The 60,948-nt window shown below is 39.2% G+C and overlaps 1 protein-coding gene and 3 long non-coding RNA genes across 4 annotated transcripts; 1 reads left to right on the forward strand and 3 right to left on the reverse strand.

Annotated features, from left to right (window-relative positions):
• Window positions 1–16,172: 16,172 nt before the first annotated feature.
• Window positions 16,173–19,681, reverse strand: LOC124256607. Its single transcript, XR_006893005.1, has 3 exons — window positions 19,569–19,681; window positions 19,310–19,361; window positions 16,173–16,428 (listed from the first exon to the last, which is right to left on the reverse strand). It is a non-coding gene; the product is annotated as an uncharacterized LOC124256607 (long non-coding RNA).
• Window positions 19,682–21,703: 2,022 nt separating this feature from the next.
• LOC124256614 lies at window positions 21,704–24,138 on the reverse strand. Its single transcript, XR_006893008.1, has 3 exons — window positions 24,066–24,138; window positions 22,235–22,394; window positions 21,704–21,810 (listed from the first exon to the last, which is right to left on the reverse strand). It is a non-coding gene; the product is annotated as an uncharacterized LOC124256614 (long non-coding RNA).
• A 12,648-nt stretch (window positions 24,139–36,786) lies between these two features.
• LOC124256620 lies at window positions 36,787–57,530 on the forward strand. Its single transcript, XR_006893010.1, has 3 exons — window positions 36,787–36,917; window positions 51,038–51,043; window positions 57,519–57,530. It is a non-coding gene; the product is annotated as an uncharacterized LOC124256620 (long non-coding RNA).
• On the reverse strand, window positions 45,202–48,949 carry LOC124256619 (E3 ubiquitin-protein ligase Midline-1-like). The gene is made up of 3 exons (XM_046690591.1): window positions 48,924–48,949; window positions 47,252–47,546; window positions 45,202–46,580 (listed from the first exon to the last, which is right to left on the reverse strand). Exons 2-3 carry the CDS (start codon window positions 47,544–47,546, stop codon window positions 45,322–45,324), a joined length of 1,554 nt encoding a protein of 517 aa, XP_046546547.1. The 5' UTR covers window positions 48,924–48,949; the 3' UTR covers window positions 45,202–45,321.
• Window positions 57,531–60,948: the final 3,418 nt, after the last annotated feature.

Below are 60,948 nucleotides of genomic sequence, written 5' to 3' on the forward strand. Positions count from 1 at the left end.
CGAGCTGCATTCCACGCTTTCACAACATGTGGCGGCAATCAGCAGATCACATAAGCTACAACTTGTGCACATACAACAGACAATTTCTTGGTAAAAAAGATGATTCAGGGTATGAGAAACAGAAGTCAAGTACCTGACGGACGCTTACCCATTCATCAAAATGACAACGCTCAAATTTGCCCTGTTGCTGCTATTTCCTCGTACTTGGAAGTACGTCCTAACTCCCCAATATCTGATTATCTTTTCTCAACTAGGCGGTAAAGTAGTCAAGCATGATATAGTCCCTGGAGACCCCGGACTGTATTGGCAAGATAATGTGCATCTGTCGGACGTAGGAACGGCAGTGTTCCTTCATGCAATTCAGGAAACTCTATTTCATATATTTGATTAAATACAATAAGTAGCATTTTGGGCGTTATCTCGTAGGTACTCGATTTGTGGCGGCAGCCTCTCGGCAAATGCTTTTATTGCTATTGCAAATATAAGTATTATTGTATCACTGTGGTCCCCGTGTATGCAATTACTTCCAGGGAAGGGTTTCATACAACCACTTCGCTATCGATGTGGCCGCCTTCGATAGCAAATCGCTGTATACCGGGGTTTGGGCCGAGAGTATTTTGTGTCTATGTGGGCTCCCCTTGCACTCAATTACTCTCACTGTCATATTGCTAAGGATAGCTGGCGGCTTCCTTGAGGGGCTCTTTAAGGGTTAAGGGCATTGGTAGAGATAAATGCGTGTGTATGTGGGCTCCCCTTCCACTCATTTGTTCTCACTAATTTAAAGCTTTAGGGTAAGCAACATTTGCGATTGTCTTGTCGAGGGGTTGAAGCCCCTACCTGTGTTTGTAATAAACTGCGCCCTTTGTTCTCCAAATCATTGTTCGTTTCTTCTTTATGCATGCTTGCCTCTTCGGAAGATAAATTAATTTAGCAATATATCATAATGATTGATCAATCCCATTATTATCCGAGAGAACGGTCTAGGGGAGGTAACTCTCGGTGCAGCTAACCGTCGTACGTGACGTGACGTTAGCCTATAAAATCCCCTGCAAGCGGTAAACGCGCCCTTTCTGGCCGCGCTCTCATCACGGCAACAACCATTTCCCACCCATGTTCCTTGCTCTCGGTATATTAATGGGATTTATATATGTTGATTAATGAACCGAGTTCGAGTATTTCAGGAAGTGACGATCTGTGAATCAGAGTGACCGTCTCCACTGGCAAGGTGTTGTCGACCTTGCAATTCAGTCTTTCATCAGCACTGGGGCTGTCTGTCCGTTGCGGATACGGGCATTTCGTGTTAAAGTAGCTACTATACTATTCTTAATTTCATAATATGTAACTTCCCGGTTATCGCGGTCGTATTTGTACTGCTTGGTGCAGTTGTATTCTGGCGGCAGCCTCTCGGCAAATGCTTTTATTGCCATTGCAAATATAAGTATTATTGCATCACTGTGGTCCCCGTGTATACAAATATTTCCAGGGAAGGGTTTCATACAACCACTTCGCTATCGATGTGACCGCCGTATACGGGGGTTGGGGCCGAGAGTATTTTGTGTCTATGTGGGCTCCCCTTGCACTCAATTACTCTAACTGTCATATTGCTAAGGATAGCTGGCGGCTTCCTTGAGGGGCTCTTTAAGGGTTAGGAGCATTGGCAGAGATAAATGCGTGTGTATGTGGGCTCCCCTTCCACTCATTTGTTCTCACTAATTTAAAGCTTTAGGGTAAGCAACATTTGGGATTGTCTTGGCGAGGGGTTGCCGCCCCTACCTGTGTTTGTAATAAACTGCGCCCTTTGTTCTCCAAATCATTGTTCCTTTCTTCTTTATGCATGCTTGCCTCTTCGGAAGATAGTTATATTTCTGTATACGTTTTTAGTGTCCCGCTAAGAGACAGCAACTAAGTTCTCGTTTATAGGACCCTCTCACCAAGACTTAGCCCGCATATCGGTTAATTGCATGTACATGTTCCTTGAGGCGAATCCTAAAATTTACTACTAATATTTACTACAGTTACTAGGGGCCGAGTTAGTACTGTTTTAATTTGCTTTAGTAGTACTTTGGTAACTTTCGGGGTGGGGGGTGTGTTACCAAAATAGATTTCAATTATGTACACTCAAATGTTATAGTTGCATGAGTTCTGAAAAATATTCAATACAAATGAGTTAGTGCTGCCTTTACCTTGCTTTGGTAATATTCTGGATATCAGACATTTCACTCAAATGGATTAAAGGAAGGATTGGCTTCGGTGTGACGAAAGAATAATCGGATAACATTTGAAAACTGTCCAATATCTAATACCCTTCCAGTTATAATATTTACCTACCTGTACAAGAGACAAAGGAGTAGAGTAAGACGGCCTCTTGTTTGTATTTAGATTTAGACATAAACATTTAGAGTGACAAAACACTCACCACGAGGCCGTATGAGAGGGATGATTCTACTAACCAACAAACAACCTTTTCGTTATGTCCTGCAATATTTGCGCACTCTGGCATTTCGTGTTTACATTGAATACACTTTTTAAATTCAAACAGTAATGCTATTTCCACCGAGATTTTACGAAGCTTCACATGGCTCTTGCTCTGGAGATGCTTAAAAAGTGATTATACTCCAGGGCTTATTAAGCTTTGGAAACGTCTAATAACGACATGACAAGGTGGGACACATGTTTCCAAACCTGACGCATCAGTGACAAAATGATGTTCGAATCAATTCCCTGTTAACTTTTCGCATTTTTTTCAGGAGATCAACTGGCTTGCCTTTTTTAAGTGTTTATGATGGGTAGCACCGTTGAGAGTGGGACAGGCACAATTTTTCACAAACACCTTGTATCGTCACTAAACTAAATACATGTAGTTTAACAGAATAACAAGGACATGTGACTAAGATTGCTCAGTCGTTCACTTTGCTTGACTTTCAACGAGTATGCAAATTTTGGTCAGATGACCACCGACATGTAGATCAATATCTTACACATGTCATGCATCACAATGTTGCACCCTATAGCACAATCAGAAATAACCATTATACATAGAATATACACATAACGTTTCTCCACTCGTTACATATTATTTTTTTACCACTGCGTATTGTAGAAGTATTTCTGATGCGGTAATCCATTGCTCGTCCCTCGGGTTCTGCTACGTGTCTAAAGGCGTGAAAGTGTGCTTTGTTAGCTGTCTTCGTATCTGCAGGCCACAAGCGGTACATTTGTCCATGAATTAGCATTGTGCCCATCTGTTAGGTAATTGAGAAAGAAGAACTTACTTGATATAAATTTACTGGTTTTGTATTTTCGTTTCTTTCCAAAAGCTTTGTAATTAATTGGAACTCTTTGAAAAACCGTGGTGATAAATGAATTTCATTTTTGCCTACAAACTATCGACCCTGTATGACATTTACACACTTCGAGCACTGAAAACATAGTAGGTATAACTACTCTGAGTATTCTGTTCAAATAGAAACATTTAGGAAACGTTCTCGTAGTACATAAAGAAAAAGGTCAGTTCTCATTATAATAATTATGGGATCATCGATAGCTATCACATTAGACATTATTATCATTCTAGCCTGTTTGTGGATGTGTGTGAGTGTAGGACTGATATGAATACACCATGTTTGATGAAATACTTACAATGTCAAACTGACCATTTTCATCCTCTTTACACACAAAAGTTCCAGAGTATTTTTTGTTTCGGTACAATCCACAATGCTGAAAAGATGAATATGCAAGTAGGGAAAAGCATGTACGCTTTGCTGCTCAGAAACTGTAAATGTGGGGGTACGTAAGTCGCAAAACATTCAAAGTAAATTAAGCTTAACGAATATTTTAAACATTGTGATTTTAAATTATGGCTAAATTTGACTACAATTGCCAGCGGCTGAAGGGATAACGAAATATAATTTAAATATGAACATGCGCGCAGAAGGAAATGCGTCCTACATGTACATATTGATCTTCATAAACTGTTGAATGGGAAACTACTTCTCCTTTTAGCAAGTTGAACGTTACTAATGGAAACAAGGCTGACGGACAATATCGAATCAATATCGATTAATTTCCCCAACTGTCTGGTTTACCCCCTCAGTGTACAGATCGATATAGATATTAACATTGTTTTGTTTTTTGAACAAAGGAGAGTTGCATATTTGTATTGCTTTGGCTTTAACAGGGAATTATTTTAGTAATGCACACATATTAACTGAGGTAGGAAATAATAGACATGATACGCTTCGATCATCTGGTTATCATAACGATACCCTCTGCTCCAAAGCCATAACCCACTCATATACGCCATGAAAAAATAGTAATGGATAGTATATTAAAACTGATATTGACGTTATGTATTTAAATCCTATTAAAGAGCATTTAGAAGTGGAATACATAAGAAAGGCAAAATTTTATGGATGTCATGATCAACTTCTTTTTGTGAATAACACCATTTTGAATTTATTTATTTGAGTGAGTGAGTTAAAATGTAAAGTCACATCTGCAGCATTTCAGCAGTATCGTGACTATGAAAGTTGTACATGAAACTAACTTATACACTTACCTGTCTGCGAAGGACAGTAAAAAGGCTATTCTATCACAGATGTATACATAAAACTAGCATATAACCATAAAACACTATTTCTACATTTAACAGTACAATATATTATGGGGCTATAGAGTGCCAACAACTGAAGGAGTTCGCCATACTAGGGACCATGAGGACTTACAGTACATTTGCTTCCTGCATGGGCCATAGCTGGATTTTCACCATCCTTCAGCTGTCAGCAATTTAGACAAATCTAGCCATACATTAAAAGAACACACATTCTACGATTATAAAGAGGGTAAGTTTAAATGTACTTTAAATGCTTTGGGACTTCAGGAGGACAATAATTTTACAATACTTTAACCGCCTTTGAGGATACAGCTACTAACAATCTAAGCTACTAATATATACTACCAATCATTAAAATACATCTATCTACAAAACATATGAATCAACATTTATGAATTAAATCATTTTCTCTTAAAATAAGAGTAATTTAATGAACATGTACATTATTAAAAAGATCCTTCATCGTTTTCACATTGAAATAGTTATCCCTTGTGATGGAAAAAGAATTTATATATTTGTTAAAGAGAATATAGTTGTGTAAAAGTGAAAACTCATACACAGCCAGGGCACAATTTAATTGGGTTTCAGGTACAACACGTTTGTAGACGGAAAACTTGTTTTTTAACCACACCTGACTCCATGTAGAATGAAGAACATCTGATACTTGTTAGGTTTGACCAGGCAAGAGAGGGAAAGTCACTCCCTTCTGCTCTGTTAACAAAATACTGCTTGAGAAAGATTTTGCAACTTTCGACAGGACATTACTGACATTACGTTTAAATGACCTGAGCAGTAAATTGGTAAAACTAATTTTAGAGGTTAAATATTACATTTTCCACCAATCGGATGGCCTAATTCAGTTTCTGCGGATCTGCTCAGATCACTTGAATGTCGAGGCCATCTATGGCCGACAAGTGAGTATGATTGCCAATGGTTTTGGAGAAAGTGCCTGCTTACTGTCGAGGAAATGATTTGTAGATATTGCAATAAGTTTTTAGACCCGTGGAATGCCGCTGCCGATCGAATCTAGCCCTACATAGGTGCTGTCAACGTGGCTGGAATTAGCAAACGAATTTAAAAGGTGAGTTTTCGCTGTCTTGGGTGATCCATGATTTTGGCTTGGAATTGCGGAGGTGGCTGTTTTTGGCGAGTCGTGGTGTCTAACTTTTGAAATAATGATCCGATTGTGACCATTTATAGCTCATTTTGTAGGGAAACCATCTCGCTTTCGATTACAAAATAGTTGACGTGGTGAAATCAAACTTTGATTGAGGAAGGGGTGGTTCCGTCGTTACATCCCTTTCCTTTTATATAGTACTAGGGTAGGGTCTATGTACCTATATGTCTTTCTAACGCTGTTTCTACGCGTTACACGCCCCTGTGGTTAAACATACTTGTAGAAAAGCCAACCAGTATACTTTGATATAAGAAATACATGTCAATTCTCAAGTTATATATTTCATTGCTGAGTAAAAAGGAAATATAATGTTATTTAGTGTTTTGTCCTCTAAGCTTGTTGTCTGTTGCAATACCATCATTTACATTCATGGTCTCGACATGTACTTTTATTAATGTAAAGCTTTGACTTTACAAGAAGTTCTTGGAACTTAATTTACTTGTTTAGCAGTTGAAAGCAGAACAAAATAGTTATAACAATCAGGCTGAATCATTTAAAGAAATAGAAGGGTGCTGAATTATTTTTGAGCGAGTCAATTGCATGGATGGACTGAAATCCCACTGAAAATTTTGTCATCTGATGTTTTGTGTTCCGGGGAGACTGATCCAATGAGTTAGCTATGTCAACTGCAGGTGTTGGCTTTCTGTTGGATCTGTAATTGTCGTCATAGTTGGGCTGGAGTTTTGAGGAACCTTAATACTGGCAGCTCATAAGGTCCCTAATTCTTATCCTTTGCATAGGACCAGTCAAATACGAAAGCATACGTTCATGTCAAGTTAAGATCAGTCTTCCCTATCTTGGGAAGGATCTTGTCTGACCTTTGCAAAACGATGGAGTCCAGCAGCATATTTAAATTAGATAATAAAAGCGGCTGAGCAGCACGTGTTTACTATCTCTTGTTGATACATCGAATTGCAATAATCCCCCGAATCAACTAATTTGCAATAATACCCCTACTTTATTATTGATAACAGCAATATACACTCACCTCGTTTGCCGGCACATTATAAGTCGATGTATAGACGCCGTCATTATTGTGGATGGTGTACACGGGCATGTTGACTGTGTTGACAGGGCTGAGAGTCATCGTCAGTTCCATAGACTCCTGCAGTGTATGGAGCATCAGGTGGACCTCCCCTGGCATGTCTTTTGACCCATTCTTTGGCAATGTCGTGTCTGATTTAACTGGCATTGTTGTCAACCATGAGAGTTCTGGAGCGACATATTGACACATTCATATACGTATATACATCTATGGTGTTCAAAAGCAGATTGATATATTTTCAGTTACAGATATGGGAACAGTCGCAGTTATAATGATACATGCACACGAGTATGCAATAAAGATTTAATCTGAATATTTTATTGCATCTTTCCATTCATATTCATATAAATATTTTGATTTTAAGGCTGGATTCAGAATGAATACGTGCATGTCAAAGCACAGCGCACAGATGGGATGTTTGCGTCTTTGATCATACTCGTCCACGTGGACAGAACACGATAATGTTTTCGTTATCAGTGGCTGTTTAACGGACTAGACATTTTACAAAAAAATAATTTTTTGCAAACCCATTTAGCTCCACATAACAACATCACAAGTTTTAGTGCGATGTCAGTAGGGATATGATGAGATTTTGTATCCGTTTCAAATCTGCTGTTTTAATGTGTTCACATGATTGGCATTAAAGATTTCACAACCTTCATGTTTAGATATGTCCTTTCAGAAACACTGTTATTTTCGTCGACAACAGTGATGATGCGTGAATAGAATATGATGTATGCAAAAATCGTTTTAAAAAAGACTACCTTTCAGTGCTTGTATTCTGTCTCCAAAGAACGCTGCCCGTGTTTCCCCTAAACACAGGAGGATGAAGACACCACGCCACATCACTAATGTTTGAGAAAGAAGACATATTGTAGATAGACACCAGATGATCATATCCTCATGTTATATCATATAAACACAAGGAGGCAGAATTAAGACCTCGACAACGTATGACGAACATATACGCCCTCCTTGAACTCATCTCTCTAATCTGATGTTACCAAGCATGAACGCAGTCGATTCTATTCTCTGAAGCGCTCGGTTCTAAATTAAAAAGCGAAATCAATCTGCAGTTAAACTGACTCAAATTACAATACACAATAAACAACTATACACATGAAAAAGGTATCGCAACACCCCAATTCTTTCATTGTATCAATACGTGTTATTATTAACGGTATCAAAAGACCACACCCTAACCTCAATTTACTACCTGGATAGACTGGCCGTCTGGGAATAATTGAATGGCAAATTTCAATGCAATACGGTCGAAAAGCTGTGGTCAACTCACAGGAGCAAACATGACAATAAGCTTTATTCACTTTCTAATGCTAATAATTATCGTATCGTATGACGTTAACAAGTGTGGTCAGTTTCAAAATCTGCCCTATCCTCAAGAAATTACAAGAGTATCCAAAACAGACCACAATGTCATTATCGGGCCTTGCCTCCACCAACTTTAATATCAACCCTGACCCTCCTTCTCACTGATCTCTAGCAACTTTTTTTATATTGTATTGTCCAATTAGTGCTATTTGTTTTAACTATCTACGCTAGTTTTACTTCAAATTGTGATAATCTAGTTGTTTTACTGTCCTTCGTCGGCAGGTTTTTTATAATATCTATATATATTCTATTTCCATGTCAAATGTTCTCGTCACGATATGGCTGCAATATTGCCGATGTGATGTTAAATAATAACTCACTCACTCACTCACTCCTTCTCACTGACTGTATCAGAAGTTCAATTTCTTGTTGGAGTACTTTCTCCAGTACATCACGATTTTGTGCCGGGAGATGTTTCTGGCGTATTCTGTGATCAATACTGCACCAAACATGCTCGTCCCATTTGAGATCTCGAATCCTGCGGGCCAAGGTAAATTTGCTGCCACCTTTTCAAGTAAGGAATCACCAAAGGCACGTCCACGATGTGGCCTAGAATTGTCGTCCATGAATACTGGCATTCTGTCCAGAAGATTGTCATCGACATGTGGTACAGTTATGTACGAATGGCTATTTCGAGTGTCTGGTCGTCACAGGGTCAGGTTTACAGTCATGTTAGAGGCACCCCACACACCATCAATGAACCCTTGCCAAACGGTACTTGCTTCAGGATATTCCGTTGTGCATATGCAGTGTTTCTGCCCAGCCAAACATGAGCTCGGCCATTGTCCATGATAATAAACGATTAGGCAGTCAAAACATGAATTAATATATGTTTCACCCACGCAAACAGGCCTTCCTGTTCATTTCAGCGTGTTATCCCTTGATATGCCTAGAAAGACGAGGTTACAGCGAGAGAGATAACCCTGACAAGCGCAGCCAGTGTAGGGAACAATTTGTCTTCAAATATTCACATTGGTAACTTTCTCGCAGACTCTTTACATTCCCTACTGGGTACCCACTGACTGCTGGCTATGTGAGAGACATTTACAGACGTCTCATCCAGGAAACGGGCTCATATCGTTCCTTTACTTACTGCTTGATGTTTCGATGATGAGCTCGGAAACCAACGTTGACAGATGGCTCGAATATAACATATACCTGTTTTCACCACGTTTTGTGCTGTTATTCACATGTAAGGTGTTGGACAGTCTCATTAAGTACATTACACAATCGACGGCCAGGAGTGGTAAGTGAGTGACAATGGGGAGTAAACAGCAAGCCTTCTGGTTCACTTTTCAGTTCTGTTACAAAGAGCCTCCACACCAATCAAAGCACGAATTTATGAAATATTATTGTTGTCATTGTTACTTTTAAAGTGAATGACTCGAAATTAGAATATGTGTCTTCTGATGAAGTAATAGTTTCATCAGATCAAATTTCTCTTCATCGGCAGATTGGTAGACGATATTCGTGCACCTGGTTGTTATTCCCGGCTTTGTTTACAAGAGAAGCTAATACATATTTCTGTATGACATAGGGCTACTCCCCAACAGATATGTTCACATCATTTCCATGTGCCAATATGACATGGATCAGAAAAATATGTCTTGATGATTACCACTGTTTTCCTACTATTTTGCATAGTCTATAATTTTATATGTAAATATACTACTGGAATAAAGTAACTGTGCTTTATTTGATGTCATGGCATTTGTAAATGCAAAATTTGATTTTACATGATTTGCGGAGTTTTCTTAATCACTGTTTATTTATCGACAGGATAATACCGAAATCTGTATAAAGGCTTGACAATAACGGCGAATAGATGACGATGATCCATTGAAGAAAGCTTGGGGAATGTTGTTCCATGTCTGAATCAACGCTTTCAGCTGTCTCAATTCAGCTGACGTCAATCCATTTCATCCCAATCGTGCTCGATACCTGACAGATTCGGAGTAACAAGTGCCCAGGGGAGAACCCGAATGCTATGCTGTCTCAGGAAATCTGTCACAACACTAGCGACCTTCTTGTTGAAGCGCGAAGTAACGTCTCTCTCCTTGAATGAACGGCTACACATGGGGCCCATTGATCTCATCCTTGTAATGCAGACCTGTCAGATAGCCATCGACAATGACATGAAATGTGATGCCCCCATACCGCAATGCTTCCGCCACCAAACTGTCGACGTTGAACAACGCAGCATACACCCTTGCTCTGCCATCTGAGTTGTCTGAATGAAATCTCGACGCGTCAGTGAACAAAACACCATCGCAATCTTGTCTCCTGTACCGTAGATCTATGCTGTCTGCACCAGACAAGACGTCGACGTGTCTGTCGGTGACGTCGGAACATATTTGGACGTAATGCAGGCCATCGGACCTGTTGTGCTTCCTCAGTCAGTCCTAGAACTTATTGGACGTAAGCAAGGAATGGTCCGATCAGTCAAACTGGCAGTCCGGAATCTATTCCTTAGATAGGTCAGCCAAATGTGGACGGGTGGACGGCTGGTCTGAGGCAAATCTCTCGTGTTCCTATAATGTTGAAAATGTCTCCATAGAGATGATATCGTGTTTCGATGGATACCAAAATGTCTGGCCACTTCATTTTAGGGCCATTCCAGTCTCCAGCATACCCACGGAGCGCGGTTTAGGTTAAAATTAATGTGTTTTCCACAACATTCAGAGGCTGGAGAATAATCGACCCTTCTTCAATAATTTTCAATAACAGGTATGTGAACTTTAGGTGTCAAAATGCATGCAAAATGTTCATCGTGCACAGAGTTTATTTATGCAATTATATGTTGTGCACAGTTACTTTTGTCCGTTGGTATATAAAACGCCTGTAACATCACCGACAGCGTGTCAACTACCAGCCATTTGTTACTTTATCGCGACTTTACAACTATTTCTTGTGATGGGGATATCGTGCTAGCTCCAATCGGGAGACATCGCATAAATGTAACATGTATTTTCAGTTGTGTTTCTTAATAGTTTACTTTAGGTTTAGATGAAACTTAACATCAGTCCGAACTGTATTCTGCGAAAAAAGCAGTTAGATGTTTCCTCGCTGTTGCAAACGCAGAATCGCCTCATAGAAGGTAGAGTGGAATAAACATAACGACAATTTGAGAAAAGTTGCGTAAACATTTATATGCGTTTACTAAAATTGAAATGACAGCTTTACTTACGTTTAGTTGTGCCTGAAACCTTTGGAGCTGCTAAATCCGTCGTGCTATGAAACAAAGAACTCGTATGTATCATAAAAATCAATGACATACGTAATCAATGACTACACATGGTGTGCGAACAGCAGATGTGTCGATCAAAAATAACAGATGGTGGATTTGAGGTTACCATTACTGTGAGACATATTCATACGACTTACTTACATCACTCGACCTACTTAAACATATGTATATATAATATATATACATCGTTCACATCACGACATAGCAACCTGATTCTAAGCTTTGCGATATTTTATTTCTACATAGTTAGCTTTGTTTGTACTTTTCATTATTGACAAATTATATTTACTACAACATTTAAAAAAACAACTCTTAATGAATGATGGTTCGTTTGCAACATCCGAGTTAAGTCAAATCAGTGAACATAATGCGGAACGAATACGATGCAGATGGTACAGTCAGACATATCTCAATATATAAGCATAACATATCAATTGTATCCCATCTTTAACCATTTTGGACAATTTTAGCTGAGACTTGGCAGAAAGACTCATAGCCTTCATATAGAGGAGGTATGGACATCATTCACAATACACCACGTCATTTGTTTTTTGCAAAGAAATATTAGCAAGACAAGACAAGATTTAATAGGTCAAAAACCAAAATACTACATGTCATTGACAATATATTGATCTTCAGCACATGGCGGGATTATACACAGTATAAATTGTTATTAATATGCAATGATTATGACACTGTCCAAGAGCAAGGGTATATATAGTAAACGCTTATAAGTATTCATGTTTATTTCTTTCATTCATAACATAATCAATTCAATAAATGGTATTTTGGTACACTCCATCTACCTTTCTCAATCATAAACATGGGAGAACGGAGACAAAAACGTGTCGTGGCAATTCTGTACTTTTTAACGTCAATATTAGATAAATATTTCTCGAAGCAAAGAGTTTCCTTAATATAAAGATACAATCTGGTTTCACTTAGAGCTGACAACTGGTGTTTCCACATTTGGGAATACATGTATATATCGCGGTGGGCGAGCTGGCTAAGGCGCCAGCTTATTGATCCAGGCTGAGGTTGAGGTGTCGGGATCGAGCCCACCTGTGACCGGGTGTAAAAACCTTGGAGTCAGCTTTGTGTGCAGACTCTTTCAGTGTTGACACAACCCTGTGCACTAAAAGAACCCATATGACCAGATGGTGGCCACATGAATACGTGCAAACACCTAGTTGCAGGTACAGCAACGTGCAGTGAACTTGGACAAAGTACTGTGTCTATGTGTCCCAGTCCACCCAGCTGTGAATGGGTACCTCGTTAGGATGAGAAAGCCGCAATAACTCGGTGCGCCAAGTGGCTGCAAGAGTTATGTACTCCCCAGGGAGTTGAGATTGATAATACGATGTGCCGTTGAGATTTACATCCAATTATCGAGGGGAAAAAATACCAGCGCCTTGAGCATGCACTAGTTGTCTGGATATGTGCGCTATATAAATATCTAATAATAATACTAATATCTCTAACCCTCTGTGTAAATCCTTTCACAAAAGCATCGCTATTGGGAACAAACTGAGCAACCCACACATAGCCAAAACCGAACCTAAAAAGGGTATCTCTCAACAAACTTGCCCAATTTTCAGTATTGGGATTTGCATTCAAACTTTTCAATAATGAATTATATATCAAAGCAATATATCTATTTGGGTTACTTCTCAAAATCTTAATCCAATATTTGATAATACGTACAAGCCTTAAAACTTTAAGTTGACAACTGGTGTTTCCACATTTGGGAATACATGTATATGTCGCGGTGGGCGAGCTGGCTAAGGCGCCAGGCTATTGATCCAGCGATAAACCTTAAAACTTTCAGAGGATATGTACCCAGTTCTCCATATAGCAATGATGACGGAGTTGACATTTTCACATATAGAATATGTTTCATAAATTTTAAATGTATCCTTTCAATGGCATCGGCTTCCATAAAACCCCAAACCTCACAGCCATAAGAAAGAATGGGGCAAACAACTGATTGAAATAACTGATATTGTACATCAGGAGTAATATATGCATTGATATTAAATATTTTATATAAAGAACCAATTGCCTTTTGACCTTGTTGCTACAAAGTTTTCTGAGCCAGGGAAAAAATTGTACCTACTGAAAATATTAGACAAAGATATTTAAAATTACTGTCGACAAAATGTCATAAAAGCCACAGTGGTCACGATGTCAAGTACTCATATATCCCAACCATACGTCGTAGCTAAAAGATTTACTGCGCTCCTCTCTAAATGCAATATTCGTTTTGACAAAAATCACGGTTTCGTCCAGACTACATGTGTACGTTGCGTATGTATTGTAGTGTCTAGAATAACACTTTATTGGAATCGTTATTGGACACACGACATAAGCTAAATATCAGTTGCTTATGATTTTGCAATGGAAAATTTTCGTCCTTCATTTACAAAAGGTCTAATAAACCTAGTACAGATCCTTGTGGGACACCCGACTTTAGTTCATGAGGACTGCACATTGTTAGTGAGGACTTTCTGGTGCCTACTGTTCAGGTATGACCCAAGAAGGTTGAGAGCAGTGCCCTCAACTCGCATATTCAGCCTGCGTATTATGAGAAGCATGTAGTGACTTACAGTGTCAAACGCTTCTGACAAATCTAACAGCACAAAGGAGGGAATGTTTCTATTGCCTACTAAATGTCTCAGATCACTTACAGCCCGTAGCAATGCTGTCTCCGTGATGTGGTTTTCACGATATGCCGACTGATGTTTGTACAGAAGATTGTTATTTTCCAATGTTGATAGCCTTTTCAATGATCTTGGGCAAGAATGCGAGATTTGACACAGGTCTGTAATGTTTCATGTAATCCTTGTCAAGATTGTTCTTCCTCCAACAGTGGACGCCTGTTTGAGTGCATCAGGAAAGATCCCGGCAATGAGACATGAGTTCACTAAAGTACTGTCGGAAATAGACAAAAACTGTTTTTAGGCTCTTACTCTGTATCCCTAAAATTTACACAGCTGCAAATAGCATATGTCAAAATAACCCACTTCGGCCCAACTTGGCATTCAGTGGGATGCGTAATAGGATATCCAGAAAAGTATGTTTATTCGTAACATCGGGTAAAACTTAGAAAAAATACGAATAGCTGCTAAAAACAATAGATCAGACTATAGATGGCAATTAGGTCGCTCAGCCAGGTATGACGACGGACCGTCGACTCACCTGGCATGAAATGCATGTGCTGCCTACAGGCGCCCAAGGGGTCATCTCAAAGATATTTTGTGCTTTTTCATGTGTTGACTATGCCTCATCTATTGATTAACAGCTAAAGTGTCTTTCTTTCATAAAGTTTATGTTGAGATACGTAAAAGAGTTTGATACCTGATAACCATAGAAACGCATCGTATTAAATGTCTCAAAATATATAGGTGGCATGACCACCCGATCGCGAAGATCGACAGGACTGGATATTAAAGTGTTATGACATGCCGTATACTTCCCCAGTATTATTGCCCTAAAGGATTATCGTATCTTAGCTGATATCTCTATCCCCAAGCCCGACCCCAACGATCGTCTGCGACACACGTCCAGGTTTTGCTTTTGAGACGAACCCTCCTATCTGTTTCTTTTTATAGTGACAGTGAGACTCCATGGTAGGTACATCCTTAATAGTTTCAGCAAGAAAGTTATTATTTTTTACGCCAGCTATCGTTTAAAATGAAGCTGCGTCTAATTTCAAATTTGTCACTTAAAATGTGTCCTTTATAATACAATATCGTCGCACACTATTTTGCATACAGCCTTGGTCTGTTCCAAATACTTCGTTTTGGACTTAGAGAAAAATCGCATTGCTCATTTCTGCACTAATCTCTCCTCAGTAAAGTCCATTTTCTACGTTTCTTGTGTCCCTACATTTGAGACTGTAGTTAGGCCGAACTTAGTTTAAGAGATATTTCACACTTGCACATATCAACTACATAAATTGTAGAGATAAATGAGAAAATACAGTTTTTTTTCTATTGATAATAATAATAATAGGCCATTTATATAGCGCCTTTCCACGTCACAGGGATATGCTCAAAGCGCTTCTTATTTCCGACAGTACTTTAGTATGTTTGTGATCACTGGAAGAATGATGTCCAGGTGTTCCATCAGAAACTTATTCGGCACAGGATCTAAAATACACATACTTTTCTTTAATGACATGATGATCTTCGCAATGTCTGCTCTGCTGAATAGCTCTAATACACCCAATGGGCAATATTCCGGAGTTCACGTGGAACAACTTCTGGCCAGTAACTGGTGTAGAGGCAATGCTCTTCTTGATAATGTCAATCTTGTTGATGAAGAATTCACTCAAACTGTTTCCCAAACCTTTCCTTGTTGTCATGATGTGGTAATGTCGGGTCTTCCTTCTTGCCGAGTAGAGACCTCATGTAATCAGTTAGCTGTCTAGGATTGCCTGATTTTCTTCTGACAGTGTTCCTGGGTACTTTGTGTTGAGCATTTCGGGAATCCGGGTAGATTTAAATTATAGATTCAACATATATGTCTACATTCATCACTTGGTCAGTGATACCCTACACCTCACACCACTTCCTGTCTGTGTATGTTATTTTATACCGCAAATGGACCAGCTCTTCATGGAACAGAAAACATGTTTGATTTTAAATTTCTTTATTGTACAGCCACACCATTGTCAAGTCAACGTGAAAATCTATGAAACGTTTCTTTGTATAATTGGCCAATTCTACCTCAGGAATAAGCAAAGTCACTATGATCATTTACACGTAATTATCGTCCAAACTTTCGCCTACATTTGGACACACCAAACGGTGTCGGGGTGGTGGTTGTAGTTGTTGGGCAAATATATGGTTCATTACAGGTGTTGCAACACAGAATACTCTTTACGTCAGGCCTGTAGTTAGGACACTGAGCGGCGTCACAAGCAGCAGTTGGATCATCTCCTTGAGGACATCCCTCTGAAAATGTTCAGATACACATTATGTAATGCTAAAGATTACACTGGGTATCCGAATCTTATGAAATTATATCCATATTAGCTTTGTGTCTATTCTAATAACTGAGTTTCTCGTAAATCAATACGTAGCTATGAACACATTGGGGATTATTACACAATTGATTCCTGTAAAAACAATGTTATTGTTGTTTGATACATAGGTGTGTTGCAACGCGTTCCTACTGTTATCATTTTATTGACTTACAGACTTACTCAATCTAATTCTAAACTAAGTTGGCTCTGTTATCTGGTGAACCTTTCTGAAATGACGTACATATTTTAGAAATTACTTTACAAATGAATTACTTTAGTTGTGACACACATTGTTATTTAAAAATGAAAAAACCGTCAAAAGCCTATGTCAGTAGTTTTCTCATTCAAGAGAAGAAAGTACATGAACATATGAAACAAGCCACATGATGTTGGTACCTACAATAATCACATGACAACATGCCGATACTGTAACGAATAATCATACTAGGGTGATTTTCATTTGTGCGAAATAAACACTGGCCCGCTAGTAAAAATCCAGTCTAAATCTCCACAGTCAGCGGCCCGACTGGCTAGTTAATTTTCATGGGGTCATTTTGTAAATATATCACACTCTCCGTCTTGTTGATTTATAATACACTTTTAAATCATGCTGGATTATGGCCTGATGAAAATATTCATCATATTAGCAGCTTAATGATGAAACCCGTGTGTACATTCAAATTTCGGGCTAGTGAATTATTTTGTGGGCTAGTAATTTTCAGACATAGCTAGCCCGACTGGCAAGCACAATTTGGAAACTACTTCGCATAATGCTGACATAATAGGATATGAGTATAACGATGACAAGTATCGATGGAGGGTGAGGTTAAAAGGCAATATGTATTTGTACAGAATGCGATCAACTGCAGTTAAGAGGTGTCTGATATTACAGGGGCTGTGGGGTAGCCAAGTGGTTAAAGCGTTTGCTCGTCACGCCGACGACCCGGGTTCGATTCGCCACATGGGTACAATGTGTGAAGCCCATTTATGGTGTCCCCCGCCGTGATATTGCTGGAATATTTCTAAAAGCGGCGTAAATCCAAACTTACTCACTCACTCTGATATTACAGAATCATCAGTGAATATATGTCACAGACTACTGAAGCCATCAATCCTTCCACGTCAATGCCTGTTTACCTTAATGTTCAGTCAGAACGCTAAATAATCTAAACGTAGTCTTCAATTAGATCAGCAAATTCAAATAGGCCAGACCATGCATTGTACAATGTAACTCTGCATAGTTTCAGACCCGTGAAGATCCGGGTTAGAATTGATCTTCAGTTACCCATGCTTGTCGTTAGAGGCGACTAACGGGATCGGGTTATTAGGCTTGCTGACTTGGTTGACACAAGTCATCGTATCCTAATTGCGTAGATCGATGTTCATGCTGTTGATCACTGGGTTGTCTGGTCCAGACTCAATTATTCACAGACCGACGCCATATGGCTGTAATATTGCTTGGTGCGGCGTTAAACTAAATTCACTCACTTAGATAGTTTCGCTTATTCCATATTTCTTGTATCCAATGTTTTGAAATAACTGTTTACGGCCTTACATTCAAGGAGGGTCTTACTTCAGATTTTGAAAGTATCAAAACAAGTGTCTCGTGTGAAGATATGTCACTTTAAACAGGTGTCGAAGCGCGCCGGAGAAAAATCGGAAGATGTGAGTTCATAAACTGATATAAATACAAATTACCACCGACAACAATAACCTTTACTAATGTAACGACAGAACTGCAGCATATCACTTATAAGTATGGAGTATAGGGACCCGACAGCTGAGCCTAGTTAACTTGAATATCAAGATATATTACACCTTCTGAGTGTATTATATACTACAAACAAATTTCATTTCACTCAAACTCAACGAGTATTGAATCAGTTGCTTCACTGCTTGTCCATCATGTCGTTTAAAGTGCCCATTAAGCACACAAAAAGTTGCATTTACCTTAGAGTATAAATGACCTCCCCAAGTTTAAGTTGGTGTATGACTATCAAAGTTTAGGGTGTTCCCATACTTTTTGTTTGTAGTATATATTAATTTGTCATATGAGTTTAATTTTATGAGTTCAATGTGTGAGACATGAGACTTTATGTCGGTATTTTGAGGCTAGTACAATAGATAACATTTCTGTTTGATACAGTGAGAGATTAAATGATTTGATAGTCTCCGTTATTAATTTGCATAAACATGTATGACATTACCACTGTTCAATGTCTGAGTGAATATTAACATATTGACATTTTGATAACCCATTCATTATGATACTTTAATCTGAGGTCAGGATACACTCATTTTCTGCGATACAAGTTTCTCCAAATTTGGAATGAGTCGATTTGTCAGATAAAGAGACTTGATTTACAGATTAAAGAATAAAAAGACATATATCAATCTTACCTCAAGTTCAAACCCAACACTACAGCATGATGACATATTTGAACAATACGAACTGTGTCAAATGAATTGCAAGAGACCGTGCCAAAACGATCTACCTATCAGAATTGTCACTACTTTGTCAATCATATTTCTTTCTTTCTTTCTTTCCCGTAAATCACTTCTGAAAGTACCCACACACCCACGATATCAAACTATCTTACAGCACAAAATATAGATGAGAACGTTTAGAAATATCAATTGACGTCCAATACTTTTGGAAAAGCAACATACCTGATTTATGTCATCTTAATTGTTGTCCGTTTCTTAATATCCGAACTTTACTTTACAGGGTATGCGTACATAGGGGAACCTCTATCTCTGTACGTACAAAGGGGAACCTCTATCTCTGTACAAGCAATCACATGTCTTACCAACAGTAGCCGGAGCCTCAGTGTTTGCTACACAACGCCCAGCTTCACACCACTGTCAAAAAAAAGTATGAGGAAATCTTGAACAATACATTCATGATCAAATTTAAGGCATTCTTCTTTTTGCTTTAACATTTGCACGCTTCCTTTGACCGTTTAATATGAGCATAATTACACTGTACTCCAACGGTTTTACCTGTGTCCACTGTGATAACGTCAACAACAAATTCAGTTTCAGGAGATAATTCTCAACAAATGTTACCTTTCCATTGCCACAGGAGGTCCTCGGAAATGGAAAGATCTCCAAACACTGTGATGGAACTGCAGGATTAATACACCGGAGAGAGATGCAGATGCTGTCAAAACAGTTCTCGATCTGTGCTGTTTCCTCCTAAAAAGTCAATCATGATCGAGGTAGCTATGTGTAGTTATTTGCCTATCCTTAATACGATGCTAAATCAGTGTTGAAAATCGGGTAACTACAGATGGCTAAAAACCCGTTATTTATTATCACTACAGTCGTGGGAATTATTGCACACTACAGTTTTTATAATGTTTCCTTTCGTTTTAGAATAGCATATTATTTATGTTTTCAATTTCCTGTACAGGACGACAGCATTAATACATCTTGTGCCCTCATATTTGATCAGACATTGGGAAAGATTGGTGCTGTTGTTCAGTGGTATCTTATATCCACTGCACACAGAAGCCTTTTATATCTAATTGACGCGATGTGCCTGGCGAAATCGATTTGCATCTATATTTTACTTATGTTGATGAGGTTTATGTCAAAAGACAAGAAGACGAGAATTTATTCGGTATCAAATATCATTGTGAATCAATAGTTACATGATGCACAGCTTTCATTTCACGTTTGTGTTATTGCTTAAGACACCTTCAGATTGTTATGAGGCATCATAGCACAAAAATATCAAAATTCAAATCATTATGTCAACCGAAACTTTAAATCAGGTAACGGAGTACTTTGTAGCTCATCCTAACGTCTGGTATTGATTCCATGCCCTGATGATCACACCTTTGCTGATGCCTTTGCAGCCGGACGCAGTTTCAAGCATGAATCTGCCTAATACTCCGACGTCTTTGACGTGAATTTGAGGGGAAATGGGCTTTAACGTCGTACGTGAGAATATTTCGCTCATATGACGACGTACAAGCGTATGTATGTGTGGCTGCTTCTACTAGCCCAGAGATGATCACGTTGTTGATCACTGGATTGTCTGGTCCAGACTCGATTATTTACAGACCGCCGCCATATAGCTGGAATATTGCTGAGTGCAGCGTAAAACTAAACTCAATCACTCACTCTACTAGCCCAGGCTTAATCTGGTTCTATAGTGCTAGCTCACTGAGATACCATGCCGCAGTTAAGCATGAATACCTCACTCCGACACATTATACTGACTCCGAGCCGACCAGTCCTTGTTGTACCCATTAATGCCGAGCGCCCGACAGGGACCAACAAGTATGACGTGAAGGTGGCATAAAGTGTATTCAGTTGTTGCAAACCTCAGTAGTACTTGTTGTGTACACATTTTGTCACCGTGCATTACACCGTATACATGACTACATGCCTCTGTCAGCATGAGTGAGTGGGTATGGTTTTACGCCGCTTTTAGCAATTTTCCAGCAATATCACAGCGAGGGACACCAGAAATGGGCTTCACACATTGTACCCATGTGCTGTCAGCATGAAATGGAGTGAGGGGGTGAGTTATGATTTTACGTCACATCGGTATTATTCCAGCCATTTTGTGAGACAAACAGTTTTATGCTGAGAATAAATATAGTAATACTTTTTGTAAAATACTGTCAGCAAAGGACAGTATAACAACTAGATTATCACAGATTAATTAAAACTAGTATGAGATCAGTTTAAAATGCTAAGTCAGTTGTCAACAACACAACATAAAATCAGACTATAGATCGCCAGCAACTGTCGGTAAATAGCCATGCAAAGGACCATGGGACTTTCAGTGCTTTTGCTACCTGCATGGACCCTATCAGGATCATGAAATGGAGGTTCTGTGCCCAATGATAACGAATAAGGGTATTGAAAAAATCTTCATTTGTTGCTTGATTCTTGTGTTTGAACCCCAAGATCCGGTTTCTAAATAATGACGTCATGTTTGATTAAAACATATTGGTTAACAGTTTTAAGGGTGAATGTGTCACGGTATCAAGAGTATTGTGAAATGTTAAATTAACCACGGTTATGTCTAATTTAAACTTAGATAAACTTGAACTTCAAATCTCTTCCTAATCAAGATTTTATCTTAGTGTAAATGACATAAATATACCCTTTTCCGGAAGAAACAATCTATTCCATATAAAAAAAAATATCAGATAAAAATTTATTTACCCTGCAAAACCTTGAAGTTAAACCCACAATAAACCGGCATTGTGCATCGGCATCAAAGAGCTGCCCAGATGGTCCTCGGTCTATGGTGGGTAGGTTTGAATCTTGACGAGTGCACGCTGCAGTCCTAAAATCAGATGCCATACATCCGAAACCATTATAATGCCTTCTTATGCCTTTTTCTATTGCATTACAAAGTGGAAGGAACAAGCACCATTTGCAGACCTTGAAAGAACATGGAAATACTGACAACCAAACTTTTCAATAGTTGTGTGAAGGACTTTAAACATTTTGTACTCAATTTTGTTTTATAGAAAGCACTTTCTAAGGTTTGAAATGCGGTATATTCGCTTCGAAAGTATGGAGTGTTTCTAGAGAGGATATCTCGTTGAGATCAAGATTATGTGGCACAGTAGGCTATGCAGATGATGAAAATGCATTTTACTATAACGTTGCACTTCAACATGTCTCAGTATCACATGACATTGTTATCCTTATCAACAACAGTAACTCCTGAAGAAAAGAAAACAAATGGCTGAAAGGAGACATACTGTAGAGTTGTGTTGAACTTGGCAATACTGCATGGTGAAAAACGAACTAGATTGGCCAAGCAAGGAATCGGGTATGGCATCGGGCGTGACAAGAAATGCGGTCATAATAAAGAAATTCGCATCTGAACACCCCTCTTCGCTATCGTGGAGAGCTCCAATGCTGAAATGAAGATAGAGATTTCTCATTATATCAAAGACTATTCTGTTAATAGCGTATGTACTTGGAATGCCAGGTCTTTATGGATCACCAACTTCTTTATTGTACACCAGAGACGTTTCGTTATAGATACTTATACTCTTTTCAAGCATAATGCTTGAAAACGTTATAAGTATAAGTATCAATACCGAAAGGTCGCTAGTGTACAATAAAGAAGTTGATCATCCATAAAGACTTGTCATTCCTATTACTTACAACTTCTAGAATGCCTCAAATAGTGTACTTATACCGCGCAATACTCCACACCACAAATTACAAAGGGGCATGTTCAAAGCGCGCACAAGCAGCTCAAGATTATTACCACCGATAACCCAAGCTGCCTGTTAGGCGCCAGAAGGTTATTGTCAAATGACTTTCCAACCCGGTACCCATTTTCTGCTGGGTGAACAAAGGCAATTTAAAACAAATTCACTTGCCTCAGGTGAGGCACCATATATAGACCAGGTTATATCTTTTATGTCTTTTGGCAACAGATAAATACCACATTGGCTTTGATAATGTCTAAGGTATTCCTCCAGATGGTCGGCCATACTATATGGCACAAAAGCCAAACGAATGGAATGGAAATCATATAACCATTGTCATCGAATAATAGCAGTTACAAAAATGCCATATTTATAGCCAGTGTCGGTCTCTCGTTTTTAGTATCAGAACCTATCTTTGTAAACAAATGGGTTTCATCTTAAAATAATAACAGAGAATCTTCGTTAAAGGGGCTATAGTGCCTGTATGATCTCGCGAGTCGCTACTTCCGGAACTAATCTGGTTTTCGGCTCCCTTTGCGCGCCACAACCTGTAATATGCGAGACGGGGCCCAGCTTACTTCCTTTACCAGATGACAAGCGTATATTCAAGAACCAGTTCCGGTTCCAAATTGCGGGGGGGCGGTGGGGAAGCCTCGTTGTTAAAGTGCCCGCTCGTCACGCAGAAGACCCGGATTCGATTCCCAAGATGGGTACAATGTGTGAAGCCCATTTATGGTGTCCCCCGGCGTGGTATTGATGGAATACTGATACCAGCGGCGTAAAACTAAACTCAATCAATCAATCCAAATTGCGCGACCGCCTAATATGACTTTACTAGACCGGATCAAGTGTCAACAGCTGTGACAGCCGTAATAGTTTGCTACGTTGGGGATGGTTAGATCAGAAATGTGTTCTTCCTGCAAGGATTACCTGTTCCTTACTGTCAACTGACAACCATGAGACCATTCGAAAAGTTACCCTTTTAAATTTCGAAATATATTGGCAGCAACTTTGTTTCAGGTGCATAGCAGGAAATGAGCTTAATTAACAATGCTAGCAAATAAACTTGTTACTTACTCACCACCCGACATTATAAGGAAATAAGTGCACCATCAAAGGGAATGAATGGTTGTAAAACATATTTTAGTTGACAGAATGAGTTAATATGACAGTGATCTGAGACGAATGGTGTTTTATTTATACAAGCAGGAAACTATGATATTTTACCACGTATTTTACCATTCCACTTTTAAAGCCTACTTTTATTATTTTCAGTTTTGTATTGACACATGACTTTTAATACGATATACTCGTTCGTCCCGTAAAACATTTACTCCTCAAAACAAAAACGACGGAGGGTAAGTCATACCTGTGTCCGAGCTCATGACCTGCAATCTGGGACTCGAAGCCGGCCAACTGGTTCTCATTAAGGGAAACAGAATAGTCTGTACACAGAGCGTCAACGAAGGCGAGACCTTAAAGGATGAACGCATGCATATCAAAGTCGTTTCTGAAATTGTGGTCTCTAATATACGGAGAGACAAATCTAATCTGACTCATTATGCATTTATTTACTTCAATGTATGTTTGCGATTTTAAAAGAATGAACGTGTATGTATACTTTTCGTGTGTATGCGTATAAACATAAAATCTGGTGTGGATATTCACTGCATTTAAGCGAAACAGCGCACATCCTTACCAAATACTTTCGTAAACGCAAAGGAAAAACAAACAGGTCAGTTTGTTTTAACAAATATGCCGACAATAATAATGCCACAAGTAAATAATCATTAATAACAAAACTGCTGAATAGAATACGGGCTCAGTTTCATCGTACAGAGCAATACTGCGTACCTGTTATCAGCTAGTCGGGACTTAATAAAATAGACTATTAGTAGGACCCATTCACCCATTCACTCACTCACTCACTCGCTCGCTCGCTCGCTCGCTCACCCACCCAACCATTCGTTCGTCCATCCACCCTTCCATCCATTCATTCATTCATTCATTCATTTATTATAAACACAAATCAAATTATTTGGTTACCTAATTAAATGCCACGGTATCACTTGCACTATTCTTTCAGTTGTTTTTTTATATGCGTGATACAAGGTACAGCTTAACAAAACGATAGCGGATCCATCGCATGGTACAAAGAAAAGGAGGTCGATGTACATTCACATCATGGTACAGATGACAGCTCCAGCTGGCAAATGTAGAGTCATCTTATACTGACAGAGTATATTAATCGCAAGATACAGGCAATCTTGTTGTGTATGTACCGTGTGCCATTGTCCGTGAAACGAGTATTTGTACAGTAACTGTCCTTGAAGTACATCTTTTTTCGATGAAAATGCATGTACATAATAAATTTGCAATTAAATTATAAGCAGTTTTCTCAAGATACAAACCTAAGCTTAATGTTATTTCTTGTATGTATTACTTTTGCACCCTGGCTTAGCAAGAAGTGTATGCATACGCCATGTATAGTGGAGAAAACAGATCTGTGATCTTACTTACCTACGATGGACGTGCCAGCAAACCGATCCCACAGGACAAGTCTACAGAATAAACATCATACATGGTCTTGTATTACTACACCAACTTCTAAATGCCTTTGAAGAATTTCATACATGGTTACTGACCTGAAGTATCATGGTCAGAATTAATTGTGTCATTGCACGGTTTACTAATTTACACACGTTCTCAAACTTCAAATGTGTGGATGTGTGAATGGTTCTCACAGTAACACTAGCATCATAAAGTTGCATTTGTATGTTGTTGTCAGTGTTGGAAGCAATTAGTTGATCCAGAAACTTGTACGTATATGAATTTAGTTCGTTTGACTAAGGTTACCACATTCAAGGCCTCAGTAAAGCTTTCAAGAAGTTTTATGGTAGACATATGGAGGACATTTCCAAATTTAATGCATCAGTGACAAAAATGATGTCAATTCCCTATTTTGACTTATAACATACGTTCCCGAATTATTTCAAGTGAACAAATGACTAGAATTGGCATATGTTTATGACGGGTGCCACCGGTGGGGCAGGATACGCTCACCTTTTCGCGAGCACCTGGTATCATCACTATTTCATTGTGATTCATAAACACATGCTCTGTCATCGTATCGCATGGTGACAATCACTGGATTGTCTGGTTTAGACCCGATTTGTTTACAAACAGCATCATACAGCTGTAATACTGCTGAAACAATTATATGTTCATGATATAGTCACAATTGTATAATCGACTCTGCTTTGGGCAGGGATTTCTTATGAATGTGGAAAGGGTTTTGTCGCTTCTATTAGTGTGAAACCTACAAATACCAAAGATATTAACAACTGTATTATGAAATTAACTATGTTAACAAACCAATACACTTCACTGCAAAAGAATTACCATAGCTGTACGAAATTCGGAGCGGAAGTACAAATTCTTTCAATGGCAGTACACAATAAAGTAGAGGTGGTAATGGCAACAAAGTCAATGATAATTTAGTATTCACCTAGCAGAAGCTATGATCAAGCATCCAAACAATCCTGGAACGGATATCCAGGATCAGTGAGTGAGTTTAGATTTGTCGTCACATCGGCAGTATTTCAGTCATATCGTGGACAATATGCATCAATGACAAATACATTTCAACAGTATAAAATCCTGTCGTTGGAGGACAGTATAACAACCAGATTATCTCAGTGTTTTAAAATTACTTTGAGGACAAATAAAATATTATAGTAAACCATCAGTTGACAAACACAAAATAAATAGCCAAATCGTGACCACACGAACATTTTTTTTCACTGACTTCATTAATGAACCAATCTTTATACAGCTTGACATAATATCCACACGCCTATAAATGTGATAGACGAAAACTGCACAGATTATTATTTGTTACGATGTACCTTGATCAATACCTCTTAGTTAACATACTTAGGTCTTTTACCATCTGCAACGTGAATGCTACACCTATGTCTATGTACCTATAATATTAATCCTCGTATTCTGTACCTGAAATGCTATGGGGACCTTATAACACTTTGATACAGGGTTGTTATAATAAAAGCTCTAGAAAAAGTATGCAAACTTTTCCTAAATGAATCTATAACTCGTGACTTTTGAAACGTACGTGTTATGGCAAAAAACGTTATGTTATGTTTGTCTAATTTGTAAGCATCAGAATATTATACAATTACAAAACTGATTTAGGTATGAGGAGCCCTCGTAATATTTTTGTGTACTGTTGTGCTATATGGTAACTGTTGCTGCTGTAGCAGTAGCCAGCCCACGCTTCTTGTAGTCACACCAACAACCATTCTATCAACATCTAGCAGATACAGATGCAGTATTTTTCAATTTTCACATAATAAGAATGCTTCCCCCTTACTTCGGGTGGGTATTTAGGAATAGGTCTTATAAAGCATATTGTATTAAGACAGTAACTATTGAATATATATTTAAACCATTTTCTTATGTTGAACAATCAATAATTGAAGTATACTCAGCAGCAAAAAAACACGTCAGTTGGAATTCAAAATTAGATAGGCACTGTAATCAAATCATTACAGAAATGGACATAATAAGCGGATCAAAAACATTGTTTGTGTACAATATCTTGACACATCAATGAATAACTCATTCACAATTTCAAGACACTACGTTAACGTTTGCAGTCCATTCAGACTCTTGACTGCAGTACCTAGTATGATCACCACGAGCGGCAATAACTGCAGCACAGAGTCTATGCATGGGGTGCACCAATCGATTGATGAAGGTCATTGGCACCTGGAACCACACTCTGAGAAGGGCGCAATAAATCGGCAGTGTTTGGCCTTGGTATCACATCAGTCTCCTCTGAATTTCATCCCAAAGATGTTCAATTGGGTTCAGATCAGGATTAGGGGATGGCCACTGCATAATGTTGACACCGTTCTGCTGTAGGAAGTCCCGTGTAGCTCTGGCAGTATGGGCCCGGGCTGGAAAATGTTATTCCGGTGACGTGCGAAATGTGGTATGGCATGGGGTCTGAGTGCTTGGTCGATGTAGCGCACCGCTGTGATGCCGGCTCCTCTCTCTGGTTCAGGCCTATTCCACCCCATACCATGATGCTCGCACCTCCCCATGAGTCTCTTTCCATAGCACATTGATCTGAGTAACGCTGACCACGTCGTCGCCATATTCTTGTTCTGTCATCTGCAGTTGATACGCAGTACCGACTCCCATCTGTGAACAGAACAGTTCTCCATTGCCTGTATCGCCAGTTTTGGTGTTGTAGGGCAAACTGTAGACGTTCACGCCGATGACGAGGGTGAGGATAGGTCCACGGTTAGGTCTATGGCGATGGAGGTTCCCGCTGTTAAAACGTAGGCGTACTGTATCAGTACTGATCGGTCTTCCGTTTGTTCCCCACTGTCTGGCGTGCTGTTTCGGAAGCCTGCACGAAGGGATTCTGTACATGCTGTTGCACAACATGGCGGTCTTGTTCTCTTGTGGTCACCCTTGGTCTGCCAGTACGGAGGCGATCATTTGTGGTGTTGGTGGCGCGGAAAAGTCGCTGCATCCTGAAGATGGTCCGAACGTTGACCTGGAAGTGATTCTGCTGTAGGAAGTCCCGTGTAGCTCTGGCAGTATGGGCCCGGGCTTGAAAATGTTATTCCGGTGACGTGCGAAATGTGGTATGGCATGGGGTCTGAGTGCTTGGTCGATGTAGCGCACCGCTGTGATGCCGGCTTGTGCAGTGTGGCCAGCTTCAAGTCTTCCTAGCGCCTGGTTCCTCTGAGCTGTCGTGAGTCGCGGCATCCTGCTGACGTTGTAATGTGAATGTTTCAACCAGGTTTGGGGGTGCATTTTATAGGGCTGGTCCTTGTGAACAGCATGTGCAGCATGCGTTGCCTGTAAAACATGGAGTACACCGTACCATCACCGAGGTCAGGTTGCGTTTTGGGAAAGAATGTCTTCGCTCAGGTAAAGTTGGAGATGTTGTCAAAAATATACAATCAAAACATGAAATGAGTTTACAGTTACCCGTTTCTGCGAAGGAAAATTCCAAACTGACGTTTCTTTTGCTGCTTAGTATATGTGCATGTTGTTTTCGTATCGTCTCTGGTACAGCGACACCTGCGCGTTTAAGACTTTCTACCCGTTCAATGGCCAAATACCTATTCATAAATACATTCGCGATTACCTTCTACCTGTTTGTGACTTATAATTTATGTAAACTGGAAATAGGAACGACCCCAGTATAGAACCACAGTGGGTCCCTACCTTGTATTACTTGAGAAACTACCACTAAAATTATTCTACAGGAAAGGCAATAGGTGTCTGGAAAAATAGTGAAATAAGCAAGTTATGATTCGGTTCCATAAATACTTTAAGTATCATAACTTCTGCCGTTTCAACTTTTATAATGAAAAGCAAACACAACATTCTATTCTTCATCCAAAAATACTTAGTTACCTCAGAGGCAAAATCACGAAATGAAAAATAAAATTGACTCGAGAGCAGTCAAGGAAACGGGACTATTGTGCTTACCCTGAAAAGGCCATTGAGTGATCACCCGATGGAACGGAACCCTGTCTGATCAGCAATGCACTAAAGAGTACGAAGTCATCTATTGCATCACAGGTCTCAAGCGTTCCGTCAACGCGTATATTGTTGTCCGCCCACGGAGACGCATTAGGAATCTGTGAAAGTACCATGATCATAGATGTTGGTGAGGGTTGAGTTGAGTACTATTTTACGCCTCATTTAACAACAGGGACATAAACATTTTCTTCTATAACTCATGAGAAATCGAATCCGGATAACGTAACGAAGGAACGTGAAACCACTTGAATCGGAATCATTTAATAAATGTTCACACTACAATGTCCCATTAGGTGAACATATTTATGTGCTCAGAAACCTTTGGCGATTGGTTCGAAATAAAGAATCGACCTGTTTCTAGATTTGTGAACACCATGCCCGTGGTCCTCTAAAGAAAGGTGGTCCTTTAATGACCAACCTGTAATTGTCTCTGATCATTACACTTATCTTGGTATTAAGTTTACATCTGCTATGAACTGGAAAACATCTGTTACTGAATTATCATTGAAAGCTAAGAAAGCATTGATAAGTCTTTTATCTGCCTTGTGTAAAATCGTTGTGTTGACGCCCAGTATTTACTTTAAACTATTTGATTGTCAAATTCAGCTTATTATTTTGTATGGATCCGAGATTTGGGGATTCCAGAGATATGAATGCATAGAAAAAATACATATCGGATGGCCTGTAAGACATTTTTAAATGGAGGACCTTCTACACCGAATGGTATGGTGTACGGTGAATGTGGGAGGTATCCCCTGTATATAAATGCTCATATTCGATGAATAAAATTCTGGTTTAAGATATTGTGTATGCAAGAACATAGATTACCCAAAAAGGCTTATAACATGCTTGTTCATTTGGACAACATTGGTAAAGTGACGTGGGCATCTTATGTAAGAAATCTTCTGTTTTCACATGGTTATGGTTTTGTATGGTTAAGTCAGTCAGTTGGTGATGCAAGTTTGTTTTTAACTCAGTTTCGAGAAGGAAGTCTAAATATGTTTAATCAAGAATGACATTCAGTAATACATAATAGTTCACGGTACGACTCTTATAGAATATACAAATCAATACTCCAGCCGGAGAAATATCTATCGTTTTTAACATCAAAGAAATTAAGATATCCATTTATACGTTTTAGGTTAGGTTTGATCAACATAATGGTAAACGAAGGAAGACGTTTTTATATTGAACGATGCAAGAGAATGTGCCCATTGTGTAATATAGATGGGAAATCCATTTTGTGCTTGTATGTCCTTTGTATAAAGATTTGCGTACGAAATATATAGCTGAATATTATCTACGTAAGCCACCTACATTAGCATTTAAACTACTTCTTTCATCAACTGACCAGCATGTAATAATAAAGCTGTCGTACTATATCAATTATGCTCTTATTAAACGTAACAATCTGATAAAAAGTGTTGTATGTCCATCGTATTTCACTACTTGTACATGATTTGCTGTTTGGATCACTAATTACTACTTATTGCACCATATGTATAATGTATATGTATAACTCCAATGTATATGGGCCGGAGGCCTTTTGTACAATAAACATCTTTGACTTGGTATACATTTCAATGTTCTATAATTTTCTGAATTTAGTTCCGTATCATGCGGTGATATAACTGAAATACTGTTCAAGGAGGCGCAACAGACTACTGACTGTATCATATTGGCACATGTGCACTTTTAAGTGAAATACTGATTGCATATATTGCAAAAAACTATGGAGACTGACAAAGTGAAATATAGTTAATTAATGTGAAATATAGTTAATTCAAGTGAAATATAGTTATTTCAATATAGTTAATTCAAGTAATACGACAAATACATGCCAATAAGGTCAAACCTGTCTGGGTGTAACCTACATATTTCTCCCCCAGCTTGTATTTCGCACTTGGACCTTTGTGCAAAACATACTTGGTGTACCAGTAGGTAAATATAAGCGTTTTCGTCGAGGTTTGTTTATAAGTCCAAGACACTTCCACGTTTTATCAACACGCTGTTATACATTTACAATTTATGACATACATGATAGTTGAAAATTTAAAATGAGTTTTTTTACAAGTTGGAAACAAGTATTGTTCAAATTTAAATGACATTAACGAAAGTATACATTATTATCCCCAGCCTCGAAGTGAGGGGGATATAGGTTTGAGCTCCGTCTGTCCATCCGAGATGACGGGGACAGATTTTCTCGGAACCCGTTATAGATACAGAAACCAAATTTAGTAGCTGTTGTTAAGACATGAGTGCATTGATGGAGTTCGAAAACGGAAACCGTTTTACAATTTGTTGCTGAGTGACGGCCCTTGTTATGTGTTTCTTGACTTAGTGCACGTTATTCCCATGGGAAGAGATTTTCTCAGAAACCGTTATAGATAGAGAAACCAAATATGGCAGGTGTTTTAGCACATAGATGCCTTGATGGAGTTCGAAACGGAAACCGGGTTACAATTTGGTAAGTGTTTTTAGGAGATGAATGTCGTGGCGGAGTTAAAATACAGGAATCGTGATATTGATGACCATGTCTTATTGGTTTAGATAGCATAATATCTTCCTTAGTGGATAACGCAAAAAGAATATATATAGATATACCTAATGATTGTCATCATGTTAGAGGTTAAGTTGCTATTTTCAGTTGTGTTTGTAACAGCGTGTAGCCTCCACTGAAGCTTGACGTAGTTGAGGAGCCGGACCCCGAACATGGACGAAATGTTGTGTAAATCTGGTTTGGATCTTCTTACTTTTCATACTCAGGAATGGTTCAGCTTTGCTTCGGTGACCTCATTGCAGGAGTCATTTTGAGGTACCTTTCAGCTGAGGTACGAGTTTAAACGTTTACGTTGTTGCACGTGTATTCCGGGAAAGAGAAACAGAGCAAATGAATGCCACACAATACTGTCACTTTGGAAAGCTCAACCCCTGCCCTTGCGATCGTTCAAAAAATTAAACGGCTATTGAAACGCATAGCATGCGAAGGCTCTTGTCTGCACTACGTCATGAGGCCATTGGGATGGTCCGTTGGGGAATGTCTCAACGACAAGTGGCTGCACATTTCCACTGGAACACCATTTCTGCACTGGTGAGACGCTAACAGAACACAAATGACGTCATCGATCGGCCACGTTCTGGACGTCCAACGTGTAACAACGCCAAGACAGGACATTTATAAGGGTGACCCTTCTTCGCCACAGGTTTCAGACTGCAGTGATGACTGCCCGAACCTTCCCAGGACTTCGCCAGTATCCACCCCAACACAGTTCGACAACGTTTACGTCATCACGGGATCAGACCACGACGTCCCGCCATACGCCCTATCCTGACAAAAAGTCATCGACAAGCTCGCCGAATGTGGTGCCGAAATCATGTCTGCAGACCCTTGTTTTGGTGGAGAAATATTGTTTTTACAGGTGAGTCCAGGTTTAACATTTCCCAGAGTGATGGACGTCAACGTGCCTATAGACGCGTGGGAGTCTTGGAGAGGAATCGCTTTGGTGGTGGTTCTGTGATGATTTGGGGTGGAATAAAAGCACGTCAAAGAACTCCTTTGGTGATTGTTCAGGTCAACTTAATTGGTGTGGGCTACAGGGATCAGATTCTTTGACCTGTGGCAATTCCTTTTCTGCAACGTCATGGCCCTGGGTTAACATTCCAACAGGACAATGCCCGCCCTCATACGGCAAGGGTTGCTATGGATTTCTTGCAACACCACAACGTTGACTTACTGCCTTGGCCTGCAAATTCACCGGATCTCTCCCCGATAGAGCATGTTTGGGACGAGATGGATCGACGTCTACGCCGTCTTCCTCATCCGCCAGATAACGTCCTTGATCTTGCAACAGAACTTGAGAGAATCTGGCGTGTTTGATAGGCTCTCTGCGTCTTCGATGCAGTGCTGTTCTCAATGCCGATGGTGGACATACCCGTTATTGAGCTTGTGACATGGTCGTTTGACCCCTGTCCCGCTTGTGGACTCGTGACGTCATTGTGATTGACTTTTCAATTGAAATTCTCCTGACTTGTTATGGTCTCATGATCCCTCCATTAAAGATTATATGTACCTTTGACATTGTTATCGGACTTATCAACTGGGATAATATTTTGACAATGCACAGTTTCTTTATGTGGCTAGTATATACTCAAGTCTAAAAGAGGTATCTGGATTTGTGATAGTTTCAATGCAGCACGTCTCGATGACAGATACATCATAAGCAAATGGTGAAGGTGATGAAGGTGAAAGCATACACTAAGAAACGTTGTGTTATTCACAATAAGGAAGTTGACATCTATAAATCTTGCTTTTCTTATGCATTCCACTTCTAAATGCCCTATAAAAGTTCCATTATGTACTGAATGTACTGAATCACTGAATATACTGAATCACACAATACGAAGGGTCGCATTCAATGGAACACTCACAAAGGAGTTGAGCTAAAGGAAGGATTTTACATTTTACATATGACTGTGGCTGATGTAAGTGATATCTTCTCTGTTATTATGTATCATCTTCTAAACATTTCATAAATAAGTGAAAAAAACAAAAATATATGAAAAAGGCTCTGTTGGAGCAGTCTAATTATTTTAGTTTTCAACACTTAGTTTGTGACATCTCAATCCACGACTGAAAAGGGATAAATACATTTCGTGGCACAAGGGAGGTTAAGTTACAGGCTTAGGGGCGTATTTTTGCAGGCGACCCGTGAAGTTCCGGGCTAGAATTAACCTTGTCGTAAGAGGCGACTAACGGAATCGGGTGGTCAGGCTCGCTGGCTTGGTTGACACATGTCATCGGTTTCCAATTGCGCAGATCGATGCTCATGCTGTTGATCACTGGAATGTCTGGTCCAGACTCGATTATTTACATACCGCCGCCATATGGCAGTAAGATTGCTGAGTGTGGCGTAAAAACTAAACTCAATAAAAAAACTAAGATCCTTACAAACTGGATCTGAGATGGAATTCGCAAAATACTAACTGAAACAATAACATACCGTCGCGATGACAAGTCCTATAGTCTTGACAATGACGTTTAAATCTGGATCTTCCTCCACGATTGTGCCATACGTCAAAGTTATCTGGAAATAGACAAATATGCTCTCTCAAATCTTAAATCAAACACCGTATTGAAGAATGTGTTAGTGATTTCTAAACGACATGTACCGTCATTACAAAGAAGGGAATGTCAAGATCTAGTATCGAATATATTTTGTTGAAAATTGAGCTCGTCTTAATTGCTGGTTATGGCGTGCTTCCTCATAACTCTGTGACTGACTTACTGACTGAGTTTGGTTTTACGCCGCTTTTAGCAATATTCCAGCAACATCACGGCGGGCATTACTCTGTGAGGGCAAGCATCTCATTTTGAGTTGGTCATGGTCTCATTAAGAGGGTATTAATCTACTGCCAAAGTTATGTGGCAGAACTGAAAATAATGTGTGCAGCAATATTATTGGTTGGAAACATGATAAAATGGTATATTCAAAATCGTAATATGTAATCGTTGACGGACCTTTAAAAGAAAGTAGTTCTTAGCATTCTTTTACTTTTGTGGGTTCAGTTGTTGCCAGTGCATATTCCATAATCTATGTCTCAGTAAATATATAGATATAACTCAAGACACACGTCATGAATGTCCAACATCTGCTCGATTACGGAAACAAGAGTCATCGGAAGATGAAAAATGCCCCGGCCCCCCAAAGTTGGAAGAGCAAGTTATCTGATTGTTACTCAAGGTCCAACTTGATTAAAGGGTTCCCCTCTAATCGTTCTGTTCGAAGATAAGACTAGTGATTGAGCTATCCAAAGAAGACCATGGGGTTGAAATTAGGAACGTTTTAAGTGTGAGTCACACCAACATAAGTAAAAGCCAAATTTGTTGCCATGGAAACGAAAAAAATATAAATTCTAATGATCCTAAAGTATCAATATTCATCAGTTGACATACTGGTCTTCATGAAAGAATAGCTGATAGCTTTAAAGATCTGGTCCGAACAGACACAGTACTATGAAAATCAAACAAGTTGTAATGGGAAACGAAATAAAACAGAAATTCTAAAACACCCTGAATAGCAACAGGCACCGCTTCATGGTATGTTTGATATTTCTGCAAAGTTTGGTAAATAGTTAAATCAGTTATATTTTCTGATTCGGAAACAAATTCCACACCCTTGTCAGGAGACACAAACATTTTAAAAGAACATTGAACATTGTAATTTAACACTGTGGAACAATATCTTACAAATTCGGCAATCGACGAGTACCACAGAGACATCATTTCAGCCGTTGCCGATATGGACGTTAAACCAAACCGTTGTTGGAAGCTAGAATAGAAGCATAACGATAACATGTATGTGTTAAGCTTGTAAATGTCAAATATTGTACAACTAAACTGGTGTCAGTTTCAAATATTATTTCTGGGTGATCAAATATAGACATGTAGGTGTATGTAGATAAATACAATGTTCTTACTTGCCTGAACATTCATTTGTATTTATTGTATGTCTTTTTATGACAAATAGATCTAAACGGAACAATATTCGTTAGTCCAATGTTTACATGTTTCCATATTCCTATTTTGTATTGAGTTTAATTTTTGCGCCACACTCAGCAATATTACAGCTATATGGCGGCAGTCTGTAAATAATTGAGCCTGGACCAGACAATTCAGTGATCAACACCATGAGCATCAATCTATGCAATTGGGATACGATGACATGTGTCAACCAAGTCAGCGAGCATGACCACCCGATCCCGTTAGTCGCCTCTCACGACAAGCATGTGTTCCTATGTCTTAGTTTGTACTTATATCATTAGAATAAAAATCATGTTACGATTAAAGTGTGAGGAGAGAGCTAGTTTCTTCCCATTATAGGGAAATAGACTCGTTAAAGATCAGCTATAGAGCAATGATACTAAAGGGAAGGTGTCACGAAATAATGAAAATGACGCAATATGGTGGATTATGTAACGCAAAATCAGATAATTTATTAAACATAATTGCACGATAAAGCACGTTTGCTTGGATTGTTTCGTAACGTGATTATAGTATCGATTGCTATATATTATCTCTTTTTACTTTTTTACATGCGTCCATATACCTTACTTTGTGTAATCTTTGTAGTCGGTATAAATCACGAGTTCCACGGTGTAGGTCTGTGTCATCAGAGGGAGCGGGGCACGCATTTCTGAAAGTAATGAGCCTGATTATGAGAGAGGCAGAGAGAGAGAGAGAGAGGGAGGGAGAGAGAGAGAGAGAGAGAGAGAGAGAGAGAGAGAGAGAGAGAGAGAGAGATGACTGAGTTAATGATTTCATCGGCATTCAAGATGGCAGGGAGCCAATATTTAGTTTCCGACTTCTTGTCTAACATATGCTATATTTGGGATTACACTTTCTATGTAAAGTACAGATTCTATTCCTTTTTGGGTTGAGTCCCATCCGGGATTCGAACCCACACTTTCTGAGAGATCAGGCACCTAATCGCCAGCAGTCAAAGTCAGCCGCCTAACCCGCTCAGCCATCGCAACTACCACAAAATGGAAGTCGGACAACTGGTAGTCTAGACTGTGGACTATGTGTACCCCTCTGATAAGCGTAAATTGGTACGGCTCCCACGCCCGAAAGCTAGTCTTGTACTTTTGGGGTTGAGGGTTGACTCTGAGGGTGTGGGTTCTAATCTTGGATTGGACTCAACCCAAAAAGTACTAGAATATGTACTTTACTAAGAAAGTGTAATCCCAAATAATACATATGTTAGATTTGACCACTTTCTAATTGGCATTGTGTCATCATAGCACACAACAACACAAGTGAAATTAAAAATACAAATCCTGTGACCTTGGATTCAGTGATTCCGAATATTATGGCCACAGGCCTATTTAGAGGTAAATAAAACGAATCAAGGTTTAGCGTCTCAGTAAACCGAGTAATAGCCCCTTCAGGCAGAGTGTGACTAACGCTGTATATTTAACATGGTCAGAGTCATTCATGGAGGTATAGATAGTGAAGCTAAGCTACTAATGCTAGTGCCTTATCCAATAAATGCGAATTTGTAAATGTTATGTGAAAATGCTTTTCAATCGTAAAAATGTATTATTAATAACAATGCTTGTAAGAATAACATAGTTTGATGGTATCGGTATTATTGTACAACATGGTTAAGTTTGATTGTAAAATTATAAGCTTATCGCCTCGTGGGCTCAGGTTCACGTTGTTATAATACGTAAACCATATTTCTGGTAAAACCTGTTGTGACATTGCTGGTATAGTCGAGCACCATTGTCTCGATATTCATAGGATCAAGAAAACATATCGAGTTATCCGAACTTCGAGACATCCGATCAGGGCATGTCATCACATATCACTATGAAAGAAAACAAAACAAAAAGTAGATTTCATGTATATTTACGCTACCGCATCCCTTTGATTCATGCCGCACCGTGTGCCAACGTGTGGAAACAACTTCAGTTCAGAGGGATACTTGCCCATGAATGGTAGATGAATATCGAGTTTCTTTGCAAATATTGAGTTAAAAGGGTAATTTTGCTTGTTGGGACCATGGAATTATATCCAGATATCCGAAATATCGAGGCATTCGTATCGAGTTAAAAGAGCTTGAATAATGATAAATTATGAAGGATTTTGCTGGCACGTTGATGCTATATTGAGATATCGAATTATCAGAGTTCGACACAACGGTGCTCGACTGTATATTGCTACTCAGCGTAAAATCACACTCATTCACAGCAATGCCTCATGATTTCTATTTAAAATATTTTTGCATCTGCATGTACAACAGGGCCAAGGGGCGTTGGGGTAGCCCAGTGGTTAAAGCGTTGGCTCGACACGCCGAAGACCCGGGTTCGAATCCCCACATGGGTACAATGTGTGAAGCCCATTTCTGGTGTCCCCCCGCCGTGATGTTGCTGGAATATTGCTAAAAGCGACGTAAAACCAAACTCAGTCAGTCAGTCAGGACAACAGGGCCAGCAATAACTGCTGTGTCTAATATTCGTAAAAAAGAACAGGGATAACGTTAGTACACTCGCAACATAAATTATATGACTTTTACCCCTGCGTGTTGTAGAAGTATTTCTGATGAGGTAATCCGTTGTGCGTTCGTGGGATTCTTCCACGTGTCTCAGAACGTGAAAGTGTGTTTTGTTAGCGGTGTTCGTATCTGCAGGCCACAAGCAGTACTTTTTTTCCATGAATTAGCATTGTGCCCATCTGTGAGAAGAAGAACTCAATATATCCTTGACATTGTACATAAAGGAAGACTGACTTGGTTTTTCCGTTTGTATCACAAAACGTGGTAATTATCAGTGAAATCGTTGAAAAAGAACTTGATAATAACATTGTCTCATTTTACATGTCTCATGTTTACAAACTGTTGGTCTTTTCCTACTTTCTGATTGTTACTTTAGACACTTCAAGCACTGAAAACATAGTAGGTATAAGGTACCTGTCTGCACAAACAGAAACGTTCAGGAAGCGTTACTATAAAACATAAAGACATTTTAAGGGGCATTATCAAAACTTACCCGTAGATCTGTGTGTGAGTGAGTGAGTGAGTGAGTTAATATTTAACGTCACATCGGCAATATCTCAGCCATATCGTGACGAAAACAATTTATACGATAAAAAGTGAAAACATTTTGAAGATTAAAATCTGTCGACGATGGACAGTAAAAATACTAGAGAATCACAGCTATGAATATAAAACTAGCGAGCAAAGCTAAAACATTCCAATTAAAGAAGACAATACAGTATATAAGACGAGCTATAGATCGCCAACAACTGAAGGTAGATCACCATACTAGGAACCAGATCTGTGTGTAATACTGGACTAAGAATACATAAAGTTTGGTGAATACTTACAATGTCGAACTGACCATCCTCATCTTGTCTACACACAAAAGCTCCAGAGTATTTTTTGTTTCGATATAACCCACAATGCTGAAAAGATGAATATGCAAGTAGGGAAAGGCATATGCATTTTGATGCGGAGAAATCTTTACATGGAACACTACTACACGTCACAGCATGTTGCATGTTACAATGAAAATGAGTGGTTTAATTTATCAGGTATTTTAATCCCACCTTAATTTTGTGCGTAGGTGCCTGAGTGAGTGAGTTTGGTTTTACGACGCTTTTTGCAATATTCCAGCAATATCACGTCGGGGGACACCAGGAATGGTCTTCACACATTCTACCCATGTGGGGAATCGAACGATTTAACCACTGGACTACCCCTCCGCCCCATAATGAAAATGAGGATGCACGGACAATTTTGAATCAAACTTGATTTATACCCCAACTGCATATTTTACCTCACTGTACACACGTTGGGGAATATATTAAACCTTGATTCTTAAGCAGAGCTACATATTAATAATAATAATATGGACATTTGTAGAGCGCAGTAGTAACTCCACACCTCAAGGGCATGCTCTTTGCGCAATAGTAAATATGTACACTATATACAGGAAGAAGTATTATAAGATTTAGTTGTGGTTGAACAAGAATGTTTTGAGGCTTGATTTAAAGATGGAGATGGAAGGAGATGACTTGACATGGAGAGGTATTGAGTATATTTCGGTATTGCTGTAACTTTAACTTTTTCTAAAAGCATGCATAATAATGTGGTACGGAATTTCATAAATCTGACAAGCTATATCACCTAGCTTATTATGAATCCTAATTTTATCCGTCGTTCTAATTCTAAGCATTATGCTCTGATTGTTGTGGTCTGGTATCCAGGGGCCAAGAAGAATAGCATTATGAAGTAATTCTGATGACGAGATCCCCAGGAAAAGTCGTTCAATAACCCTCAAATACCCAAATCCCTCCACAGATTTACCAACCTCAACTTGGATTTCATATTGTGATTTATGTATACACACTGAGCGTGTTAAAACACAACAAAACGAAACAACCTCTCCATAAGCTTATATACAAGAATATGGCTGTCCAGATGAAACCTTGACTCAACTGTCAAGGGTATACTTTTGATGATTTTAACTTTCCTATAGTCAACTTTCCCTTCATGTCGAGCAATATTCCAGTTGATCCATCTTTTGTGTTTACTTTTCACAAATGTTGACCATTGAGCATGCTCCATTTTACGAAAACACTACGTCAACATTTCATTATACAGAGCTTCACGTTGATCCAGCCACGACCTCCTATTATAATCGATACGTACAAACGACTGAGGGAAGAGCGAGGGCGGTGGCATGTATTGTCCGACATGGTTCTTTGTTGACAGTGTGTCAATACTCTGAATTTATTTTTTCAACCCCAAACTAATTGATATGAAAGGATGGGCCCAGGATAACGTTTTGTGGCTTTGACCTTTTTGCAACGTTAAGCTCAGAAGTCCAGATTTTCATAAGCCTGTATTGGCTTTCTGTCCGATGTCCGTCTTTTATAGGGGCATTCTTGAGGGAGTCTCTAAACCCTAACTCCACCCCATAAATCTGACTGATCAATATTGACACGTTTCATGTTGCATTATTAAGGACGGTGGGCTAGACTAGAGGTTGATGTGTTTCATCGTCTCACCAAAACCCCGGGTTCGATTCCCACATGGGAAAAATTTATGAAGCCTGTTTCTATCGTCCGTGACATTGGTGGAATATTCCTAAAAGCGGCATAAAACCATACTTGCTCAATCTTTCATTGTAATCGTTGAGCAACATGTGTCGTGTTTAATGCCCCTTGAAGATTATTCGAATTGCAGTTATACCCCACATCACTATTGTAATTTGTAACCTCACCTCGTTTACCGGCTCACTATAAGTCGATGTAAAGACGCCTTCAACGTTGTGGATGGTGTACACGGGCATGTTGACTGTGTTGACTGGACTAAGGGTCATCGTCAGATCCATAGACTCCTGCAGAGTATGGAGCATTAGGTGGAGTTCCTCTGGCATGTCTTTGGACAAGTTGTTTGGTCCCCTCGTAGTTAGCCATGAGAGTTCTGAAAAGGTGTGTCCCACGAAGGTACTCGTAGTATGTATTTTGAATTATTACTTGCATGCGGAAGATACTGCAGTGTAATACTTTTACGGCAATATTACACTAGTGTAATACCGCTAGACGTATGACGTCATAATGGTTTACAGTTATGACGACACAATGCTAATACCTTATCACAGCGTTATTAGACCTTGCCTGACTCGCGGAAAGCTGAGAGTCATCAAACTGTAGGCAGTTTCTATCAATTTATGTTGGAGAGTAAAAAACTCGCTTAAGAAAAATGGTATTACACGGAATGTCGACATAATGGATAACTAACTGAAAGGTACATTCGTCAGCAGATGCATACAGCCACGTGCATATGCTGGTACATATCCGTATTGACACATTCAAATATGTGTGCAGCTATAGCGTTAAAAAGCGGATACATTTACAGTTACAGTTACAGTTACAGATACATGGGAAGAGACAGATATGGGCGAGAAGCAAGTTTGAAGCCAGCTACTAATGGAATAAAGAAGCTGTGCTTCGTACAGTGTTCAATAAAAATATATTTGTTAATCGAACTTGATTATTGTATCTTTTAATTCATCTTCATAAAGACATTTTACTTCAATGTCGCGATTCACAATTTATGCGTTAAAGCATGCCGCACAGGTGCTATGTCTGTGTGTTTTCTAAAACACGAGAATGTTTTATTGTGAACATCACACAAAGTTTGCTTAGTTAATTGGGACTTATAAAAACATATTTCAAAAGAGAATGAATCTTACGTGATGACAAGTTTTCAACTTCTACAACATCGTAGGCCTGCTGCGAATATTAAAGGTACAATACGAATTCCCAAGGATGTCAACAGGACAGCCTTGTTTGGTTCGTGCCTCTGAGGAATTGGTACCAAACTGGCACATTAACAGCTCTGGCAGGTCCTCGTTGAGACCAGTTAGTGGCAGGACCGTTCACATCCGTTTGAGGGAGTAAAGCATCCCACACCCGACGTCATTGTCCTTCCTCTTCATTGGTGCAAGTCCTTGACAATATGTTGTTCACAGATGAATCAAGGTTTCATCGGGACAGCTCTGATTGTTGTGTTCTGGTATCCAGGGGCCAAGAAGAACAGCGACGATTGCGATGCTCGATGTCAGCAATTTCGGAGTGTAAGTGTAATGATTTGTGTGACATCGAAACATATATGAGCACACAACCGATTTGAATGGCGTACATGTACCCGAAGGCGACGTTATCTTTCAAATTCGGTTTGTACCCTTAATGCAAATGCAGCAACGGAACGGAACTTTGCTGCAGGATAATGGCAGCCCACTACTTTAACGTCTTGTAAGAGACTCTTGGAGGCAATATAACACTGGTGTACTGCTATATCCTTCTGTGTCTCAATACCTCTCACCCTTAGAACATATATTGGATGAGAGGGATAGACAGTTACGACGGGGCAAGAACCTGCCAGTGACACTTACCTTTGGTTGACATTTTGAACAACATACATCAAGCTGTTTTCAATCATATGGGGCTTTCTATACACGTTTGTGTCTCACATGTACCTATGCGATAAAATCCAATATCAACACTGTTAATTGTTAGATAGGAAATAATATTTCTTTACTCGGGTATGTCTCAATTCATTCAAAGTATTTTTCATCTTACGTGATTTTAATCGTAATATGATTGTCTGTTTTTAAAGTTTTCTTAACTCTCTAATAATTGTCAGTAGTGTGATGTTATCAATACAGTCGGTGTACCATGTAGATAGAAAAAGTTCTGCAAGGCCCCATGGTCCCCAGTGTGGTGTTCTAGCTTTGGAGTTGGCGATCTATAGCCCATATCCTTTACAGATATACAATGTTATGTTCATCGACATCAATAAAACGTGTGAATCCATCCACGTATGAAAAAAAAGTCATGTTACAAAAATACTACCTTTGATTGCTTGCACTCTGTCTCCAAAGAACGCTGCCCCTGTTCCCTCAAAACACAGGAAGATGAACACACCACGCCACATCACTACGTTCGAGAAAGGTCACATGTAGTACATTGACACCACATAATTGCAAATGTCTTTTTCTCATCTATTCCTTGCAGCTACTATAATGACACACCAACCGTGTAACGTCTAAGGCGGTTTGTGTTTTATTGACCAAGAATGAAGCTGGCAAAATGTGTCTCTCAGTTCAAAGGACCATGTATCGTCATGGCATAGTTCTCTCTTTTTAATATCATTGGACGAGCAACATACAATGTTAATCTCTTAAATCTGATCTAAACAAAAGTAGGCGCTAGCGATGGATTAGCGCCTCCTCAGGGGATTTCGCTTTGGGCGACTAGATATCCGTTATTGGTAAGCATACTGATGTTATAATGAAACTATCAAGAAACAAAGTCTTTGAACGGCATTTAAAAATACATAAAACGTGATACACATAAAAGGTGATCTCAAGAATGTATAGATGTCAACTTCATTTTTATGAGTGAGTGAGTGAGTGTGGTATTACTCTGCTTTGAGCAATATTACAGCAATATCACGGCGGCGGACACGATAAATGGGCTTAACAAATTGTACCCATGTAGGGAATCGAACATGGGCCTTCGACGTGACGAACGAACGTTTTAACTACTTGGCTAACCCACCGCCCTCATTACTATGAGAAACACGACGTTTTTACAAATATTCTTACTTCATCACCTGACTTGGCAAAACTTGAGGTGAATTAATAATTGAATATTTGAGTTTAATTGCAGGTCATGCTTCATTTTGAGTGGGCGGTGGGGTAGCCTAGTGGTTCAAGCGTCCGTTCGCCATGCCGAAGACCTGGTTTCGATTCCCACATGGGTACAATGTATGAAACCCATGTCTTGTGTCCGACGCCGTGATATTTCTGGAATATTGCTAAAAGCGGCGCAAAACTAAGCTCACCCACTCACCCATAATTCATAAAGAGTGTAATACAGTTGGAACATTTGCCACAAACATCTGAAACAGTGTGTACGTGCAGAATGCTTCCCAGCCTCTACGGCTTGATATCAGCCAGCAGCACAATATTTCTGCTGATGTTGATAGAACAGTCTGAATAACATTTTTGTCATAAGAATTTGTTTCAATGAACATTTCAATCTACAATTTATTGGTCTATTCATAATTGTGTTTTGAAATGTCGACTGTGTGTAACAAAATGCAAAGCTTTTGTATTTAAGCGTTTTAAACAACTTAAAATTCAGGATTCAGATTTTTCACGGCGAGGGACACCAATATATTATATCCACTCAGGTTGGTTTCTTGTTTGTTTTGATTTTGTGTTGTATTCTTTTCACAGCCCGTGATGAATAATTTGGCCAATGTATAGCACAGACTAAACATCCCGTCACCATGCGCATATCTTTCTGTATAAGTCTGCCAAGGCTCTGCAGTGACACCAAAGTCCATCTGACAATCGAGATGTCCACATAACGAAAGACATGAAGTAATGTTTAAAATCTACATCTGGGGTTTAACTCTTGAAATTATGTCACAAACCATGCGTGTCTTAGAAAAAAATTAATCTACTTCAATCTGATTCTACCTGTACGGTGTTTCTAACTAAACCTTGTGATCACAGAAACACACTTTATATTTCTGATTCATGATGTGGTAATTGTCATTGTATACTGGAGAACACCTTGATCGTGCCTTCTTGGAGGTAACATATGTAAAGGCGACCACGTTCATCTACACAAATTCCACGGGGATAGTTTATACCCTCCTTTGATGTCAGTATGTTTCTCACAAAATCTCCCGACTCAGTCAAATGTATTATCCTGTGCCCTAAGCAATCCGCAACCAGGATGTCACCAGAGTTCGTGCTTGTGATACCAAGAGGGTCTTGAATGATTTCATTTCCTGTATGGTGGAGTTTGAACAGGACATCTCCTTCAGGTGTCAAACACAATATACGCCTGGTTCCTTCGTCAGACACAAGGATGTTCCCTTTCCTCGACGTACAGAGGTAATAGGGTCTTTTGACCAGTGGTACCCTATCTACAATCGGCATAAACGACCTCAGAACGTTCCCCGCCGCATCAATAATATCCACACACGGAGGGACAGAGACCCGGCCGCTAGTGTTGACGATGTCAGAGCAGTCAAACCATAATAATGTTTGCTTGTGTTGATCGTTGAGAGATGCACAAGGTCTGGAGTGACGCCAACCGTTACAAGCTTTCGTTCATTGCTAATAGATACAATCACCTGATTGTTTGACAATTTCGCTATATTGCATGGCCGACTTCCAACATCAATGTTACTTTGACATGCTTTATTATTCCGAGTGTAGAAGGACTTCAGATTTCCATTCCCATCATCTATGACCACCAGTGTATGCGTATTGTTGACCACCATCACCATTACATCCAAGGGCGTGGACGAGGAGTTGTCAGATGGTAACCTAATGTTTATTGTATTATGTAAGACAGGCGTTCCCTTCACATCAAACACACCATCACCATGCATCTCATTACCCTTATACACAACCTCAATGTCTCCCAGTGGTAGATTGTCTAGAACATTGACAAGCTTGTCCATATCCTGTTCATAAATGATTTTGTCCACAGTCTCGTTGACTACAGCCTCTTCTTGACGTTCCTCCTCAAACCACTGACAAAATCGGTACATGTCCACCTGACATTCAGTCCCCAGACCCTTGTCTATCAGCTCGACCTCCTGGTGGTACATCTGGATTGACATTTCTCCCGCCTTGATGTCAGCTTTTAGCTGTCCAAGGTGAATTTCTGTAGCTTCTTTCAGTTTGTTTATGAGTGTGTTCTCCTTCTGTTTAATCTTTTCTCTGGCCATGTCACAGGACGACCGAATCAGTGACTCCAGTTCTGACGATGATTCACTGACCTCAGTGAGTCTTAGTTTCTGTTCTCTGACTCGGTCCTTCCTCATTTGTTCGTCTGTAAGCAACGACTTCCTTTTTGTCATCAGTTTTGTCTTCATCTCGGTAAGCTCTGATTCAATTGTGACAACAGATGAACATTTCCTGTGGTAGACTATGCAGCACTTCTGACAAATCAGCTTTTTGCAGTCTTTGCAAACAAACTCAATACATTCATTTTTGTGCTCTTCGCACATTACCTTTCGCTTTTGCAAGGTTTTTGTATCTCCTGTAAAAATGATAACTTCATGGTTCCGTGTTGCTGGAATTCGTTTGTGCATTGCTGCACATTCTTCACAGACTGCGTCATCACAAACGGAGCACCAGGAAACAGCTGGAGTTGCCTTCCCTATTTCTTTACAATACTGGCAGTTCGTCATGTCTGAAAACAAGGAAAAACACCATGTCTCACTACAACCGAGTCTGGACCAGACAGCTGACAGGTTCGCATTAGAAGAATCGATCTTCGTAATTGAGACACGAAAGTTAGCGTTACCTGATCACAAGTACTGAGAACTATTCTTGGTGGAATATGTTGGTGTGATAATATTTTATCTGCCTGAAGACCGCCAGTAAATAATGAATGGCAAATGAAAAAATGAAAATGCGTTCATTATGTCCGTTTTAGCCGACCGACCAAAACGTTTTGATACAAAACGTCGATTAGCCTTTAGGCATTTTTTGTACGATATATGAAAAACAAAGTCAGTATTAACGCCGTTCGCGACAAGCAGGCCAATGGTTTATTAAACATCAATAATAAAATAGAAATCTCTATTTAAAAAAATATACTAAAGTAGGGTCCATCGTACGATTCTGGATACACAATAACTCACTATATATTGAATGAAGATGATAACAGGTTTTACGGAAAGATGAGCAGATAATAATTAGAAAAGTGTGCAATTGCCAATGTAATATCCGGTTCCATTGCATTTTTTTTAATATTTTGTTCGACTTCTCTAATTCACTATCAAATACGTCATCTAGTCTCGTAGCACAGGACATTATTTCTCAGTGCCGATGATCTATGATGAGCCGATACATCCTCACCTTTAGATCCTGGACCAAAGGAGTCCAACAGTCCCTGGATGACAAAGCTTGGCTTGACGTCATCCGCCCATTCCTCCACTGGTTTGTCAGGCTCAGACACTTTCGTCATCTTGCTGCAGAATGGACACAGAAGAGACTTGGCACTGATGGCTTCGGGTTTAGTTTTGGTGTAGTTGACGACACATTTCCGACAGAATGTGTGATAACAGACAAGTGTGCATGGCTCCTGTAGGACCTCGGTGCAAATGGTGCATCGCAAGAACTCGTCAGTCAGTTTGACTGCAGCCGCCGCCATCTGCATTAGAATCAGAACTTTAAACAGTGACGTTATATGTTGATCCAAGTTGATCCAATGGCGGATTTCAGAGTTACTTTATCACATATACATGTATACAAGGACAGTTCCAGAATATGAACACACCCCATTCGTCTCCACTCCTAAACATTATGTATTTTTGTATTACCGCCGCACTCAAGCAACATACAGCGACATGACGGTTGTTTGTATATAATCGACTCTGGACCGGACAATCCAGTGATCAACAGCATGAACATCGATCTGCGCAGTGGAGAACCGATGACATGTGTCAACCAAGTCAGCGAGCCCGACCACCCGATCCCGTTAGTCGCCTCTTACGACAAGCATGGGTTACTGAAGGCCAATTTTAACCCGGACGGTTCTTTGTGAGAGTGAGTCAGTATTCTGATTTTCGTGTTTTCAAACTAATATGAAAGAACGGGCACATCGTAACTGTTTGTAGCTTTGATTTTTTGCAGCATTCTGCATTCTGCACATTGTGCAGTTTTATCCATAAACATCACACACATTTAAATAAATATACAGTATGAAAGCGAACGAAGTATCGAACGAAATACAGTTCAACATCACGGTGTTTGAATCGTAATCCGCAGTATTACATGAAGTGAAATGTGAGGGGTGTTTCATATACATCGCTTAAACCTTGTTGTATTTCCTGTTCATTAATGTTATATTAGCATACATTATCGGAATTACAGTACTTGCTCGCAAAGATGTTACTCATAACCCACAGGGATATATACGTGCAGCTCTGCACACAAACAACAGCATTGGCTCATGTTACAGCCCATTTTTAAATTATATAATTAATAATACTGTTACAATATTATCTACAGTATTGTAAAGAGTATTGTTAAAATGATAATATATTCACGTTAAGAAATGTACATGAAATCTTTCTTTGGAATGTAACTTTGTGTAACTATGCATTGTTGTATCCACTGTAAACACGGTCTAGATATATGGCTGGAACATTGCCGATGCCACGTCACATTTTAACTCTCTCACTCAGGCTTTGTGTACAGCTACACATTCATGTGCATAAACATAAAGCATCGCTATAGCACATTTGGCCACCGAGCCGTGTATAGCTGGTGTAAATAGGTTACAGATTACAACATCCGTGGCGACGCATGGCTATGAGCTCTTATCAAACCGAAACTAGGACAGAACGGACATTTCCGGGAAACAACAAACCTATCAATTAGATAATTAATGATAATTTTGAATGTTTAAACACATCATTCGAGTCTTGGAACACTTATTAACAATACTTCAAGCATTATATCTCAATACACATGAGAATTACATGAAAATGAGAACAACCGATCCGCGAACCATAACCGGACTTACCCTGACGCAATAACGACCGGTGTCGATGTAAATTGTGCCCCCTGAAATATATGCCTGCATGTAACAGGTTGTGTATAGGATTGATGCGTGTATATATATGCTACTTCAGTTTTCACTCCTCGACTTAAAACATGGGATTATATGCTTGATATATTGAGATAGGTATTAAATGTTTTATATGGCGTTTGTAATTTGTTGTAATTAAAGTGTTGAAATTTTTTTTCTTTGCTTCTGTACAAATTTAGTAGACTTTCATGACACTGAGGGGGCGATAGTTAGCCTCGTGGTTTAGCCGTTCGCTCGTCACACGGAAGATTTGGGTTCGATTTCCCACATGGGTGCAATTTGTGAAGCCCAATTCTGGTGTCCCTCGCCGTGGTATTGCTGGAATATTGTTTTAAAATGGCGTAAGACCATTCTCACTCTAATAGTCCTTAATTAAATGTCAGGAAGAAGTCACGATCTCATGTCAGTAGTGGTCTTGGATGCGATATTTACAAACAAATGGAGGTGTGTAAGATAACAATCTGATCTACATCACTGTATGTAATGAACTTGACTGATATTTTCCGTACAGTATTTTTATATTTTTTCTCGGGGGTACAGGTGAAAATTGGTCCTTCTTTAAAAAATAGTACTTCCGTGTGTTCTTGTTGGGTTTGAAACGTTTTCACTAAGCCTGACACTGATGCTCCCCTATCTATTCCGATGATCAATCAGTTGCGATGATGCAATCATTACTCTTGTTTTGACAACCAAATCCCTAAACTATACAGTAAAAAGAACATTTGAATGCGGAGTATTAACCGGTTTTGCTATAATTAGAAACCTATACGGAGTACATGTTATCTGATATAAATGTCTCAGATTATGTTACTGACTTTTAGGTTCACGAACATCTAATTATGATATATGTATACACAATAACATATGTTAATTACCTGGAACAGTAATTTCCAGCTCTCTACGTATTCGGATATATGAGACATAAAACGATTTCGGTTGTTCAAACAAAACTTCTTGTAATATCTAAATCGTAAACCAACATGCAAAAGACGAACAACACTCCTTTGTATCGAGAGCAAAACCTAATCCACTGACACGGTGGTCTAACGTGGGATTTTATGATGCTTCTATATCGTTATTGCAGAATTGCCTCCCCTAGACCATTGAGGGTCTTTGTGTAACGCATAACCTGGTTCTGTTTTCACCGTCTTGCGAGTTTTATAGCTTGTCAAGTGTAAAACTAATCGGTTCAATTTACCGCTGTACAATCCACATATTAACATGGACAAACAGTCTTGACAAATTACAGGTACAACGACTATACATCAAGAGCTTGTTAATCCGTCATTCCTGAAGATGATCTTAAGTTTGTCAGCATTAAACTGGTGTTTCTGGGTTTCAAACATATATACAGGGCTGTTTAGTTGCGTTAACTGTATCTGCAAATATATAAGTCCTTCACTGAGACCACAACCCTTTATTCGTGATACGAAATGAAAACTACATGGTATTAAAGCACTGGCGAGGCGGTAACCTAACTAGCCACTGTCCAAGATGCAAGTCCCGACTAACACAAAGAATTCTCAATTTAACCGTTAGGATCGAATCCTGCCAGCCTCATCCACAACGTCATACTTCAGTGGCCAAGTGGTCATTGTCGAACAGTGATTATATATATAGTTCGTTATATGTCAGTTCGTCAAAAGCGTGTTCGACATAAACGTAGTTTACTGTAGGTCGTACATACATTGTGTTATTTCTATGAAAGGTAACAGGGAGTTGATTCAGGGCATACTCGCTGGTTAAAAATGCAAATTTCTACAAGACGTGTACAAAAGCTGTAAATTAATCTTCGTTAAGAACTGCATGACGACAAACATTTAAAGCAGTGTACGAATGCCCCTGTGTGTTTGCAAACGTGCTGGGAATATATAAGAGAACGCATTTGTCACCTTAATTCTGACAATGGCACAGTTCTCACAGAGTAGCATTTCGTTCATACTGATATTCCGGCCTTCTTACTAACGATTCCTTTACGGACTTATCTCCCTTGTTTGATTCAGGATGTGTTCATTATCGATTGTACGTGTACGTCTGTAGATAGTAAGTCAATGGTCAGTTACGTTTCATACAATACGGGACATACTGAAGGTCTCAATTCAAATCAGTTCCATTTCACAATTGGCAATTTGACAATGAAGGTCAGATGAATCAAATTTAAGAAAACGGTGCGTGTCGCTGTTAGATATATTGCAACATAATCGAACTGTCTTGGTCCCTTAGTTCGCAAACGAAAAATATTATGAATAAAAGTCAGAGCTAATGTCCATACCAGAACATGAGCTGGTAGATTTTCCTTGAGGTGTATGAAATCCAAAAATCCAGATATCCGGATATTCAATTATCCGGACGATTTACGTAAAAATGAATGTGTCCGGATATCCGAGGTCTCACTGTACATTCTGACTGAGTACCGTTTACACCACTTCTGGACATCAGTAAGTTGCCAGATGCACTTGCACGTATATAGACCATAAATAGGACTGGTATGTACTAAGTTATCGTTTAACTTATCTTATTTAAAAAATTAAATTCATCTCTCAAGCGTATAGACATTTAACAACTATAAAGCATCACCTCATATTTTTAGTATGAATGTAGATTGGTTTTCATGAACAACATCAATGGAGATGTTTTTTTCTTTTTAAGTATTTTTTTCTCATCTGCATGTTGTACATCACAGTCCAAAACAAATGAAATTATTGCATGTGACAATATGAAATTCTTGCAAGGATGTTATACAACAGTTTACAATGTAGAAATCCTGCAAAGTTACAATAATCATTCTTCGTTTTAATTGCATAGCCGATATACGTTAGGGCACGCTGTATATTTTCTTTCTTTTTAAATGTCGAGTTGTATAATTACATATATGATTGTTATGAAGATACACCAGGGATCCATGATATTTGAGAAGAGTGTTTGAAAGGAGGAGCAAAACGAGTAAAAATGCCTTGAAAAAGTTACATAATTTGTGGCTTAATAGTAATTTAGTATTTCCCGCAGAAAATATTCACAATTCGGCGAGTGAGGCAAACTTTAGTAAACGTGTGACGCATGAACATATCAGATACTACATTCATGTCATATTTACACAAACACAACTCATGCACATCGACTTCAGTTAAGGTCAATGCAATATGTACGCTCTGCGTCTCTTATTCAAGTTTATATTTTTTCAATGACAAAATATGATCAACATTTATATCATCACCGCTTACTTGCACATATGTGCCTCAAGATTGAAATTAATGCAACATCTCGCTGATCGCCAGTAAACGCCACCAAATCAGTTTATCTGTCAGCAGTAGAGGACATGTGGAAGTATCTCATGAATTTTGCAAGGAATTGATTGATTGAAAACCTCAGAAGTACATTGTATACATGTGTCGTATTTGGACAGAATGATGGAGTGGTGGTGGAATTGGGTTTAACGTCGTGCTTGAGAATATTTCGCTCATATGACGACGTGCATGCGTGTGTATGTGTATGTGCGGCTGCTTGTACTAGCTGAAGCTGGTTTTATAGTGCTAGCCCACTGAGATACCAATCCGCAGTGAAGCATGAATACCCCACTCAGACACATTATACTGACTCCGAGCCGACCAGTCCTTGTTGTACCCATTAATGCCGAGCGCGGGGCAGGGACCACACAGAATGATGGAGCCCACGCTGATTACATATACTTGCCTGGATATCCATCTCAAAATTCACTTCTAGTGAAGGAAGAAATTCTCAGCTAACACATTTGAGAAATATTGGATGGCGAGCATATTACTCTCAACTAATACATTCGAGAAATATTCGGTGGTGAGTATAACGGCAAATATTTGAAAAATTGCAATATAATATGATTTTATTTTTCTAGAAGCCTTGACATTCAGTAGTTTAAAATGAATTGCTACTCGTATGCTATCTTACAGATTAATACAAAATTGGACAAGATAGTTAAACATTAAGCAGTAAAATGATAAGAGGTACATCTAAGAAGCTGCGTCTTTCAGTAACGTGAATTAAAAATAATTGACACTGATACCTTTCCACCAGGTGTTACCACAATATTGAAGCCATGGAGACTATCACGAATGTCTTTCACTAACAGTGAATTCCAAGAATTCCTTTAAAGATAACATAGTTTCTATACCGGCAACTTAACGAGTCCTTCTGTTACCGTTGTGTAACCCGTAAAGAACTGGGTTAGAAGTGGTTCAGTAACCCATGCTTGTCGGAAGGGGCGACTAACGGGATCGGGTTGTCAGGCTCGCTGACTTGGTTGACACATTGTCATCGCATCTCAATTGCGTAGATCGATGCTCATCACTGGATTGTCTGGTCCATACTTGATTATTTACAGACCACCGCCATATAGCTGCAATATTGCTGAGTGCGGCGTTACACGACAAACCAACAAACCAGCCAACCGTTGTGTAATGCCCGATAGAATGTATCTCATAGACAATTACCACTAACAACATACAGGAGAAAGTGAGTATGGTTTTACTCCGCCTTTAACAATATTCCGGCAATTTCACGGCTGGGAACACCAGAAATGGGCTTCACACATTGCACTCATGTGAGTAATCGATCCCGGGTCTTCAGCGTGACGAGTAAACGCTTTACCCACCATATCGCCTAACTATCTAACTATATTTAAAGTAAACTAAACTATCTCACTCCTGTAAGTCCCCATAGTCCCTAGTATGGTGATCAACCTTCAGTTGTTGGTGATCTACAGTCCGTTTCTTTGTATTGTATTAATGTTTATATAAATGTAACTTTCATAATCAAATGCAAATTTTAATTTCTATTGCTGTGATAATGTAGTTGTTTTGTTGTCCTTGTTGACATATTTTACAATATAACTTGATTTATTATCAATGTATGACGTGCTTTAGTCACTAAATGGGTGAAATATTACCGATGTGAATATAACTCTTAACTCACGCACTTATTATTGAACTGTGGGCTTCACTATCGGTGTGTTTCATGTTTAGTGTTTTACAGGCATGGGCTGGTGCTGACAGAGATGAAAGAAACGGCATGGTAATGAAATCATTCTCACAGCACGTGTTCACAACCAAGCGTTTCAGGACTGACCAGATGCCGATGATATTTTAACTTGCATCTGATTGGAAAGGAAACCGGAACATGTCTGACCTATATATCAAAATTTTAATCACATGAAAACAGATTTTCAATTTAGAATGTGACAGATAGATGTTATGTTTAAGGATACAGAAGTCCATGTCATTTAAAGCAAGATTAATGGCGTTCTTGTTCTACATGATGAACGTCTCACATGTTGTTACGTGTTATATTGTTGATCGTTTTAATTTCAGAAACAGTATGTTGTAACAGTATGCTGTAAGAAAATACTGAAACTTTTATAAACAGCACTCGTCCATGAAAGTATGAAAGTCTGAGGCCTGCTGACTGTAAGTATATTTATAGTGAGTGTGTGATTGATTATGGTTTTTACGCCGCTTTTAGCAATATTCCAGCAATATCATAACGGGGGACACCAGAAATGGGCTTCACACATTGTACCCATGTGGAGAATCGAACACATGAGGGGACACTTTAACCGTTCCGTATATTTCTGGAGAAATAGGGGTGAGAATAGTAATGTCATTCTATTATGACGTCATGGCATCGTGTGAAGTAGCATGATTGATGCTATTCCACCTAAGAGATATCTAATTAATGCATTTATTGGACAAACCGTAAAATATAAAGCTGTTGCCTGCACGTGGTTTTTTTATCCAGTTTTCGACAGTACAAATTCAAGTGTTTTAAAATTGACACTTTTATCTGATCATTGTGTTAATGATGGTGGCACGTGGTCCTATGCATAGCGCTCAGGTCACAAATTAAGTTGAAGTTAAGCAACGTTGGGCTCGGATAGCCCTTGGATGGGTGACCGTGTTGGCAGCTTAACTCCTGAGAGTTTCTAGGACTTGAGTCCTGCCCCACAACGAAGCACATGTGATACATGTGGTCTCACCTTACGCAAGTGAGTTTGTTCACAATTGCATCTGTTCACCCAGCAGGAAATGGGTACCCGGTGAAAAAAGTCGTGAGACTATTAACCTTCTAGCGCCTAACAGGCAGCTTGGGTTATCCGGGGTAATAATGATCAGATTGTGCGCTTTGAGCAGGATATCTAGCCTGAAAAAAGGCGCGTTATAAATATTCTCACTTTATCATAATTAATGCCGTTGGCAGAATAGGATACATTGCACTTTAAAGTGAGTTTCATGCGCAGCATTAAACAACCTGCATTCGTCCGACTTCAGTTAGTCTGTGACTGTGTTCAACATAACACCGGATTTTTTTAGTTATTTATCTAAATTAACTTCCACCGTAATATTTTAAGATATGTGTGAGTATATGTTGTTTTCAGTCAATTACATATGCGAATATTTTAACAAAACATCGACAAAAACATGTTCTAATGTCTTAGTTATAAGTTATTTAATTTAGTCTTAGATTATAATATGATGTTTACCAGTTATAATTGGGTAGATAGTAACGCATACAGTTACAATAATTTTGTTGCTGTCAAATTGAAATATTAATAACGATAGCGATTTTCATTTCTTTTCTGTGCATTTGCATTTTAATATATCTTAGGTTTTTTTCGAAGATCGGAATACACGTACTCGCGTCATTAAGAGAATACGTTCAAATGAATTTCTGATACAAAAGAGTGTTACGTGTTGATTGCCAGGTTGAAACTAGACATGTAATTCGGAATCAGTCCGTAAAAGAAATTAATATGATCAAACAAATAACAAATAAATGTTCTGTAAATAACAAATAAATGTGCTGTAAATAACAATTGGAGTCTAAACTACACAAATCAATACAAAGGTATCACTATGACCGTACACAATTTGTGTTGCAGTGCAGTTCAGCAGAGGTAATATAACACATTAGGAGTGATTATAGCAGAAAGACACTGATGGTAATTTTCACGTCTCAACAACATCAATCGAACTTCCAACTAGGCCTAGGCAGTGTATATATGATCATCACACATCATCCTGGTATTCTGGTATCTTGAGATGTTATCTGAAATGAGAGGCAATAGCCAGCCTACCGTATATAATACCTCACAAAATTGCTGCACAAATGTCCTCTCAGCCTTATAGAGATACTTCTGGCAAAGTCTAAATACTGCACACGACTGTCCCCGACTCAATCTACAAGTACAATATGTAACAGTAGAACCACAAGGTATACCACTGCCTCATAACAAGAGGAATAGAACTTCACCAACTCACAAAAAATGGTTAGTGTCACGTGATCTCGATCAAATCTTAAGGTGCACAAATACATTTTACCATGATCTTTGGTGTCACATTCATGCGTTTCATCAATTGTGATAAATTAGAAATGTTTCTATAATTTGTCGAGAAAAAGCAAAATGTCAAAGTCATGCGACATAACTCGAGCACATTTTGCCTTCGGCAAGAAACTTCTCATGTGAATTTCTGATATATCTCAACAAGTATCTTCTTTCCTTATGAAGTTCGTAAATAATGTGTCTTCATTCCGGTTGAGGACCAGGAGCATGACGCGTTGACACGTGGTGTTGGAGATCATATCCACCATAACACATGATTGCAACTTGTTGGTCTGTAACTATTTCAGTCACTACTGTGTAGCCGCTTTCGAGCTCTAAACTTTCGCGAATAAGGTTTGAAATAGCCACATGTTCGTCTTATAAACCATTCTTCGTCCGTAAATCATTTTTCACACATAGAAGCTCCAGTATTCCTTACTAAGTGACAATACGAAGTTGCTTCTTATTTTACAATATAAGGGTTGGTCGCTTTTTACAAACATTACACCAAATGTTGATTTGCTGGTGCATCCTATTACCGATTATTTCATTTCTTTCTGATTCAGTTAGATGTGTTTACAATATATGTGATACACATACCGGGACGTTATATATGTTCTGTAACGTTTCATTAGGTTGTTTGCTGGCTGGTTAACGCAACACTCAGCGGTATGAAAATAATCGTGTCTGGACCAGACCACCCAGTGATTGATATGATGAGCATCGATCTGCGCAATTAGGGTACGATGACATGCATCAGCCACGTCAGAGAGCCTGATCGCCCAATCCCGTTAGACGCCTCTTACGACAAGCATAGGTTCCTGAATTCTAAGCTAGATCTTTACGAGTCCGTGAAAGAAGTTGTCCACATAACATATTTGGGGAAAGTAGTTTTTTTAACAAATGCAATAACAATAACAGATACAATAACATATACAAATTTTGGAACGTCACATAGGGAAATGTGGTTGTCTCATGTGCTTGGAATATAATTAATAAATCTGAACAAATGTACATAAACAATACATTTTCAAATTATGGTTAAGAAATATTTTCTGAAAGTGTACCATTGTGCACCACATTTGGATAGCATGGGTAAAGTTTGAACAGCGACACTGAATGCCTTTTTCTGTTATTTACCTTATGTGACATATTGGATTTCCCCCCACTGTTTTATTGAGCAAAGTGCCATTGCCTCATCACAATACCTCCAAATGACATATTGAATAACTGTTAGTCCATCAGAATATATTATGCTCTTCTTCGACCATTCCAGTCAGTTAATATTTGCTGCGATGTACAACATGTGATTAGTGTCAACATCGCCTACGTTCAGACATGTGTCATCTCGATGGAAAGCAGTTACTTATCGATTACCAGTAAACACGAAATCAATCAGCTTATCTCTCAGTATTGGGCGATCTCATGAATACTGTAAGAGATGATTGGTACAAATTAGACGTACAAGAGGAGCCAGCGATGGGACAGGCTTTAGGCAATTGCGGACCTTATTGCCTCATCTTGATATTCACTGCTTTGTTGTTATTTACATTTTAGCATCATGAACATAGTTGATCTCAAATCATACATTCATGACATACTACGGGTCATCATAAAACGTTGCAAATGTATGACATTTGGTAACTAAATTAAATCAAGATCTTTTCAAAAGCACCAGGGCAATTTGTGGCCTCATTTATGTCTGTATATTTATAAACTAATACTGATACCTTTTCCACATTATTATAGCACATAGCCAGTATAATACCTGCATTTTCCAAAAAGGTTTAGTCCATGGCTATATGTTACGGCAGCGTGAACCATGACTACTTTGTCATATCCTATTCCTGTTGGTTTTTATTATTAGGAGGACTGTGAACATCTCAGAGGAAGTTGACAGTTCAATTTATATCAAGACGTGTCTGTTTCATGTTGGGGGAAAGACGAAAGTGATACAGAGCTGTTCTCAACCTGGCGACACCACACAAGGACGGATGACGTCATAAAACAGCTACTTTAGGTAGATCAAAGTATGTCGTAGTGGCGAGGCGTTCAGCGCTATTTAAGTGGCTACATAATTATTATATGTTTTACAGATTAAAGATGAAAATGCAGCAGAGAGGGTTCGGGTGATCCTGGCACAGTCAGGCTGGTACGGCTCATCATCAGCTCAGGGCCCTCGCCCCCTCTACACGCAGCCCAGACAGCGAATGGGACTTCTCCCAGGAAACGCTGCCTAGTCGAACCCACCAAGACCTTTCCGGAGAATATGGAGTCTCCCAAACACTGCAGCCTTCTGCATTACCCAGAGTGTCAGAAGGGCTGTGCTCCCGGTGGAGAACCCAGCACTGTCCTGATCTGCGCCAAGTGATCAGGAGGTACCAAACCAAGGGCACCGAGAGCAATGGGGAGCCTGGCGACAGTGTACTTGTGAGGCAAGCGAGACGTTTCAAAGGCGAGGTCCGCATATTTATCATGCTTTTCCTCAATCTTGCCAATCACGTTGCTGTCAAAAGGGATATATATAATATATGAAAATAAATAAATTTATTGGCTTTATCAAAAAGGACAAGATCAGGTTTGTTGGCAGGAATTCTTCTGGGGCTGTTTATGGGCTTATTCCAAAGAAGTTTGAAAGCATCATTTTCCATGACGCCCTGGACATGTTCAGGGTCGTACCATGGATGGACCTCGGAGTCAAAGACAAATGGCGGAGACGATAGTAAAAGCAACGAGCCAAGCCATCATGTCGTTTAAGTTATGCTGTTTGTGCCAAAGAAGGGCATCCATGACAAGATGTTGGACAGTCTCCGTAAATTCATTATTATTATTATGTTTTACAGATTAAAGATAATATGCAGCAGAGAGAATTCGGGTGATCCTGGCACAGTCAGGTTCGTGAGGCTCATCATCAGCTCAGGGCCCTTGCCCCCTCTACACGCAGCCCAGACAGTGAATGGGAATTCTCCCAGGAAACGCTGCCTAGTCGAACCCACCAAGAACTTTCCGGAGAATATGAAGGCTCTCCAACACTGCAGCCTTCTGCATTACCCAGAGTGTCAGAAGGGCTGTGCTCCCGGTGGAGAACCCGGGCACTCTCGTGATCTGCGCCAAGAGATCACGAGGTACCATTATTATTATTATTATTACAGTGGCGAATGGGTCCAATATATTGCTCATAATGATAACATGCACTGTATAACTTGATAAATGACATGTTTCTAAAAAAACGTTTCTGATTTTCATTTGGTCCCAATCTGCAAACACATGTCTGATATTCTACATGATCAGATTACATGAACGCAGACAAGCAGTGAACCAAGCCTTTGAATTCAAATCAGGAATATTGACTCTAAGGATCCCAGAAGTAGTACTTGTCAATGCCAACTGTCTTGCATTCATCTGCGATTCAAGGCAACCGATCTTCAAAGTTAGAGAGCTCTGTGTTATGGTGCAGTTTGAATGCACGCGGGACTGGATTCATGTTTTCATCAAAGCTGCAACGAGCAGCACCATAGCAAGGGTTTGTATTGTTAGTGTCTAGCCGCGAGATACACGATTATTGCATTACAAGCCAGGGGTAGGACTGACAGAGACGGATGCAACGACATGCTAATGAAATTATTTTCACAGCAAATTTAGAAACCAATTATTTCAGAAATGACCAGATGCTGATGATATTGATTACAGGATTCTGTGTTATACTTGATATAAAGGGGAATGCTCAAAATGTCTGTCTATCACCCATTGTATCTAAAGTTTGATTTGCCATGGAAATGAAATTTAGTATATTTATAAAATATTCTGTAATAGGAATGTAGTTTATATCCTGCATTAGGTGTTTTTTTTTATCAAACTTCACCTTCGACTTTTCAATGATCGTAACCATTAAATTCACAAACATAAATTTTTAACACGTTATAATTCATGTATCCAGTTTGACCGTAAATGTGAAACAAACTGATATAACATACATACTGTTCAAAGTAGCGTAAAAACAAACCCATTCACACGCTGACAGAAATGTTTTCATCAAAGTAAGACTAGAAGGTGCATCAAACATTTAGCTATAATTACAAAATGAAACAGAAAAGATGGGATGACTGGTGTTGTGCTACAACCACAAGCTCCATCCTCATCGGACCTCTGAAGTTCTCTGAAATGCTCCAGTATCACTGCAACAGACGTTTCGTGAACATCAATACAATGACGACGTGTCATGTGAAAGCTTAAGAACGTCGTGGTGAGCAGAGCTGATCAGTTTCACGGACAGTAGCCTGTATTCAGTTAATTGGGACACACTTTTTCCCTTTCCCCGTGATATATATAATTGTGATAGACTGAATGGCTAAGGGTAACAAATGTAGTAATGGTTTGATTCTTGGATGAATTGGAGAATTGTCCTCTGTTTTTATTTGGCCCAGTGATCACAAGACAGTCTATAGAAATGTATATTGACTCCATCCCAAGACCAATAATTTACGAAATTGACTTAAAAACATGAAAAACCCACGTCCAGGGTATCTCCGTTTGTGGTGAGCTCCAGCGCGGGACGATCACAACGATGTCAACGTGCCGTACGAGTTCGACACAGAAAATTACTGATCTGCT

Source organism: Haliotis rubra, unplaced genomic scaffold (genome assembly GCF_003918875.1).
Source record: "Haliotis rubra isolate DU_JTF1 unplaced genomic scaffold, ASM391887v1 Scf631, whole genome shotgun sequence".
NCBI lineage: Eukaryota > Metazoa > Mollusca > Gastropoda > Lepetellida > Haliotidae > Haliotis > Haliotis rubra.

Coding starts and splice junctions, on each gene's coding strand:
- LOC124256619 (XM_046690591.1), bottom strand. CDS start 47,546: ATGGCGGCGGCTGCAGTCAAACTGACTGACGAGTTCTTGCGATGCACC. Junction 46,581..47,251: donor CTTTGGTCCAGGATCTAAAG/GTGAGGATGTAT, acceptor CCTTGTTTTCAG/ACATGACGAACTGCCAGTAT.